Source organism: Zea mays, chromosome 6 (genome assembly GCF_902167145.1).
Source record: "Zea mays cultivar B73 chromosome 6, Zm-B73-REFERENCE-NAM-5.0, whole genome shotgun sequence".
Taxonomy (NCBI): Eukaryota; Viridiplantae; Streptophyta; class Magnoliopsida; order Poales; family Poaceae; genus Zea; species Zea mays.
The window spans coordinates 173,189,569-173,259,568 of record NC_050101.1 but is presented as its reverse complement, the minus strand read 5'-3'; the positions used below and the strand labels follow the sequence as shown (position 1 = coordinate 173,259,568).

The window sequence follows — 70,000 nt, the reverse complement described above, 5'->3', positions numbered from 1 at the left end:
GGGAGCGTTCTGGAGCTGAAGGAGCATATGGTCCTGCACCTTTCAAGCCCCCATCTGGTGGAAGCACCGGTGATATTGTTGAAGCTTCTGGTACCGCTAAACCCGACGAAAATGTTACTGAGAGGTGTGTCTTTCTTGTTTTATTGTTGCTAAAAAGGTAGAAAAAATGTTTCAGACGCCATGAGGATATGATCCTTTTATTACAACAACTTGTAATTATTATTGATATGTACCAGGTGTCCCTGCACTCACTGGAGAAGGCCATCGAGCAGGCACAGGCGCAATGACCTGAGGCGAACGTTCGGGGCCGGATCTGCAGACTCCCGTTCGGCGGCCTCGCGTTGTGCTTAATTTGTTGTATGCTTAATCAGTGTGCAGAACAGCAAACGAACCCAAGTGGAGGAACCAGTACGATTGCTGCCACAAAGTAAAAGACTTGACACAATTTATTTTGTCGCACAAATACTTTGTGCCTGTTGATCTTCTCAGCGTCTGCAAAACAACTCCTTTTTATCGGTTTGCACATGGCAGCTCATAAGCACTACTACACTGGTTTGGGGCTAAAAACATGAGGCTAACAAGATTTTTGTTTGCAATTTTACTGACCTACTAAATCTGTTATAGTTGATATTAGTATAGTGAATTCCCAACCAGGTAGATAAATGTAACATCTGAATTTCCTAATTCCTGCCACCAGTAGTATACTGAACAATTTTCCTTGCTTATTGTTAGAAGTAACATGTCTGTTCACTAACAGTAGCATTTTGTTTCTTCAATTAGCTTTAGTCTTTTAGTTTTAGATGAAGGCGATAAATGTGAACCGTACCATGTTCTACTCTATTGTTCGATTCCATGATGTCTTTATATTAGTACACTGAACTCCCAACCAGGGCGGTGGCAGAGGAAGGCAGTGTTTGCTGGCAGATCCGATGGCTGCCGTGAGGTCTGAACTGAAGGTTGCGGATTTTCTGGGCGATCGTCGACGGCGGTGTGGTGAGGGTTCACGCGGACGCGGCGTGGCAGCGCGCCCAGCCACATGCCTAGCTCTGCCCCACACAGACGCGGCTAGCTCGGCCACACGCCTAGCCAGCACGGTGTGGAAGCGCCAACAACTGAGATTAGTGCGTGCTCTCAGTTGATTTTAGGAGTGCTTTTCCATAAATTTCTATGATTTATTTTTCCGTCCATTTGTTCCTTACCCTTTCATCGTTTTGTCATATGTTATTTCCTTCCATTTGGATTATGAAGCTGCAAAATATTTGGTAACGTCACACCGCTCTGTGATGATCCAAAGACTCAGAATGTTCTTGGAAATATGAAGGTGCCCTTTCTTTGTCAGTACAATCCGATGAATGTAAACTATGCTAATGTTGCTTTTATTTCAGGAGTTTACGACCTTTTTAAGAGTTCTCGGAAGCTAATCCTACAGATGTGAATGAATCTTGGACAGAAAATGGAGATTGCATAATGGTGAGTAATAAATATATTTTTCTTGAATGCATAAGAAAGTATTGATTGTTTTGGGGAGGCAGCGGAGTTTTCCACCATTTGGCTCCAAGCGCGACGACAGCCTATCGTGCCCAGGCTTCTATAGATGTCTCAACTCAGTAGATTGGATGAATGGACCTATCAGGCCAAACTTTCTAGACTTCCAAGGGGTGGACTTTGAGGCAACGTTTGGGGTGAGGAGAGCTTACAGTGTAAGAGACATTCAGGTTTGATAAGCATCTCCCTCCATTTGGTACATTTGAGAAAGCATCTGGTTATCAGGAGATGGTTTTACTTATTCTATCACATATCTCCGCTGCCATCCATATAAGTAATGTATTTTATTGATAACACTGTCATGATTTCTCTATTTTTTTCTTTGCCCAGGCTCATGCTTTTATTAAAGGTTATGCTTTTTTAATCTTGTTGTAGGCATTAGTTCAATTTTCTGATGCTGAAACTACAACATCTGCATAAGCTGCTCTGGATGGTAGATGTATTCCTAGGTACATTGACTTTTGCAGTTGCGAAGGGAATCTCAAATAAAAAATGTGTCGATCCTAACTGCTACAACTACCAGAGAAAAGCCCCTCCTGATCATTAGAAACCAATTTGTTTCCAATGCATATGAGATTCTGTCATCCAATTTTGCTTGTTGAATAGCTGGCACTTGAATCTGAAGAACATCTGGCATTGGCACACCAGTCCAAAGCCAAAACGATGATATATTTTACTTACTGGAAAACATTCTAGGTGTATCATGAATTACTGAATTGTTCGAAGTTTGGTCAGCGGGATCATTGAATTGTTCTAATCATATCAATTTGGTTTCCTACAGGATTACTCAAACCCGTTTGATCTCTTTGAGTCCCTGTTTGAAGGGTTTGGTGAAATGGGTGGAATGGGGGGTGGCCGTGCTGCTCGGAACATACCAATGCAAGGTGATGATGAGAGCTACAATCTGGTACTCAATTTCAAGGAAGCTGTGTTTGGTGTGGAGAAGGAGATTGAGATAACCATATTGGAAGGCTGTAACACCTGCGATGGAAGTGGTGCCAAGCCAGGTACAAAGGCAACGACAAGTAAAACTTGTGGAGCTCATGGCCAGGTAGTCTCCTCCACAAGAACACTGCTTGGAATATTCCAGCAAGTCTCCACCTGCAATACTTGTGGTGGCACCGGCGAATTCTCCACTCCTTGCAACACCTGTGGGGGTGATGGCCGGGTGCGAAGGACAAAGAGGATCAGCCTAAAGGTTCCTGCTGGAGTGGATTCTGGAAGCAGGCTGAGGGTCTGGTTTGAGGGTAATGCTGGCAGGAGAGGAGGCCCTCCTGGGACCTTTATGTCTTCATTGATGTTCTCTCTGATCCTATTCTTAAGCGAGATGGGCAAACATTCTCTACACATGCAAGGTTTCTTACATTGATGCAATCCTTGGGACAACCGTCAAAATCCCCACTGTTGATGGAACAGTTGACCTTAAGATACCCTCAGGGACCCAGCCAGGCACAGCTCTGGTGATGTCCAAGAAAGGTGTCCCGCTTCTCAGGAAATCAATTGCCCATGGAGACCAGCTGGTGCGTGTCCAGGTTGAGATTCCGAAGCGTCTGAGCAGCGACGAGAAGAAGCTATTTGAGGAGCTTGCAAACCTGAACAAGGCTCAAACAACCAATAGCAGGAGATGATTGTCGCACAAGGCTTCGTAGGACAACGTGCTTGTGTGGTAGGCAATTTTGATGCAAACTGCAGTGATGATTGGATGGAAAGAGTTGGTAGTGATAAGCTCTTCTACGAACTACATACAGCAAGGGCTGGAGCAAAAATGTGTCGTTCCACATCTGTAACCTCGTTTTTAAGCTATTAAAGTTGAGTCAGTGAACTGGACGTTTTTGCAATAGCTTAGCATATGCACTAGGCGACTTTATTAGCCTTTTCTTTGTTGTTATACGACTTTTACATTCTTGAAAGCCTTAGGCAAAATATCTGATGGTGGAATCAGGTTTGGACTTGACATTTCTTTCACAAATGCTGCACCATGCATTCATGGAATCTGTAAGCTGTACCATGGAAATGTTGATTGTAGTTTTATTGTTTGTGATGCATTTGGGGTTTATTGGTTTGCTCTTCAAATACGTTATGCAGACACTACGTTTTTTCTCTCCCTTCGGCAGCTGTTGATTTGAAGCTGCCTCGCCTAGAGCAGGTGCGTTTTGCTCTAGGCTGCTGTTGATATGAAGCTGTGTCATGTGTGTCCACTGGACATGACACTGGATAGGATAAGCTATATTCAATTAAATTCGTAGTATAACTCGGACGTATCTGATGTGACACTAGCGCTAGCACAGGATATCTGGCACAACAACATATTATTTTTGGTTGCCCCATATTATTTCTGGAAAGCTTTGAAGGTGAGACTTTATTATGATGCAAAGCTAAGCATTTAAATAGTCAAATTATCCTACATATAGGCTTGTTATAACATACGATTTACTTGCTACATATAGTCTCTGCCTTAAGGTATTGTGCTTTACTTACTACGCTCTATATTCCTGAAATTTATCTACATAATTGATAGTATATAAAGCTACCGGGAATTGTACCCCATTGTTGTCCTCAAAATATTGATCCTGGAGTCAAGTCACCGTTGGCTATTTGAACCTGCTATTGCATGCACCTCAAGGAAGGGATTGGTGTGCTCGGTTTTTATTCAGCAGCAAAATTAAGCTTGAGAAGGGACAGGTACAATGGTGGGGGTTATCTCACTGAATCACCATGTTGCGGGTTTGAAGCAGCCTCCGTATTTCCCAGGAAAGGATTGCCTCAGTTTATCCTTTTTCGAAGACCCTACTTGTTATGCGCAAGCTGTTGGGATTGTTTTTTTGGGTTGAAATTAAGCTTGAGTTTGACATGCTAACAGAATCTTTTTGGGGGGAGGGTTGGCTAAGTGAGGATATATTTGACCTGCTATTGTGATTAACCTTAAGAAAGGACTTCAGTGACCTTCTCTAAAATGAACTGTAATGGGGAAAAAGTGCTCTACTAAAATGGAGCACTAAAGCTCTAGCTCTGGCTCCTACTGGTCTAAAATGAACCATAGGAAGGAGCCAGCGGGTCTGGTTTTCATAGGGCTCCTTCCACTCCTGCTACAGTGCTGCTGTAGTTGAGGAGCCGTTGCACCCAGGAGCCACACCAAAGAGGGGGGCCTTGGACCTGACTGTCTGCCCATAGTTTCTGTTTTCAACTGAAAACTAGAAACCGTATACATAAAGTGTCATAGCTCAACCTATCATGTTTGTCTGTATTGCAGCTTTGAGTAGCAGGAACGTCGTATGCATAATACATTATTGTTGGTTAATAATAATATAACTCGACAGGCGTGGCCATTCTTCATCTCGCATGAACTGAAGCAGTGAACACAAGGCGTATTTTCCTTCTTTTTAAGCTCCTTGACCGAAACCAACATTGTTGGCATTTTACAGGGCGCGGAAAGGCATCAAATAATCGTAGCATGTCCCTACAAAGTACCATCCATTATTGCCTGAAGCTGCCATGACTGCAGTGGGGATGGTTCCTCCCCCCGAATTCTTGGAAGTAGATCATCCTTATTTCATGCTATCACACTGAAGAACCTGGTCGTCCTTACTCTAGCAAATAACCTTCTGCACTTCTTTTTCCGCCTGCTGTTATACTCATTTCCTTGAGGCGAGGTTTTCAGGGGCATGATTTGCCAGACCAGAGCGCCCCCGTCAGAAGTTGGTGGGGGCATATTTTTTATGGTTCCACTCTACTGCCTTCTATCTGGTGAATTTGATCCTGATTCTAAATAAGTTGCTCTCTAATCAGATTAAACACTTTAATGTAGCTGGCAATTGCTTATTTTGCAGGCGCAGAGGATGCTAGGAAAATACTCAATAATCATGGTACATGTCCAATTCTAAGTATGGTATATTGTGCTCTAATATTTTTAGGCATCATTGTTTCTGTTAAATACTTTGCCCATGGTTAAGGTTATGAGTGTGCATTGGTTAGTGAAAAATTAGTAGGTCCTTCATTTAATCATTTTGGTTGGATAATCAGTCTGAATTGCAATACTCCTAGCTTCAGGTAGCACAATAGCCAACTAAGTCGATAGCACAACAACCAACTAAAGTTGGTGTGCTTTCTTTTGTAAAAAAATTATTTCATGGTCACCACAATAGGGTTTCTGAAAGACTTGCGAGTTGCAAGTATGAGCTCGCGTGCAAGTGCTCAGATGCGGCCATTGTTAGTTGTAAATATTGGCGGCATATTAGGAAACAAATTGTCCCCATTTGAGTGGCGCACACTTTACATATTATTAGTGTGGATTTGTGAGATTTTGAGGTTGATGATATATATGTTGTTCATTTTCATGTGATCGTTATGCACTAACAGTTATCGAATAATTTATACGCCGTCGCAACGCACGGGCACATACCTAGTCAATTCATTAAGTTTCTCTTTTTGTTGCATGTTGAGGTTGGCAAAAAGAGAGCGCAAGTTATCTTCCTCATCACTAACATTTTCATCACTAGAGGATTCATATCTAGTGGAGGATTTAGATTTAACCTTCTTCTTTTTGCCGTCCTTTGCCATGAGGCACTTGTGGCCGACGTTGGGGAAGAGGAGTCCCTTGGTGACGGCGATGTTGGCGGCATCCTCGTCGTCCGAGGAGTCGGTGGAGCTCTCGTCGGAGTCCCACTCGCGACACACGTGGGCATCGCTGCCCCTCTTCTTGTGATACCTCCTCTTTTCTCTCCTCTTGCCCTTCTTGTCGTCACCCCTGTCACTGTCACTTGATAATGGACATTTAGCAATAAAGTGACCGGGCTTACCACACTTGTAGCAAACCTTTTTGGAACGGGATTTGTAATCCTTCCCCTTCCGTTGCTTGAGGATTTGGCGAAAGCTTTTGATGACAAGCGCCATTTCCTCGTTGTCGAGCTTGGAGGCGTCGATGGGTGTTTTACTTGAAGTAGGCTCCTCCTTCTTTTCCTCCGTCGCCTTGAATGCGACGGGTTGAGCTTCGGACGTGGAAGGATCATCAAGCTCGTTGATCTTCCTCGAGCCTTCGATCATGCACTCAAAACTCACAAAATTCCCGATTACTTCCTTGGGGGTCATTAGTGTATATCTTGGGTTGCCACGAATTAATTGTACTTGAGTAGGGTTAAGAAAAATAAGAGATCTTAGAATAACCTTAACCATTTCGTGGTCATCCCATTTCTTGCTCCCGAGGTTGCGCACTTGATTCACCAAGGTCTTGAGCCGGTTGTACATGTTTTGTGGCTCCTCCCCTTTGCGAAGCCGGAACCGACTGAGCTCCCCCTCGACCGTCTCCCGCTTGGTGATCTTTGTAAGCTCATCTCCTTCGTGTGCGGTTTTGAGCACATCCCAAACCTCCTTGGCGCTCTTCAACCCTTGTACTTTGTTATACTCCTCTCTACTTAGAGAAGCGAGGAGTATTGTTGTTGCTTGAGAGTTGAAGTGCTCGATTTGGGCCACCTCATCCTCATCATAGTCTTCATCCCCTACGGATGGTACCTGTGCACGAAACTCAACAACATCCCATATACTTTTGTGGAGTGAGGTTAGATGAAATCGCATTAAATCACTCCACCTAGCGTAATCTTCACCATCAAAAGTTGGTGGTTTGCCTAATGGGAGGGAAAGTAAAGGTGTATGTTTAGAAATGCGAGAGTAGCGTAGGGGAATCTTACTATACTTCTTACGCTCTTGGCATTTAGAAGTGACGGACGCCGCATCGGAGCCGGAGGTGGATGTCGATGAAGAATCGGTCTCGTAGTAGACCACTTTCCTCATCCTCTTTTTCTTGTCCCCACTCCGTTGCGGCTTGTGGGAGGAAGACTTCTCCTTCTTTTCTTTGTGTGAAGAAGATTTCTTCTCCTTCCCTTTGGAGGAGTCCTTCTTCTTCTCCTTCCCTTTGGAGGAGTCTTTCTTCTCCTTTCTCTTGGTGCGGGACTCTTCCGATGAAGTGCTCCCATGGCTTGTAGTGGGCTTTTCGCCGGTCTCCATCTCCTTCTTGGCGTGATCTCCCGACATCACTTCGAGCGGTTAGGCTCTAATGAAGCACCGGGCTCCGATACCAATTGATAGTCGCTGTCGGGGACCATAATTAGGGGTACCCTCAAGACTCCTAATTCTCAGCTGGTAACCCCCATCAGCATAAAGCTGCAAAGGCCTGATGGGTGCGATTAAGTCAGGGATCAGTCCATTCGAGCGACTCGATCACGCCTCGCCCGAGCCTAGCCTCGGACAAGGGCAGCCGACCCCCGAGGGATTTCCGTCTCGCCCGAGGCCCCCCTCCAATGGCGGACACATCTCCGGCTCGCCCGAGGCCTTGCCTTCGCTAAGAAGCAACCCTGACTAAATCGTCACACCGACTGACCGAATCGCAGGAGCATTTAAGGCAAAGGTGGCCTGACACCTTTATCCTGACACACGCCCCCGGCAGAGCCGAAGTGACCACCGTCACTTCGCCGCTCCACTGACCGGCCTGACAAAAGGACAGCGCCGCCTGCGCCACTCCGACTGCAGTGCCACTTGACAGAGTGAGACTGACGGGCAGTCAGGCCCTGCCAAAGGCACCGTAGGAAGCTCCGCCCCGCCCGACCCAGGGCTCGGACTCGGGCTAAGTCCCGGAAGACGGCGAACTCCGCTCCGCCCGACCCCAGGGCTCGGACTCGGGCTCAGCCCCGGAAGACGGCGAACTCCGCTCCGCCCGACCCAGGGCTCGGACTCGGGCTAAGTCCCGGAAGACGGCGAACTCCGCTCCGCCCGACCCCAGGGCTCGGACTCGGGCTCAGCCCCAGAAGACGACGAACTCCGCTCCGCCCGACCCCAGGGCTCGGACTCGGGCTCAGCCCCGGAAGACGACGAACTCCGCTCCGCCCGACCCAGGGCTCGGACTCGGGCTAAGTCCCGGAAGACGGCGAACTCCGCTCCGCCCGACCCCAGGGCTCGGACTCAGGCTCAGCCCCAGAAGACGACGAACTCCGCTTCGCCCGACCCCAGGGCTCGGACTCCGCCCTGGCCTCTGCCGAACGACCTCCGCCTCGCCCGACCCAGGGGCTCGGACTCGGCCTCGGCCATGGAAGACAGACTCGACCTCAGCTTCGGAGGAGCCTCCACGTCGCCCGACCTCGGGCACGGGCCAGCCACGTCAACAGGAAGTGCCATCATCACTCTACCCCAAGCTGACTCGGGCCGCAGAGAACAAGACCGGTGTCCCATCTGGCTAGCTCCGCCAGATAGGCAATGATGGCGCCCCGCATGCCCTGTGACGACGGCGGCTCTCAGCTCTCTTACGGAAGCAGGAGGACGTCAGCAAGGACTCAACCGCTCCGACAGCTGTCCCTCCGCCAGGCTCCGCCGCTCCTCCGACGGCCACGACATCACACCAGCTGGGTGCCAAGATCTCTCCGGCTGCCACATCGGCATGTACTTAGGGCGCTAGCTCTCCCCCGCTAGACACGTAGCACTCTGCTACACACCCATTGTACACCTGGATCCTCTCCTTACGCCTATAAAAGGAAGGACCAGGGCCCTCTTAGAGAGGGTTGGCCGCGCGGGGACAAGGACGAGACAGGCGCTCGCGTGAGGCCGCTCGCTTCCCTCTCCTGCGTGGACGCTTGTAACCCGCTACTACAAGCGCACCCGACCTGGGCGCGGGACGAACACGAAGGCCGCGGGATTTCCACCTCTCTCACGCCCATCTCCGGCCACCTCACTACCCCCCTTCGCGCTCGCCCACGCGCTCGACCCATCTGGGCTGGGGCACGCGACACATTCACTCATCGACTCAGGGACCCCTCGGTCTCGAAACGCCGACAGTCGCCTAGAGGGGGGGTGAATAGGGCGAAACTGAAATTTACAAATATAAACACAACTACAAGCCGGGTTAGCGTTAGAAATAAAAACGAGTCCGCGAGAGAGGGTGGAAAACAAATCGCAAGCAAATGAAGAGTGTGACACGCGGATTTGTTTTACCGAGGTTCGGTTCTCGCAGACCTACTCCCCGTTGAGGAGGCCACAAAGGCCGGGTCTTTTTCAACCCTTTCCCTCTCTCAAACGGTCCCTCGGACCGAGTGAGCTTCTCTTCTCAAATCACTTGGGAATCAAACTTCCCGCAAGGACCACCACACAATTGGTGTCTCTTGCCTCAATTACAAGTGAGTGTTTGATCACAAGAAGGAATGCGAAAGAAAAGAAGCGATCCAAGCGCAAGAGCTCAAATGAACACTACAAATCACTCTCACTAGTCACTAATGCTTTGTGTGGAGTTGGGAGAGGATTTGATCTCTTTTGGTGTGCTTTGCAATGAATGCTAGCTCTTGTATAGTGGTTGGAAGCTGGAAAACTTGGATGCTTTGAATGTGGGGGTGGTTGGGGTATTTATAGCCCCAACCACCAAACTTGACCGTTGGTGGAGGCTGTCTGTCGTATGGTGCACCGGACAGTTCGGTGTGCACCGGACATGTCCGGTGCGCCAGCCACATCACCAATGCCGTTGGAATTTGACCGTTGGAGTTCTGACTTCTGGGCCCGCCTGGATGTCCGGTGCACACCGGACATGTACTGTTCAATGTCCGGTGCGCCAGTATGGGCGTGCCTGACTTCTGCGCGCTTCTGGCGCGCATTTAATGCGCCTGCAGGTGACCGTTGGCGCGAAGTAGCCGTTGCTCCACTGTTACACCGGACAGTCCGGTGTACACCGGACATGTCCGGTGAATTATAGCGGAGCTGCCGCTCTGTTTCCCTAAGCTGGCGAGTTCCTGAGGCCGCTCTTCCTTGGAGCACCGGACACTGTCTGGTGTACACCGGACAGTCCGGTGAATTATAGCGAAGTGCCTCTGGAAATTCCCGAAGGTGGCAAGTTTAAGTTGGAGTCCTTTGGTGCACCGGACACTGTCCGGAGGTGCACCGGACACTGTCCGGTGTACACCGGACAGTCCGGTGCCCCATACCAGAGGTGCCTTCGGTTGTCCCTTTTCTCCTTTGTTGAATCCAATATTTGATCTTTTTATTGGTCAAGTGTGAACCTTTGACACCTGTATAACTTATACACTAGAGCAAACTAGTTAGTCCAATTGTTTGTGTTGGGCAATTCAACCACCAAAATCATTTAGGAACTAGGTGTAAGCCTAATTCCCTTTCAGCTATGAATGTCTTTCATTGGAAATATATGTTCAAAGAAAGTAGCATCACGTGATTCCATAATAGTATCAACATACACATCAGGAACTTCAGATTTAACTACTAAAAATTTATAAGCTATGCTACACGAAGCATATCCAAGAAAGACACAATCCACTGTCCTTGGACCAAGCTTGCGCTTTTTATTAATTGGTACATTGACTTTCACCATGCACCCCAAGTGCGCAAGTATGAAAGTTGAAAGGGAATTAGGCTTACACCTAGTTCCTAAATAATTTTGGTGGTTGAATTGCCCAACACAAATAATTGGACTAACTAGTTTGCTATAGTGTATAAGTTATACAGGTGCCAAAGGTTCACAACAAGCCAATTAAAAGACCAATGTTGGGTTCAAAATAGAGAGCTAAAGGCATCCCGAAAGGCTCCCTGGTCTGGCGCACCGGACTGTCCGGTGGCACACCGGACAGTGTCCGGTGCACCAGGGGACTTCGCACTAAACTCCTCAGCCTCGGGAATTTTCAGAGTCGGCGCGCTATAATTCACCGGACTGTCCGGTGTACACCGGACAGTGTCCGGTGCTCCAAGAGGACGCGGCTCTGGAACTTGGCAGCCTCGGGAATTCGCAACGGCTGCTCCGCTATAATTCACCGGACATGTCCGGTGTACACCGGACTGTCCGGTGTAACTCCGGGGCAACGACTACTTCGCGCCAACGGTCACCTGCAACAGCAATTAATGCGCGCCAGAGCGCGCAGAAGTCAGGCACGCGCGTAGTGGCGCACCGGACACTCTACAGTACATGTCCGGTGCGCCACCGGACATCCAGGCAGGCCCAGAAGACAGAGCTCCAACGGTCGAATCCCAACGGCTTTGGTGACGTAGCTGGCGCACCGGACATGTCCGGTGTACACCGAACTGTCCGGTGCACCATACGACAGTCAGCCCCACCAAACGGCTAGTTTGGTGGTTGGGGCTATAAATACCCCCAACCACCCACCATTCATAGTATCCAAGTTTTCCACTTCCCAACCACTTACAAGAGCTAGGCATTCAATTCTAGACACACCAAAGAGATCAAATCCTCTCCAATTCCACACAAGGCTTTAGTGATTAGCGAGAGAGATTTGCTGTGTTCTTTTGAGCTCTTGCGCTTGGATTGCTTCTTTTCTTTCTCACTTGTTCTTGTGATCAAAACTCCATTGTAATCAAGGCAAGAGGCACCAATTGTGTGGTGGCCCTTGCGGGGAAGTTTTGTTCCCGGTTTTGATTTGAGAAGAGAAGCTCACTCGGTCGGAAGGACCGTTTGAGAGAGGGAAAGGGTTGAAAGAGACCCGGTCTTTGTGACCACCTCAACGGGGAGTAGGTTTGCAAGAATCGAACCTCGGTAAAACAAATCCTTGTGTCACACTCCTTATTTGCTTGAGATTTGTTTTGCACCCTCTCTTGCGGACTCGATTATATTACTAACGCTAACCCGGCTTGTAGTTGTGTTTATATTTGTAAATTTCAGCTTCGCCCTATTCACCCCCCTCTAGGCGACTATCAATTGGTATCAAAGCCCGGTGCTTCATTAGAGCCTAACCGCTCGAAGTGATGTCGGGAGATCACGCCAAGAAGGAGATGGAGACCGACGAAAAGCCCACTACAAGCCACGAGAGCACTTCATCGGAAGAGTCCCGCATCAAGAGGAAGGAGAAGAAGAAGGACTCCTCCAAAGGGAAGGAGAAGAAATCTTCTTCACACCACAAAGAGAAGAAGGAGAAATCCTCTTCCCACAAGCCGCATCGGAGTGGGGACAAGAAAAAGAGGATGAGGAAGGTGGTTTACTACGAGACTGATTCTTCATCGGCATCCACCTCCGGCTCCGACGCGGCGTCCGTCACTTCTAAACGCCAAGACCGTAAGAAGTATAGTAAGATTCCCCTACGCTACCCTCGCATTTCTAAACATACACCTTTACTTTCCGTCCCATTAGGCAAACCACCAACTTTTGATGGTGAAGATTACGCTAGGTGGAGTGATTTAATGCGATTTCATCTAACCTCGCTCCACAAAAGTATATGGGATGTTGTTGAGTTTGGTGCACAGGTACCATCCGTAGGGGATGAAAACTATGATGAGGATGAAGTAGCCCAAATCGAGCACTTCAACTCCCAAGCCACAACCATACTCCTCGCCTCTCTAAGTAGAGAGGAATATAACAAGGTGCAAGGGTTGAAGAATGCGAAGGAGATTTGGGAGCTACTCAAGACCGCACACGAGGGTGATGAACTCACCAAGATCACCAAGCGGGAAACGATCGAGGGGGAGCTCGGTCGTTTTCGTCTTAGCCAAGGGGAGGAGCCACAAGATATGTACAACCGGCTCAAAACCTTGGTGAACCAAGTGCGCAACCTCGGGAGCAAGAAGTGGGATGACCACGAGGTGGTTAAGGTTATTCTTAGATCACTCATCTTCCTTAACCCCACTCAAGTTCAATTAATTCGTGGTAATCCTAGATACACACTAATGACTCCCGAGGAAGTTATCGGGAATTTTGTGAGCTTTGAATGTATGATCAAGGGCTCAAAGAAGATCAACGTGCTTGATGATCCCTCCACATCCGAAGCACAACCGGTGGCATTCAAGGCGACGGAGGAGAAGAAGGAGGAGTCTACACCAAGTAGACAACCAATCGACGCTTCAAAGCTCGACAACGAGGAGATGGCTTTAATCATCAAAAGCTTTCGCCAAATCCTCAAGCAACGGAAGGGGAAGGATTACAAATCCCGTTCCAAGAAGGTTTGCTACAAGTGTGGTAAGCCCGGTCACTTTATTGCTAAATGTCCATTATCAAGTGACAGTGACAGGGATAACGACAAGAAGGGCAAGAGGAGAAAAAAGAAGAGGTACACAAGAAGAGGGGCGGTGATGCCCACGTGTGCCGCGAGTGGGACTCCGACGAGAGCTCCACCGACTCCTCCGACGACGAGGACGCCGCCAACATCGCCGTCACCAAGGGACTCCTCTTCCCCAATGTCGGCCACAAGTGCCTCATGGCAAAGGACGGCAAAAGGAAGAAGGTTAAATCTAAATCCTCCACTAGATATGAGTCCTCTAGTGATGATAATGCTAGTGATGAGGAGGATAACTTGCGTACCCTTTTTGCCAACCTTAACATGGAACAAAAGGAAAAATTAAATGAATTAATTAGTGCTATTCATGAAAAGGATGACCTTTTGGATTCCCAAGAGGACTTCCTAATTAAGGAAAATAAGAAACATGTTAAGGTTAAAAATGCTTATGCTCTTGAAGTAGAAAAATGTGCAAAACTGTCTAGTGAGCTAAGCACTTGCCATGAAACTATTAACTACCTTAGAAATGAAAATGCCAAATTAATTGCTAAGGTTGATTCTCATGTTTGTAATGCTTCCAATCCTAGAAATGATAATGTTGATTTACTTGCTAGGATTGATGAGTTGAATGATTCTATTGCTAGCCTTAGGATTGAGAATGAGAAATTGCTTGCCAAGGCTAATGATTTTGATGTTTGCAATGTTACTATTTCTAGCCTTAGGAGTGAAAACGATATATTACACGCTAAGGTTGTAGAATTAAAATCTTGCAAACCCTCTACATCTATCGTTGAGCATGTATCTATTTGTACTAGATGTAGAGATGTTGATATTAATGTTATTCATGATCACATGTCCTTAATTAAACAACAAAATGATCATATAGCAAAATTAGATGCTAAAATTGCCGAGCATAACTTAGAGAATGAAAAAATTAAATTTGCTCGTAGTATGCTTTATAATGGGAGACGCCCTGGCATCAAGGATGGCATCGGCTTCCAAAGGGGAGACAATGTCAAACTTAATGCCCCTCCTAAAATATTGTCTAATTTTGTAAAGGGCAAGGCTCCCATGCCTCAGGATAGCGAGGGTTACATTTTGTACCCTGTCGGTTATCCCGAGAGCAAAATTAGGAGGATTCACTCTAGGAAGTCTCACTCTGGCCCTAACCATGCTTTCATGTATAAGGGTGAGACATCTAGCTCTAGGCAACCAACCCATGTTAAGTTGCCTAAGAAGAAAACTCCTAGTGCATCAAATGATCATGACATTTCATTCAAAACTTTTGATGCATCATATGTTTTAACTAACAAATCCGGCAAGGTAGTTGCCAAGTTTGTTGGGGGCAAACACAAGGGCTCCAAGACTTGTGTTTGGGTACCCAAATTTCTTGTTTCTAATGCCAAAGGACCCAAAACCGTTTGGGTACCTAAAATCAAGAACTAAAATTGTTTTGTAGGTTTATGCATCCGGGGGCTCAAGTTGGATACTCGACAGCGGGTGCACAAACCATATGACAGGGGAGAAGAAGATGCTCTCCTCCTACGAGAAAATCCAGGATCCCCAACGAGCTATCACATTCGAGGATGGAAATCAAGGTTTGGTCAAAGGTTTGGGTAAAATAGCTATATCCCCTGATCATTCCATTTCCAATGTTTTTCTTATTGATTCATTAGATTACAACTTGCTTTCCGTATCTCAATTATGCAAAATGGGCTACAACTGTCTCTTTACTGATGTAGGTGTCACTGTCTTTAGAAGAAGTGATGATTCAATAGCATTTAAGGGTGTGCTAGAGGGTCAACTATACTTGGTAGATTTTGATAGAGCTGAACTCGACACATGCTTAATTGCTAAGACTAACATGGGCTGGCTCTGGCATCGCCGACTAGCACATGTTGGGATGAAGAATCTTCATAAGCTTCTAAAGGGAGAGCACATTTTAGGATTAACCAATGTTCATTTTGAGAAAGACAGGGTTTGTAGCGCATGCCAGGCAGGAAAGCAAGTTGGAGCCCATCATCCACACAAGAACATCATGACGACCGACAGGCCGCTTGAGCTACTCCACATGGATCTATTCGGCCCGATTGCTTACATAAGCATCGGCGGGAGTAAGTATTGTCTTGTAATAGTGGATGATTATTCTCGCTTCACTTGGGTGTTCTTTTTGCAGGAAAAATCTCAAACCCAAGAAACATTAAAGGGATTCTTGAGACGAGCTCAAAACGAGTTCAGCTTAAGGATCAAGAAAATTAGAAGCGACAACGGGACGGAGTTCAAGAACTCTCAAATCGAAGGCTTCCTTGAGGAGGAGGGCATCAAGCATGAGTTCTCTTCTCCCTACACGCCACAACAAAATGGTGTAGTGGAGAGGAAGAATCGAACTCTATTGGACATGGCAAGGGCCATGCTTGATGAGTACAAGACTTCGGATCGGTTTTGGGCCGAGGCGGTCAACACCGCCTGCTACGCCATCAACCGGTTATATCTGCACCGAATCCTCAAGAAGACATCTTATGAACTCCTAACCGGTAAAAAGCCCAATATTTCATATTTTAGAGTCTTTGGTAGCAAATGCTTTATTCTTGTTAAAAGAGGTAGAAAATCTAAATTTGCTCCTAAGACTGTAGAAGGCTTTTTACTAGGATATGATTCAAACACAAGGGCATATAGAGTCTTTAACAAGTCCACTGGACAAGTTGAAGTTTCTTGTGACGTTGTGTTTGATGAGACTAACGGCTCTCAAGTAGAGCAAGTTGATCTTGATGAGATAGGAAATGAAGAGGCTCCATGCATCGCGCTAAGGAACATGTCCATTGGGGATGTGTGTCCTAAGGAATCCGAAGAGCCTCCAAATGCACAAGATCAACCGTCCTCCTCCACGCAAGCATCTCCACCAACACAAAATGAGGATGAAGCTCAAGTTGATGAAGTAGAAGATCAAGCAAAAGAGCCACCTCAAGATGATGGCAATGATCAAGGGGGAGATACAAATGATCAAGACAAGGAGGATGAAGAGCAAAGACCGCCACACCCAAGAGTCCACCAAGCAATTCAACGAGATCACCCCGTCGACACCATCCTCGGCGACATTCATAAGGGGGTAACTACTAGATCTCGTGTTGCACATTTTTGTGAGCATTACTCTTTTGTTTCCTCTCTTGAGCCACACAGGGTAGATGAAGCACTCCAAGATTCGGATTGGGTTGTGGCGATGCAAGAGGAGCTCAACAACTTCACTAGGAATGAGGTATGGCATTTAGTTCCACGTCCTAATCAAAATGTTGTAGGAACCAAATGGGTCTTCCGCAACAAGCAAGATGAGCATGGTGTGGTGACAAGGAACAAAGCTCGACTTGTGGCCAAGGGATACTCCCAAGTCGAAGGTTTGGATTTCGGTGAAACATATGCACCCGTAGCCAGGCTTGAGTCAATTCGTATATTATTGGCCTATGCTACTTACCATGGCTTTAAGCTTTATCAAATGGACGTGAAAAGTGCCTTCCTCAATGGACCAATCAAGGAAGAGGTCTATGTTGAGCAACCTCCCGGCTTTGAAGATAGTGAGTACCCTAACCATGTCTATAAACTCTCTAAGGCGCTTTATGGGCTCAAGCAAGCCCCAAGAGCATGGTATGAATGCCTTAGGGATTTCCTTATCACTAATGGATTCAAAGTCGGAAAGGCCGATCCTACTCTATTCACTAAAACTCTTGAAAATGACTTGCTTGTATGCCAAATTTATGTTGATGATATTATATTTGGGTCTACTAACAAGTCTACATGTGAAGAATTTAGTAGGATCATGACACAAAAGTTCGTGATGTCTATGATGGGGGAGTTGAAGTATTTCTTAGGATTTCAAGTGAAGCAACTCCAAGAGGGCACCTTCATTAGCCAAACAAAGTATACTCAAGACATTCTAAACAAGTTTGGGATGAAGGATGCCAAACCCATCAAGACACCCATGGGAACTAATGGGCATCTTGACCTCGACACGGGAGGTAAGTCCGTGGATCAAAAGGTATACCAGTCAATGGTAGGTTCTTTGCTATATTTGTGTGCATCTCGACCGGACATTATGCTTTCCGTATGCATGTGTGCAAGATTCCAAGCCGACCCTAAGGAAGCTCACCTTACGGCCGTAAAACGAATCTTAAGATATTTGGCTTATACTCCTAAGTTTGGGCTTTGGTATCCTAGGGGATCCACATTTGATTTGATTGGTTATTCGGATGCCGATTGGGCGGGGTGTAAAATCAATAGGAAGAGCACATCGGGGACTTGCCAGTTCTTGGGAAGATCCTTGGTGTCTTGGGCTTCAAAGAAGCAAAATCCGGTCGCTCTTTCCACCGCCGAAGCCGAGTACATTGCCGCAGGCCATTGTTGCGCGCAATTGCTTTGGATGAGGAAAACCCTGCGGGACTATGGTTACAAATTAACCAAAGTCCCTTTGCTATGTGATAATGAGAGTGCAATCAATATGGTGGATAATCCCGTCGAGCATAGCCGCACTAAACACATAGCCATTCGGTATCATTTTCTTATGGATCACCAACAAAAGGGAGATATCGAGATTTCTTACATTAACACTAAAGATCAATTAGCCGATATCTTTACCAAGCCTCTTGATGAACAAACTTTTAACAAACTTAGGCATGAGCTCAATATTCTTGTTTCGCGCAATTTCTTTTGCTAAATTGCACACATAGCTCTTTTATATACCTTTGATCATGTCTCTTTCATGTGCTATGACTAATGTGTTTTCAAGTGAATTTCAAACCAAGTCATAGGAATATTGAAAGGGAATTGGAGTCTTCGGCGAAGACAAAGGCTTCCACTCCGTAACTCATTCTTCGTCGCCACTCCAAGCAACTCTCCATTTTTGGGGAAGAAAGCATGAGCACCAAGCAAAAGGACTCCATCTTTGGTATAATCTTCACTCTTTTATTTATGACCAAAGGAGGAGAGAGTAATTCAAAGGGCTCTAATGATTCCGTTTTTGGCGATTCATGCTAAAGGGGGAGAAAGTATGAGCCCAAAGCAAAAGGACCGCGCCACCACCCAATTTTAAAATTGGAGATTTTTCAATTGATAAATTTCAAATTAGTATCTTATTGTGTTCAAAAGGGGGAGGAAGTAGTATTTCAAAAATGATATATCAAAACCCTCTTGAACACTAAGAGGAGAATCTCATTTAGGGGGAGTTTTGTTTAGTCAAAGGAAAAACATTTGAAACAGGAGGAGAAAATTTCAAATCTTGAAAATGCTTTACAAAATCTTATTCATTTACCTTTGACTATTTGCAAAAGAACTTTGAAAAGGATTTACAAAAGAATTTGCAAAAAACAAAACATGTGGCGCAAGCGTGGTCCAAAATGTTAAAATAATTGGACTAACTAGTATGAAAGTTGAAAGGGAATTAGGCTTACACCTAGTTCCTAAATAATTTTGGTGATTTGAAAGGGAATTAGGCTTACACCTAGTTCCTAAATAATTTTGGTGGTTGAATTGCCCAACACAAATAATTGGACTAACTAGTTTGCCCAAGTGTATAGACTATACAGGTGTAAAAGGTTCACACGTAGCCATTAAAAAGACCAAGAGTTGGGTTCAACAAAAGAGCAAAGGGCCAACCGAAGGCACCTCTGGTCTGGCGCACCGGACTGTCCGGTGCACCAGAGGACTCCAACGCAAACTCGCCACCTTCGGGAATTTCCAGAGGCACTTGCGCTATAATTCGCCGGACATGTCCGGTGTACACCGGACAGTGTCCGGTGCGCCAAGGAGGAGCGGCCTCAGGAACTCGCCGGCTTCGGGAATCCCCAACAGCTCGTCCGCTATAATTCACCGGACATGTCCGGTGTGCACCGGACTGTCCGGTGTGCACCGGACTGTCCGGTGCAACTCCGGAGCAACGGCTATTCGGCGCCAACGGCTACCTGCGATGCAATTAATGCGCGCTCTGCGCGCGCAGAAGGCAGGCGCGCCCATACTGGCGCACCGGACAATGAACAGGAGATGTCCGGTGTGCACCGGACATCCAGGCCCAGAAGTCAGAAGCTCCAACGGTCAGAATCCAACTGCAGTAATGACGTGGCGGGGGCACCGGACATGTCCGGTGTGCACCGGACTGTCCGGTGTGCACCGGACTGTCCGGTGCGCTATCGAACAGACAGCCCCACCAACGGTCAAGTTTGGTGGTTGGGGCTATAAATGCCCCAACCACCCCACCATTCATTGCATCCAAGTTTTCCACTTCTCAACCACTTACAAGAGCTAGGCATTCAATTCTAGACACACCAAAGAGATCAAATCCTCTCCAATTCCACTCAAGGCTTTAGTGACTAGCGAGAGAGATTTGTCGTGTTCTTTTGAGCTCTTGCGCTTGGATTGCTTCTTTTCTTTCTCACTTGTTCTTGTGATCAAAACTCCTTTGTAATCAAAGCAAGAGGCACCAATTGTGTGGTGGCCCTTGCGGGGAAGTTTTGTTCCCGGCTTTGATTTGAGAAGAGAAGCTCACTCGGTCCGAGAGACCGTTTGAGAGAGGGAAGGGTTGAAAGAGACCCGGCCTTTGTGGCCTCCTCAACGGGGAGTAGGTTTGCAAGAACCGAACCTCGGTAAAATAAATCCTCGTGTCACACTCTTTATTTGCTTGCGATTTGTTTTGCACCCTCTCTCTCGCGGACTCGATTCTTATTTCTAACGCTAACCCGGCTTGTAGTTGTGTTTATATTTGTAAATTTCAGTTTCGCCCTATTCACCCCCCCTCTAGGCGACTATCAATTGGTATCAAAGCCCGGTGCTTCATTAGAGCCTAACCGCTCGAAGTGATGTCGGGAGATCACGCCAAGAAGGAGATGGAGACCGGCGAAAAAGCCACTACAAGCCACGGGAGCACTTCATCGGAAGAATCCCGCACCAAGAGGAAGGAGAAGAAGAAGAGCTCCTCCAACAAAGGGAAGGAGAAGAAATCTTCTTCTCACAAGCCGCATCGGAGTGGGGACAAGCACAAGAGAATGAGGAAAGTCGTCTATTACGAGACCAACACTTCATCAACATCCACCTCCGGCTCCGACGCGGCATCCGTTACTTCTAAGCGCCAAGAGCGCAAGAAGTATAGTAAGATCCCTCTACACTACCCTCGCATTTCTAAACATGCACCTTTACTTTCCGTCCCATTAGGCAAACCACCAACTTTTGATGGTGAAGATTATGCTAGGTGGAGTGATTTAATGCGATTTCATCTAACCTCACTCCACAAAAAGTATATGGGATGTTGTTGAGTTTGGTGCACAGGTACCATCCGTAGGGGATAAAGACTATGATGAGGATGAGGTGGCCCAAATCGAGCACTTCAACTCTCAAGCGACAACAATACTCCTCGCCTCCCTAAGTAGAGAGGAGTATAACAAAGTGCAAGGGTTGAAGAGCGCCAAGGAAGTTTGGGATGTGCTCAAAACCGCTCACGAAGGAGATGAGCTCACAAAGATCACCAAGCGGGAGACGATCGAGGGGGAGCTCAGTCGGTTCCGGCTTCGCAAAGGGGAGGAGCCACAAAACATGTACAACCGGCTCAAGACCTTGGTGAATCAAGTGCGCAACCTCGGGAGCAAAAAATGGGATGACCACGAGGTGGTTAAGGTTATTCTAAGATCTCTTATTTTCCTTAACCCTACTCAAGTTCAATTAATCTGTGGCAACCCAAGATATACACTAATGACCCCCGAGGAAGTAATCGGGAATTTTGTAAGTTTTGAGTGCATGATCGAAGGCTCAAGGAAGATCAACGAGCTTGATGATCCCTCCACATCCGAAGCACAACCCGTCGCACTCAAGGCGACGGAGGAAAAGAAGGTTTGCTACAAGTGTGGTAAGCCCGGTCACTTTATAGCTAAATGTCCATTATCTAGTGACAGTGACAGGGGCGACGACAAGAAGGGGAGAAGAAAGGAGAAGAAGAGGTACTACAAGAGGAAGGGCGGCGATGCCCATGTTTGTCGGGAGTGGGACTCCGACGAAAGCTCTAGCGACTCCTCCGACGACGAGGACGCCGCCAACATCGCCGTCACCAAGGGACTTCTCTTCCCCAACGTCGGCCACAAGTGCCTCATGGCAAAGGACGGCAAAAAGAAGGTTAAATCTAAATCCTCCACTAAATATGAATCCTCTAGTGATGATAATGCTAGTGATGAGGAAGATAATTTGCGTACTCTTTTTGCCAACCTCAACATGCAACAAAAAGAAAAACTTAATGAATTGATTAGTGCCATCTATGAAAAGGATGATCTCTTGGACACCCAAGAGGACTTCCTAATCAAGGAAAATAAAAAGCATGTTAAGGTTAAAAATGCTTATGCTCTAGAAATTGAGAAATGTGAAAAACTATCTAGTGAGCTAAGCACTTGCCATGAGACAATAGACAACCTTAGAAATGAAAATGCTAACTTGTTAGCTAAGGTTAATTCTCATATTTGTAATGTTTCAACTTCCAATCCTAAAGATGTTAATAATAATTTGCTTGCTAGGATTGAAGAATTAAACATTACTCTTGCTAGCCTTAGAAAAGAAAATGAAGAATTGCTTGCTAAGGCTAAAGATTTTGACGTTTGCAATGCTACAATTTCCGACCTTAGAACTAAGAATGATATGTTACATGCTAAGGTTGTTGAATTAAAATCTTGCAGACCCTCTACATCTATTGTTGAGCATGTATCTATTTGTACTAGATGTAGAGATGTTAACATTGATGCTATACATGATCACATGGCTTTAATTAAACAACAAAATGATCATATAGCTAAATTAGATGCTAAAATTGCCGAGCATAACTTAGAAAATGAAAAATTTAAATTTGCTAGAAGTATGCTCTATAGTGGGAGACGCCCTGGCATCAAGGATGACATTGGTTTCCAAAGGGGAGACAATGTCAAACTTAATGCCCCTCCTAAAAGATTGTCCAACTTTGTTAAGGGCAAGGCTCCCATGCCTCAGGATAACGAGGGTTACATTTTATACCCTGTCGGTTATCCCGAGGACAAAATTAGGAAAATTCATTCTAGGAAGTCTCACTCTGGTTCTAACCATGCTTTTATATATAAGAGTGAGACATCTAGCTCTAGGCAACCAACCCGTGCTAAGTTGCCTAAGAAGAAAATTCCTAGTGCATCAAATGAACATAGTCTTTCATTTAAAACTTTTGATGCATCTTATGTTTTAACTAACAAATCCGGCAAGGTAGTTGCCAAATATGTTGGGGGCAAGCACAAGGAGTCAAAGACTTGTGTTTGGGTACCCAAAGTTCTTGTGTCTAATGCCAAAGGACCCAAAACCATTTGGGTACCTAAAGTCAAGAACTAAACTTGTTTTGTAGGTTTATGCATCCGGGGGCTCAAGTTGGATACTCGACAGCGGGTGCACAAACCACATGACAGGGGAGAAGAAGATGTTCTCCTCCTACGAGAAAAACCAAGATCCCCAACGAGCTATCACATTCGGGGATGGAAATCAAGGTTTGGTCAAAGGTCTTGGTAAAATAGCTATATCTCCTGACCATTCTATTTCCAATGTTTTTCTTGTAGATTCTTTAGATTACAATTTGCTTTCTGTATCTCAATTATGCAAAATGAGCTACAACTGTCTCTTTACTGATGTAGGTGTCACTGTCTTTAGAAGGAGTGATGATTCAATAGCATTTAAGGGTGTGTTAGAGGGTCAGCTATACTTAGTAGATTTTGATAGAGCTGAACGCGACACATGCTTAATTTCTAAGACTAACATGGGCTGGCTCTGGCATCGCCGACTAGCACATGTTGGGATGAAGAATCTTCACAAGCTTCTAAAGGGAGAACACATTTTAGGACTAACAAATGTTCATTTTGAGAAAGACAGGGTTTGTAGCGCATGCCAAGCAGGAAAGCAAGTTGGAGCCCATCATCCACACAAGAACATCATGACGACCGATTGCTTACATAAGCATCGGCGGGAGTAAGTATTGTCTTGTAATAGTGGATGATTATTCTCGCTTCACTTGGATGTTCTTTTTACAGGAAAAATCTCAAACCCAAGAAACCTTAAAGGGATTCTTGAGACGAGCTCAAAACGAGTTCGACTTAAGGATCAAGAAAATTAGAAGCGACAACGGGACGGAGTTCAAGAACTCTCAAATCGAAGGCTTTCTTGAGGAGGAAGGCATCAAGCATGAGTTCTCTTCTCCCTACACGCCACAACAAAATGGTGTAGTGGAGAGGAAGAATCGAACTCTATTGGACATGGCAAGGACCATGCTTGATGAGTACAAGACTTCGGATCGGTTTTGGGCCGAGGCGGTCAACACCGCCTGCTACGCTATCAACCGGTTATATCTTCACCGAATCCTCAAGAAGACATCGTATAAACTCCTAACCGGTAAAAAGCCCAACATTTCATATTTTAGAGTCTTTGGTAGCAAATGCTTTATTCTTGTTAAAAGAGGTAGAAAATCTAAATTTGCTCCTAAGATTGTAGAAGGCTTTTTACTAGGATATGATTCAAACACAAGGGCATATAGAGTCTTTAACAAGTCCACTGGACAAGTTGAAGTTTCTTGTGACATTGTGTTTGATGAGACTAACGGCTCTCAAATAGAGCAAGTTGATCTTGATGAGATAGGTATTGAAGAGGCTCCGTGCATCGCGCTAAGGAACATGTCCATTGGGGATGTGTGTCCTAAGGAATCCGAAGAGCCTCCAAATGCACAAGATCAACCGTCCTCCTCCACGCAAGCATCTCCACCAACTCAAAATGAGGATGAAGCTCAAGTTGATGAAGTAGAAGATCAAGCGAATGAGCCACCTCAAGATGACGACAATGATCAAGGGGGAGATACAATTGAGGAAGACAAGGAGGATGAGGAACTAAGGCCACCACACCCAAGAGTCCACCAAGCAATCCAACGAGATCACCCCGTCGACACCATCCTCGGCGACATTCATAAGGGGGTAACTACTAGATCTCGTGTTGCACATTTTTGTGAACATTACTCTTTTGTTTCCTCTATTGAGCCACACAGGGTAGAGGAAGCACTCCAAGATTCGGATTGGGTGGTGGCAATGCAAGAGGAGCTCAACAATTTCACTAGGAATGAGGTATGGCATTTAGTTCCACGTCCTAACCAAAATGTTGTAGGAACCAAATGGGTCTTCCGCAACAAGCAAGATGAGCATGGTGTGGTGACAAGGAACAAAGCTCGACTTGTGGCCAAAGGATACTCTCAAGTCGAAGGTTTGGATTTCGGTGAAACCTATGCACCCGTAGCTAGGCTTGAGTCAATTCGTATATTATTAGCCTATGCTACTTACCATGGCTTCAAGCTTTACCAAATGGACGTGAAAAGTGCCTTCCTCAATGGACCAATCAAGGAAGAGGTCTATGTTGAGCAACCTCCCGGCTTTGAAGACAGTGAGTACCCTAACCATGTCTATAAGCTCTCTAAGGCGCTTTATGGGCTCAAGCAAGCCCCAAGAGCATGGTATGAATGCCTTAGAGATTTCCTTATTGCAAATGGCTTCAAAGTCGGCAAGGCCGATCCTACTTTATTCACTAAGACTCTTAACAATGATTTGTTTGTATGCCAAATTTATGTTGATGATATCATATTTGGGTCTACTAACGAATCTACATGTGAAGAATTTAGTAGGATCAGGACTCAAAAATTTGAGATGTCTATGATGGGGGAGTTGAAGTATTTTCTAGGGTTCCAAGTCAAGCAACTCCAAGAGGGCACCTTCATTAGCCAAACAAAGTATACTCAAGACATTCTAAGCAAGTTTGGAATGAAGGATGCCAAGCCCATCAAGACACCCATGGGAACTAATGGGCATCTCGACCTCGACACGGGAGGTAAGTCCATGGATCAAAAGGTATACCGGTCGATGATAGGCTCTTTACTCTATTTATGTGCATCTCGACCGGATATTATGCTTTCCGTATGCATGTGTGCAAGATTCCAAGCCGACCCTAAGGAAGCTCACCTTACGGCCGTGAAACGAATCTTGAGATATTTGGCTTATACTCCTAAGTTTGGGCTTTGGTATCCTAGGGGATCCACATTTGATTTGATTGGTTATTCGGATGCCGATTGGGCGGGGTGCAAAATCAATAGGAAGAGCACATCGGGGACTTGCCAGTTCTTGGGAAGATCCTTGGTGTCTTGGGCTTCAAAGAAGCAAAATTCGGTCGCTCTTTCCACCGCCAAAGCCGAGTACATTGCCGCAGGCCATTGTTGCGCGCAATTGCTTTGGATGAGGCAAACCCTGCGGGACTACGGTTACAAATTAACCAAAGTCCCTTTGCTATGTGATAATGAGAGTGCAATCAAGATGGCGGATAATCCCGTCGAGCATAGCCGCACTAAACACATAGCCATTCGGTATCACTTCTTAAGGGATCACCAACAAAAGGGAGATATCGAGATTTCTTACATTAACACTAAAGATCAATTAGCCGATATCTTTACCAAGCCTCTTGATGAACAAACTTTTAACAAACTTAGGCATGAGCTCAATATTCTTGATTCGCGCAATTTCTTTTGCTAGATTGCACACATTGCTCTTCTATATACCTTTGATCATATCTCTTTCATATGCTATGACTAATGTATTTTCAAGTCTATTTCAAACCAAGTCATAGGTATATTGAAAGGGAATTGGAGTCTTCGGCGAAGACAAAGGCTTCCACTCCGTAACTCATTTTTCGCCAAAGCATGAGCACCAAGCAAACGGACTTCGCCTTTGGTATAATCTTAACTCATTTCTTTATGACCAAAGGGGAAGATAGTTCTTGGAGGGCTCTAATGATTCCGTTTTTGGCGATTCGTGCCAAAGGGGGAGAAAGTAAGAGCCCAAAGCAAAAGGACCGCACCACCACCAATTTCAAAAATTTTGTGTTTCCAAGAATATTATCAAATTGGTATCCTATTGTGTTCAAAAGGGGGAGAAAGAAGTATTTCAAAAATGGTATATCAAAACCCTCTTGAACACTAAGAGGAGGATCTCATTTAGGGGGAGTTTTGTTTAGTCAAAGGAAAAGCATTTAAAACAGAGAAAATTTCAAATCTTGAAAATGCTTCTCAAAATCTTATTCATTTGCCTTTGACTATTTGCAAAAAGAACTTTGAAAAAGATTTACAAAAGAGTTTGCAAAAACAAAACTTGTGGTGCAAGTATAGTCCAAAATGTTATATAAGAAAGAAACAATCCATGCATATCTTGTAAGTATTTATATTGGCTCAATTCCAAGCAACCTTCACACTTACATTATGCAAACTAATTCAATTATGCACTTATATATTTGCTTTGGTTTGTGTTGGCATCAATCACCAAAAAGGGGGAGATTGAAAGGGAATTGGGCTTACACCTAGTTCCTAAATAATTTTGGTGGTTGAATTGCCCAACACAAATAATTGGACTAACTAGTTTGCCCAAGTGTATAGACTATACATGTGTAAAAGGTTCACACGTAGCCATTAAAAAGACCAAGAGTTGGGTTCAACAAAAGAGCAAAGGGCCAACCGAAGGCACCTCTGGTCTGGCGCACCGGACAGTGTCCGGTGCACCAGAGGACTCCAACGCAAACTCGCCACCTTCGGGAATTTCCAGAGGCACTTGCGCTATAATTCACCGGACATGTCCGGTGTACACCGGACAGTGTCCGGTGCGCCAAGGAGGAGCGGCCTCAGAAACTCGCCGGCTTCGGGAATCCCCAACAGCTCGTCCGCTATAATTCACCGGACATGTACGGTGTGCACCGGACTGTCCGGTGCAACTCCGGAGCAACGGCTATTCGGCGCCAACGGCTACCTGCGACGCAATTAATGCGCGCTCTGCGCGCGCAGAAGGCAGGCGCGCCCATACTGGCGCACCGGACAATGAACAGGAGATGTCCGGTGTGCACCGGACATCCAGGCGGGCCCAGAAGTCAGAAGCTCCAACGGTCAGAATCCAACGACAGTAATGACGTGGCGGGGGCACCGGACATGTCCGGTGTGCACCGGACTGTCCGGTGCGCTATCGAACAGACAGCCCCACCAACGGTCAAGTTTGGTGGTTGGGGCTATAAATGCCCCAACCACCCCACCATTCATTGCATCCAAGTTTTCCACTTCTCAACCACTTACAAGAGCTAGGCATTCAATTCTAGACACACCAAAGAGATCAAATCCTCTCCAATTCCACTCAAGGCTTTAGTGACTAGCGAGAGAGATTTGTCGTGTTCTTTTGAGCTCTTGCGCTTGGATTGCTTCTTTTCTTTCTCACTTGTTCTTGTGATCAAAACTCCTTTGTAATCAAAGCAAGAGGCACCAATTGTGTGGTGGCCCTTGCAGGGAAGTTTTGTTCCCGGTTTTGATTTGAGAAGAGAAGCTCACTCGGTCCGAGAGACCGTTTGAGAGAGGGAAGGGTTGAAAGAGACCCGGCCTTTGTGGCCTCCTCAACGGGGAGTAGGTTTGCAAGAACCGAACCTCGGTAAAACAAATCCTCGTGTCACACTCTTCATTTGCTTGCGATTTGTTTTGCACCCTCTCTCTCGCGGACTCGATTCTTATTTCTAACGCTAACCCGACTTGTAGTTGTGTTTATATTTGTAAATTTCAGTTTCGCCCTATTCACCCCCCCCTCTAGGCGACTATCATGATTGAATTGCCCAACACAAATAATTGGACTAACTAGTTTGCTATAGTGTATAAGTTATACAGGTGCCAAAGGTTCACAACAAGCCAATTAAAAGACCAATGTTGGGTTCAAAATAGAGAGCTAAAGGCATCCCGAAAGGCTCCCTGGTCTGGCGCACCGGACTGTCCGGTGGCACACCGGACAGTGTCCGGTGCACCAGGGGACTTCGCACTAAACTCCTCAGCCTCGAGAATTTTCAGAGCCGGCGCGCTATAATTCACCGGATTGTCCGGTGTACACCGGACAGTGTCCGGTGCTCCAAGAGGACGCGGCTCTGGAACTTGGCAGCCTCGGGAATTCGCAACGGCTGCTCCGCTATAATTCACCGGACATGTCCGGTGTACACCGGACTGTCCGGTGTAACTCCGGAGCAACGACTACTTCGCGCCAACGGTCACCTGCAACAGCAATTAATGCGCGCCAGAGCGCGCAGAAGTCAGGCACGCGCGTAGTGGCGCACCGGACACTCTACAGTACATGTCCGGTGCGCCACCGGACATCCAGGCGGGCCCAGAAGACAGAGCTCCAACGGTCGAATCCCAACGGCTTTGGTGACGTAGCTGGCGCACCGGACATGTCCGGTGTACACCGGACTGTCCGGTGCACCATACGACAGTCAGCCCCACCAAACGGCTAGTTTGGTGGTTGGGGCTATAAATACCCCCAACCACCCACCATTCATAGTATCCAAGTTTTCCACTTCCCAACCACTTACAAGAGCTAGGCATTCAATTCTAGACACACCAAAGAGATCAAATCCTCTCCAATTCCACACAAGGCTTTAGTGATTAGCGAGAGAGATTTGCCGTGTTCTTTTGAGCTCTTGCGCTTGGATTGCTTCTTTTCTTTCTCACTTGTTCTTGTGATCAAAACTCCATTGTAATCAAGGCAAGAGGCACCAATTGTGTGGTGGCCCTTGCGGGGAAGTTTTGTTCCCGGTTTTGATTTGAGAAGAGAAGCTCACTCGGTCGGAAGGACCGTTTGAGAGAGGGAAAGGGTTGAAAGAGACCCGGTCTTTGTGACCACCTCAACGGGGAGTAGGTTTGCAAGAACCGAACCTCGGTAAAACAAATCCTTGTGTCACACTCCTTATTTGCTTGAGATTTGTTTTGCACCCTCTCTTGCGGACTCGATTATATTACTAACGCTAACCCGGCTTGTAGTTGTGTTTATATTTGTAAATTTCAGCTTCGCCCTATTCACCCCCCCTCTAGGCGACTATCAAAAGTGATGGTTTTCTCCCAACCCACTTCTCATAAGGGGTTTTCTCTTCTTTGCCCATAGGAATTCTATTCAGAACATGACATGAAGTCAGGACTGCCTCCCCCCACCATGCCTTAGATAAACCACAAGTGTCTAACATGGCATTCACCAGGTCAGTCAACGTACGGTTTTTCCTTTCAGCAATCCCGTTTGACTCGGGTGAATAGGGAGGAGTCCTCTCATGAATAATGCCATGTTCTGCACAGAAATCATCAAAGACTTTGGGAAAGAACTCGCCACCACGATCTGATCTAAGACGTTTGATCTTTCTCTCTAGTTGGTTTTCAACTTCAGCCTTATATATTTTAAAGTAGTCTAAAGCCTCATCTTTAGTTTTTAGCAAGTATACATAGCAAAATCTAGACGCATCATCAATCAATGTCATGAAGTATCTCTTATCACCTTTTGTCAACACACCATTCATCTCACAAAGATCAGAATGTATGAGTTCTAGTGGTGCCAGGTGTCTCTCCTCAGCAGCCTTATGAGGCTTTCGAGGTTGCTTCGACTGCACACAACTATGGCACTTAGAACCTTTGACTATGGTGATATTCGGAATTAAACTCATGGTTGCAAGCCGAGACATAGAGCCAAAATTAATATGACACAAACGAGAATGCCAAATACTCGCAAGATCATCAACATTAGCACAAATATGGTTCACAGACTTATTATTGAAATCTAACAAAGAAAAGCGGAACAAGCCTCCGCAATCATAGCCTTTACCAATAAATTGTCCAGGCTTGGACACAACTAATTTATTGGACTCCAAAACTACCTTGAACCCATCTCTACATAGAAGGGTTCCGCTAACGAGATTCTTGTGTATAGAAGGGACATGATGCACGTTCTTCAGCTGCACGATCTTTCCCGAAGTAAACTTCAGATCCACCGTGCCAGTGCCATGAACAGAAGCATGTGACCCATTCCCCATTAGCACGGAAGAATCCCGGGCGCCCTGATAAGAAGAGAACAAGTTAATGTCAGAACACACATGAACATTAGCACCAATATCAAGCCACCAGCTAGGTGATTGAAATACTGAGAAGATAAAAGGTAAATTATCATACCCTTTGTCTTCCTCATTGCTAGCGACCACTGTGTTGACATTGCCCTTTTTGCCACGGCGATCCGCTCGATCGGGACAATCCTTGGCAAAATGACCCGCCTCGCCACATGCGAAACATGTCAATTCAGCCTTGTTCTTCTTCTTCTTGAAGTTGGTAGTTTTGTTGGGCTTGTTAGATTTTGGCTTTCCTTTCCCCTTGTTGTGGTTCCTTTGAACCATGTTGGCGCTGGAGTGGCCCTCGCCTCCTTTAGATCCCGTGTCCTTAGCCCGAGCTTTCTCCTCAACATCCAGAGACGCTATCAGATTTTTGACTGATATCTCCTGTCTCTTATGTTTCAGAGATGTGGCGAAGTTCCTCCATGTAGAAGGCAACTTTGCAATAATGCACCCAGCCACAAATCGGTCAGGAAGGACTATCTTAAGGTGGTCGAGCTCGTTGGCTATACACTGTATTTCATGAGCTTGCTCTACAATAGAGCGATTATCAACCATCTTATAATCATGAAAGCTCTCCATGATATACAGGTCACTGCCAGCATCTGATGCACCATACTTAGTAGTAAGTGCATCCCACAACTCTTTTCCGTCTGTGTACTGAATATTCGCATCAACCAGATGGTCAACAAGGCCGCTAAGAACGGCTCTCGTAAAGATAGTATTGGCATGGTCGTACTCTTTCTCCTGTTCAGGAGTCAGTGGACCCTCAGGTCTGCCTTTACTAACATGGAAGACATTCATAGCAGTAAGCCAGAGCGTGGCCTTGACTTGCCATCTCTTAAAGTGCATACCATTAAACTTTTCTGGCTTCAGCGCGTCGGCAAAAGCAGCCATAGAAAAACTAGGAAATTGTCTGCAATAAGGTTTTTGGATTGTTGAATAATTACACAAATTCCAAATTAAATTCCGAATATAAATCATGACCAAATCAGAAGAACTGAAATAAAAAGTCAAATCAGATGATGCACACTGATTAGACTTACTGATAGATGGCGCGCGCCGGAATCAGCAGGGTCGACGATGTCGAAGTAGCAGGGTCGACGAGGTCAGAAGATCACGAGCAGTCGCGTGAAGACGCTTCCCAAAAACCTTATTCGCCCTCTCCCGGTGCAGGATCTAGAAGACGAAGGGTTCCGGAGACCTACTCTCCTGATCGCAGATGCACCTCTGCGGTCGGGACGAAGAGAACTAAAAGGCGGCTCAGCTATGAAGAGAGGCGAAAGCGAAACTGAGATAATTTGGAGGCTGGCTGCCGGGCTCCTTATATAGGGCCGAGTCCGCGACCCCCGAGCTTATCCGCCCACAAAAATCTCGCAATCAGTTGAGATTTTATAGCGATCGGTTAGGATAAGCGTAACAGCCAAGTAACCAAAAAATCAAACGGCAAAAGGAAGCCGCGCCCCCGCAAGGCGAGGGGCCGGATTTCGGCGGACCATTCACGCGCATGTCGTGCGCCCGCGCCCTTCGCCCCGCCCCGGCGAGGCGAGCGAGCGCGCGCGCGTGTGGCTCTCCACACTCTCTCCTCTCATCCATGACTTGGTGAGTGTGGCTTCCATATTTAAGCTAACTCTACTCCACTAGAGCTAGTAATATGGTGCTATTGGTTTCACATATTCCTTAGCCATCCACTTATATGGGCTTTTGTGATTTTCCTGGGATTTATTTGAATTTCTCAATTGGGCCTAGCCCATAAATCGCTTTCACATAGCACCATCCCGCTAGGTAAAAGAGAACGAGCGACCGAGCAAGCTATAAAGGGGAGCTCGTTTTGAACTCATACACTTCTAAGGGGCTGTTCACTGCGGATTAAAGTCAGCTGTTCGGATTGCTGCACCTGCAATCCATAGAGACCAAACATTGTAGAAGCAGTACAAGTCGGTATGGATTAAAGCTAAGTGAATATGTTGTAAGTTTTTTGGATTTATTTCTTGTGAGCCGTTATAACGCACATTCCATTCTACTAGTATAAAGCATCAGTTTCAACGACCGTACTATATCACACGAGAAGCACATATGTCTATTCTCCTTCCATACCATTGGACTGTTATCCATATATAGGACATGAAAACTATTAGTGGTTCGTTATCCCACATATAGGCCTTGAAAATCCACCTAAGTCAAATACGATAGTAAGTCGCACACAGCACAACGCTCACACCTAATACAATTCTAGTAGGTAAAGAAGATAATATGAACTAGAAAATTTTATTTGTAAAACTTAATACATGTAGACGAAGGTACGAATAACTTTAAGATGTGACATACACGTTTCTGGTAGGGATGAAAACGGACGGAAACGGACGGAAAAACCCCTCTCCCGTTTCCGTATCCACATTTTATCATCGGAAACGGGATCGGGTCCGGAATAGTCGGGAACGGAAACGGGAGCGGGATAAACGGAATTGCGAAAACGAACGGAAATGGAAATACTAACGGAAACTCATAATTTAATACAAATAGAAATGTTATTGATGTTTGACTAGTGATTGATTGACAGAACAATAACATAAAACAAATAGATATAGAGAGGCAACATTCTACTGTTGTTTGGTTGCTAAATATGTACATTTAGCTACATCTGATGTTGTTTAAGACTTTACATCACTTGTCATTTGAAAAGAGCCGGTGGTTACAATGGCCAATTGTGCTATAATTTATCACCTAAATACACGATGATTTAGTTTATATACTAATACATATTAGGCTCGTCCCATATTTGTCAAATACGGAATAAATACGGGTTCAATCCGGAAAAAACGGGATCCCGCAAAAACGGACGGAATAAGCTCTCTCCCGTTTCCGTCCCGTTTCCATATTTTTCCGTAAATACGGAAACGGTCGGGTCAAATGTAGAAAACGGTACGGGTCGGGACGGGATTTTTTCCGTCCGTTTTCAACCCTAGTTTCTGGATTAGAAAAAAAATGAAAAATGAAAAAACAAAGTCCTACAAACAGAAAAATTAGCGTAGTGTCAAATCAAAATTTGAAAAAACGTATAAATCTCTCGAATCAAACGGTGCCCGAAGAATGGATCTCGCGGTTGAGCCGAAGCTTCCAGAACCCAAACCCCTGCGCATCTAAAACCCTCCTCCCGAGTCCCGACCCGACGGCAAAAAGCAAATTCGAGTGCGCACACGAGCAGACCCCCGCAGACAGCCAGGCACACTCGCGCGACCATGTACCGGGCGGCGGCTGTCATCTCGAGGTCCTCATCAGCACTGCGGAGGCAGCTCGCGCGGGGCGTGGCCGGGGAGCTGCCGCGTCTGTTGGCGCGAGGGTATGCGGCCACGGCGAAGGAGGTGTCCTTCGGCGTTGGCGCCCGCGCCGCCATGCTGCAGGGCGTCAACGACCTCGCCGACGCCGTCAAGGTCACCATGGGCCCCAAGGTTCGCGCTCCCTGCTTTGCCTCTGACAAGCGGCGGTCGGTGTGGATCTAGTGGAACTGCTGGGCCTTCCCACTGAACTGAGTGAGCTGCTTGCTTGGGTTGCAGGGGCGCACTGTGATCATCGAGGGGTCCCATAAAGGTCCCAAGGTCACGAAGGACGGGGTCACTGTTGCAAAAAGCGTGGAGTTCGAGGATAGCGCGAAGAATGTTGGGGCGAATCTGGTGAAGCAAGTTGCTGATGCTACGAACAAAGCTGCAGGGGATGGTGGGCACCAGGGCTTCGTGAAATCACTGTTTTTTTTCGTGAATCAGCATCTGAACTACCTGTCAGCTGCTATACATCACTACATGACCCATCTTAATCTCTATTTCTCATCTGACTTTGATGTTCATGATGATTTTATCTTCTCCATTTTGTTTGTGCTGTTCGAATAGGGAAATTCTGATGGTATGTATCAATTCATTGAATTTATCATTGGATTGATTGTCTTTGCTAGTTAGAATGCTATGTTTAGTGCTTGAGAGGCTCACACAGTGACACAGTCACACTGGGCTTACATTGCCATAGTTTTGGGCCTTAGAGTCTGTTTGAATCCATTTGGCAAACAATTTGCCAGCTAATTTTAGTGCCTTAGGCTCCAAATGAGCTGGCTAATAAATTGGCTAATTAATAGCCAGAGGGCTGGCAAATTGTTTGCCCATTAGCTATCTGACCTTACTAATAGGTGCTAATAGATCATAAAAAGAGAAAAAAAGATCCCTACCCCTATCTGTTTCTTTCCTTTCTCTCTCATCCCTCGTGTCTGCGGTAAAACAAGCTATTTACTATGTTTTAGATATCTATTAGTCAAGACTCCAAACATACCTTGACTAATTGTTTGCCGGCAATTATTAGTCACTGTCAAACAATTAGCCAGGAGGATCCAAACATGGCCTTAGATTTGCCTTCCTTCTTAATATTCTTATAATATTCTATGCACTAAAATCACTATGCCAACTAAGTACTGTTTCACACACTTCCAACCTCCAGTCTAGGCCCATGTTAAAATTGTGTTTGAGTTTTTTTCATATATTCTGAAGCATACAGATCATAATTTGAACATACATTTTATTTGTGCAGAGCATATAAGTAGCGTAGATACTGAAAACAGTCAAACACAACTAGTTTCTGATATATTTTGCCAATATGCATCAAGCAGTTTTTGAATCAAACCAATTTTACTTGCATCAGCAGACTATAGTTCCACTCACTTTGTTTCTGGTTTGATCTGAAAACAGGTACCACCTGTGCAACTGTGCTTACACAGGCAATTCTTACTGAAGGATGCAAGGCCGTGGCAGCCGGTGTCAACGTTATGGACTTGCGGAATGGTATAAACAAGGCAATAAATGCTATCACTGCTCACCTCAAAAGTAAAGCGTGGAAGATTAATTCTCCAGAAGAAATTAACCAGGTGAGATACTCTGGCCTGTAAGAGGTAGCTTGATTTATTTGCTCCCTTCAACTCCATCATGACCATTTATTGAAGTTCACCGTGTAACTTTTGCTATAATTGTTACTTGCGTACGCTGCAGTAAACAATCGCTAATCATCATTGTGGATATGTACTAGTATGTTCTCATGTGACATCTTTTTGCATTTTACTTGAAAAACTCTACTGAGAATGCATAATTTCATTTTCCTCTTGTAATCCAGGTAGCAACCATTTCTGCAAACGGTGAAAAGGAAATTGGAGATCTAATATCAAAAGCCATGGAAAAAGTTGGAAAGGATGGAGTCATTACTATTGTTGTGAGTGTTGAGTGTTCCTTTTTGCTGTTAGGGTCTTTCTGTATAGTCAATTTACTGTACTACAACTTACCCTTCGGAAATTGGCAGGATGGCAAAACATTGGACAATGAGCTTGAAGCAGTACAGGGAATGAAGCTGTCCAGAGGATACATATCTCCTTACTTTGTGACTGATCAAAAGACTCAGAAATGTGTAAGTCTGCATATTTTAGCTGAACCAATTAATTCAGCACAAATGATGTCCTAGGTTTTTTTTGGGGAAATCTTGGGTACCCTTGCCATCTTTGTTTTTTGCACACATGTTTTTTTGTGGGCATGGTAAAGTTGGCAAGGAAATAAACATGCTCTCAGTTCCTTTTTCTTTTTTTAGAATCAAGTTCTCTGCTTTTATCGAAAGCATGTAGGGGTTATCGTGCCCTCAGTTTCTATTTTTGCTTCAGTTTTATGATTGTGATACTGACATGTATGCTGGTAGAAATGTATGTGCACTAGTAGGGACATCGAAGGCTATAGTTTGTTCAGGAGCTTCTGTATAATCACTAATATTTGACTATTAGATTTCATTTGCAAACGTTTTATATGTGTTTAGTAGCCCTTAAGGGCTGGGATAACCGTGATAGCTTTTGGCTTAGATGAAAACATTGATGAGATGTGCATCAAGTCATCAACATACAGGAAGATTCCATGTGAATAGTCTGAGATTACTATTAATTTCACAATTATTTGTTTGATACCTGTTCAGGAGATGGAGAACCCTCTTATTCTTATCCATGACAAGAAAATCTCAAACATGGATTCTCTCCTTCCAGCATTAGAAATTTCTATCAAGGTAAATTCATTCATTTATGTCTCGGCTTTTGGTGCTATGACATCTGATGAGTGGTATTTGTCATATGTAGAATCGCAAGCCTCTTCTCATTGTTGCTGAGGATGTTGAAGGAGATGCTCTGTCAATGCTTGTACTGAACAAGCATCGTGCTGGACTCAAGGTGCTAAGGGCCTGATATATACTGTGCTGAAATGTTTATATAAGCACTGGACTTTCAGTACTTGTTCATGAAAGCATGTCCTTTTCTTTGTCTTTGTTCTTCTTTTTAATCAGAGACCAACCGCATGCAGTGCTTCTTCCCTTCGCAAGTCGTTAGGCTATGTCTTAACTGTTATCAAATTGTGGAACTTATTCATGTAAATTTCAACTAATTACCAGTCAAATGTAGGTATGTGCTGTCAAAGCTCCTGGATTTGGTGAAAATAGAAGGCACAATCTAGATGACATGGCTGTGATGACTGGAGGAGAGGTTAGCTAATATAGAGTTCCTTAACATGAACTATGATTATGACTCAATTTAACTTTCATACATAATTTTTATCTCAAGGTTATTAGCGAGGAACGCGGTCTTGATCTTGGCAAAGTTCAATTACAAATGCTTGGCACTGCTAAAAAGGTTTTGTCAGCTTTCGTAAATTGTTGCACCTGAGACCATACAATGACATTCTTCTTTGCAGGTAACTGTATCCCTTGATGATACTATCATCCTAGATGGTGGAGGTGACAAACAGCAGATAGATGAGAGGTGCCAACAGGTAGTGAAAAATTATCACATTGTCATCAGATCAGATGTCAAGACCATCTGGATAATTCTAGAAAGAAGCAATTTCAATTACATTGTTCTGGTGACCTTGACAGCTTAGAGAATCAATTGACACAAGCACTGCTGTATTCGACAAAGAAAAGGCCCAAGAGCGTTTATCTAAGTTATCTGGAGGTGTTGCTGTACTCAAGGTTTGTTAAGATTTTAGAAAGTGATATTTGTGTGAAGTTCCTTTTCCAGTCTTCTTCAGTATGTGCATGTAAAGTGCAGATTGGTGGAGCTAGTGAAGCTGAAGTTGGTGAGAAAAAAGATAGGGTGACAGATGCTCTAAATGCTGCAAGGGCTGCTGTGGAGGAGGGCATTGTGCCAGGTTCAAATTTTTTCTCGAGGGATCATCTCCATCAGATCTCCTATATCATCTCCTATATGTATTATTTTTAGGAGATCTCCTAAAACCAGCCCCCTCTCCCCTAAATAAAGGAGAGAACCCCTTCTCTATCCCTATAGAAATATGAGACAAATTTTAGGGTAATCTGCTGCAGCAGTGCTCTCTTATAACAACTTATAGGAAATGTAATACACGAGTTCTGGTGGAGTTGCTGTATCCCACTTACTATTTCATTTCATGACTTGCTTCCTTATCATTTTAACATATGCAACCTGACCATATGCTGTATGTGTTATTTGGTTCATGTCTCATCACAGGTGGTGGAGTTGCCCTTCTTTATGCCACCAAGGAGCTTGACAAGATTAGCACAGCAAACGAGGACGAAAAGATTGGAGTTCAAATTATCAAGAATTCTTTGAAGGTGGGTTTCTTCTAGCTAACTATGTAGCTTCATGCATGTAGGTTATTTGTCTCCTGAGTCCTGAATCTAAAATAATTCATGGATTTCTCCAGGCTCCCTTGATGACCATAGCTGCAAATGCTGGCATTGATGGAGCTATAGTCATAGGGAAGCTGATTGAACAAGAGGACCTCAGTTTGGGCTATGATGCAGCAAAAGGTTTGTTCTGTTTAACTATGAACATACTAAAAGCGTGTGGCTCCGACGAGTACCATATTCCGTCGTGTACATCACCCTTGCAAAGATACTCCTAGAGGCTATATCCAAATTTCTAAAGCAACATAACAGTCCTTAGTGAATCAGTGATCACTGTATTTTATTTTTATTTTTTGCCAACTGCAGGGGAGTACGTAGACATGATCAAGGCCGGCATCATCGATCCCGTGAAGGTGATCCGCACCGCACTTCAAGACGCTGCAAGGTACATTTCCAAGAAAACTGCCCCGCGTGTCTTCCGTACGACTAGACGATCAAAGCTTGTTTACGAATCTGTGATGCTGTTGGGCAGTGTTTCCCTGCTGATGGCAACCACGGAGGCCGCTGTCTCCGAGCTCCCGGCAACCAAGTCCAGAATAGCCAGCCGTATGCCGCAGATGAGCGGGATGGACTTCTGAGGAAATTCAGGCGCCGTGTATGATGCTGATCTGTGACCTGTAAGGCTAGGAATTGGGAGGTTGGGGACGAACTTTGTTTCCCTAGCGGATAGTCGGATACGTCTACGGAGTTCATTCGAAACGAGGTGCAGAACTGTCACCGAGTTGCAGTTTTTGATGCAGTGCGGCGTTCGATGGTGGGGTAATAAAGCTGGACTGATAGCGCCTTCCATTTTGAATGCTCTGTCTGAGGCATCGTTTGGTGCCGTCGAAGCAGCTGAATTCCCTTTGTACGAGCGCAGCTGAGTTTCTTTCTGTCACCGTCTCGAGTTCAACCTTCACACGACACGAGCTACATTTTTACCCGTCTGGTTTTTCCGTAGCTGAGCACAGAGCAACAGCACATGTCAGCAAATTTGACACCTGCCGTGCCGTCCCTGAAAGGATACCAGGAGGCGAAAACGGCTGTAATAATATGGATGAAAAGGTAAAACTCCGTTTGCTTAAACGCGCAGAGTTTGTTCACGTCGAAGAATTACGGTTAGAAGACGAAGAAATCACGGGAGAGTAGAGACTTTGGGAAGGTAGATTGCTGCTCGCTTGAAGCTCCTACGCTGTCTTGGCCTCGTCGGGCGGCTGGATGAAGCGGGAAACTTCTCCGTTCATCACCCTCCATGGGCCCCAGTAGAACTTGGGCGGCATGATCGGCACCGCCTCGCCAGGGTGATCCTCCCAGATTTTTCGCAAAAAAAAAAGAGAGTCAGTTTAGCCTTGCCTAGCGAGCTCAATGAAGCGCACGGCCCGAATTCTCGAAATGCTTCGAACAAATCTGATGCTTTCGGTGCATGGCAACAGAACCTCTCTCCAGATGCAATGAGCAGACAGACGAATTCGGGCACCGAGATCATGTGAGGGGCCTTGGAAAATTTCATCAACACAGAGTCCCGATGTACGAGTCACCACGCCACTCAAGCTGGCCGGAGATCCGCTAAGCATTCCGACGAGCACCGATGGGCGCTGCAGTGCGTGTGGCCGGCGGGAGAGGAGCGAGGGCAAGCGGGGAATGGAAATCCCAGGCGCTGAGGTTGGCCGACCTTGTAGAGCTGCTCGGTGACGGCGGCCCCGAGGACGCCGGTGTAGAAGGCGGCGACGTAGGTGCCGACGAGTGGCGCGACGGAGCGCGCCGGGCGGTGGGGCTCCACCATACCCCACAGCACCGTCTTCTCGCACCTGTGGAACTGCCGGTCCGCGTACCACCTCCAGAACCGGCTCGACATCGCCGCCACCTCCTCCTCTTTGTCCTACTCCCTTCCCAGTCCCACGCCCGCCCGCGCTCGCGCGACCTCGCCACCGGTGGGCCGGTGCTGGTGCTGGTGCTGGCGGAGTCGGAGACGCGAGGCTTCGCAGTGGGCCGACGCGTTTGTTCCTTTCGTTGAAGAGTTGGGTGCAGCAGGCCCACGCCGCCCGTTACGGCCCAAGTGTGCATTCTCTGCCGCGCCGCGAAAACACAAAAACCCGGCTAGTCCAAAGTGACGATGAAAAAACAAAACAAAACGGAAATAGCTCGCGGCCGCGGTTTCTTGCGCCACTCCGGCTCAGCCGCCGCCCGCCACCCGCCACAGCCGCCGCAGACGAGATGGGCATCAAGGTGCGTGCGCGGTGATCTCGTTCTCCCTCTACCTTCCTTTTGATTCCGGAGTTGATGCCGCCTGGTGGCGAATCGGCTGACGGGCTCTGCCTCGTTTCGCGCATTCGGCGTGTGTAGGGTTTGACGAAACTGCTGGCGGACAATGCGCCCAAGGCGATGAAGGAGCAGAAGTTCGAGAGCTACTTCGGCCGCAAAATCGCCGTCGACGCCAGCATGAGCATATACCAGTTCCTGGTGTGTTCCACTCCAACGCTAGTCCTCATTTCTTTTTCCTCACGTTGTGTGCTTAAGATGGAACTGGATGTTTTATTGCCTGTTTTGTGGCCAGGATTTTGCATTTTTCCTATGCGCATTACAGGAGTTGCTTGGAACTGTTTCTCTTCAATTGAGCTTGGTCTTAGGGTTTACCATTGTTAAACCGGGGGGGGGGGGGGGGGGGGGGGGGTATATTTGTGATTTTGGCCACGGCAAAGTTACTTCCTTGCTAAAAATGGCCACTGAGCCTATGACTAGTGGATCCGTCTGTGTCTATGAATTGTGGGCCTATGGGTAAAATCACAAAGCCCATTGCTAAGGTGGGCATTTTAGCATTGGTTGCATGTATTCCGTGCGTCTTGATATGCTACTACTGTGTTAGTTACCTACTGCCATGAAAGAGCGGGACAGGTTTCTTATACTTCCTTGAACAGATTGTAGTTGGAAGGACAGGCATGGAAACTCTCACAAATGAAGCTGGTGAAGTCACTAGGTACATATAAATATATCCTTTCAAGCAAGTTTAACATCTCAAGTTGCACTCACTATATTACTAGTGCTGGTATTTTTTTAAAAAAATTTACTGTATGCTCGTCAGTCATTTGCAAGGAATGTTCAACCGGACAATAAGATTACTGGAAGCGGGAATCAAGCCAGTGTAAACATGACTTCCTTTCATCTATTGCCACTGTAAGGCATAAATACGTGTAAACAAATATATTGCATTCTAAATGGATTGTTTCATTGTTTGTGCAGTTATGTTTTTGATGGCAAGCCTCCTGATATGAAGAAACAAGAGCTTGCTAAAAGGCATGATATATTTGAATATTTCTTTCATCCTTTAATTATTCCTACGTTATTTGACACACATATAATATCAGTGCTTCAAAACACTCATTGCTAGAGTGTACTATTATTTTCAGATACTCAAAAAGAGATGATGCAACCAAAGATCTGACTGAGGCAGTAGAGGTATTTGCCTTTCTCCAAGTTTGGTCACTTGTATCGTAATTATTTATCAGTTCTTCTATTTCTGAATCCTAAAGGGAAATGGTCCCTGATGTTTCAGGTAGGAGATAAAGATGCGATTGAAAAATTGAGCAAGAGGACTGTAAAGGTAATTTCTTCATTTTCCAGTCAATAACATATGGTTTACTTGAAAAGTTCACGAGTACTCCAGCAGCAGAATTTGAGGTGATTTAGGATGTTTCTGAAGCCCCCTTAGTTTCATGCACAACGTAAATGTAAAAAAAAAACATATGTAAGATGCAAGATTTGTTGTTCTGAGTTAGCTGCGGCTTCATCTTGTCCCCCCCCCCTTTTATGGACAGGTCACAAGGCAACACAACGAAGATTGTAAACGGCTATTAAGACTTATGGGGGTTCCTGTTGTAGAGGTGAATTCAGTTTACCTTGGTATCATGCTACTATAAGTCGATGAGTCAGATTGTCATATAGGACCGTTGTTTTTTCTGCTAGCATAAAGGCTACGTTTATCTTGTCTTGTGTCAGTACTAATTCATTGATCTTTGTCGTCTTGGACAACCAGGCACCTTCTGAAGCAGAAGCAGAATGTGCAGCCCTTTGCATAAACGATAAGGTACTCTTAGAAAAAAATGCTTTCTTGTTTCCACTCCTTCATTCTATGCCCCATCCCCCCAATATGGTATCTATTTTGCAGGTGTTCGCTGTTGCTTCAGAAGATATGGACTCCCTTACTTTTGGGGCTCCACGGTTCCTTCGTCATTTAATGGATCCAAGTTCCAAGAAAATACCTGTGATGGAATTTGATGTTGCCAAGGTGTGTATTTTTGTCATGTGCTCAATAATTACCTTGATGTTGCATATATGCCACCATTTTTTTGTTGTAGGTTTTGGAGGAGCTTGAACTCACCATGGACCAGTTCATTGATTTGTGCATCCTGTGTGGATGTGACTATTGTGATAGCATCAAAGGTATCCTAAGCAGTTCTATATCATTTTATACTCCACAATTGTCTGCATTTTTAATCGTGCCTCCATTTTTGTAACTCCGTGTCTTTGCTTGTTCATTAGGTATCGGGGGGCAAACAGCTCTGAAACTTATTCGTCAACATGGGTCCATAGAAAGCATCTTGGAGAATCTTAATAAAGACAGGTTAGTCCATTCCAAATAGTCTGAGATTTGTCTATTCACCTAGTAGCCATAGTTGCAGTCCATTTCCCATCATGGCCGTATACTTAAAATTAATCAACCAGTGATGATTTTTTCTTGTTTTAATGCTAGTCCTTGTTTTGGATGTTTTAGTGGTGAAATGAAACGAAACTGTTTGCTGTTTGATTCTGTCTAATTTTCTACATGTGTGCTACAGATATCAAATTCCTGAGGACTGGCCTTACCAAGAAGCTCGACGCTTGTTCAAGGAGCCTAATGTCACATTGGATATTCCTGAGCTAAAATGGACTGCACCTGATGAGGAGGTACACGCACCGACCTTGCTTGCTTACCTTCAAACTCTGTTTGTACATCATGAATGCAAATCGTTGCTCTTGACCTCTTTCCAGGGTCTCATAAGTTTCCTGGTAAAAGATAATGGTTTCAACGAAGATCGGGTGACAAAGGTATGCACTTTTCTTTTGGTTCTCAGAGTTCAGTTCTTCCATCATTTCTCTCATCTGTGGTTCTCGTGTGCAGGCCATAGAGAAGATCAAATCTGCCAAGAATAAATCGTCGCAAGGAAGGTGAGTATCTCTTGGCATCTTGTACAAACTACAAAGTGCATGTGAGTATATTTGCTTGGTCAAATTGATCTTACTGTCCTAAAACTATTTCTTGACTTCATGTGACCAGACTCGAGTCCTTTTTCAAGCCAACTGCCACCACATCAGCACCGCTAAAACGGAAGGTATGTCCAAAAAATGTCACCCTATCTTTCATGCTTATCTGTGATTTTTAGCCTTCTCCCTAGTCATCAGTTCTGGATAGAGCATGTCAGTTTATGCAGGCTAGGTAACAATTAGGTCAATTGAAGCTGTATCTTGCAAGCTTGTGACCTCAAAGCTCATAGCAGCGTATTTTCATGCGAAATCATGTTACTCGTGTAACATATTGCACCTATGTGGGCGCCCTGTTTTAGGGTGCTTCTTTTCTCTTTAAAACATGTACATAAACTGCTTCCCTATCTTAATTGAAAGGCAGAGCCCCTGCCATTGCTCTTCAAAATATGTTACTCGTGTAACTGCACTATAGGACAGTTCTTCCTTCTGTGAATGTCCGTTTTTTTGCTAATGAATGCTTTTGCCACAAAAATGCAGGAGACTTCGGATAAAACAAGCAAGGCAGCTGCGAACAAGAAAACAAAGGCTGGTGGAAAGAAGAAATAATCTTGGATGCTTGATGTACAACTACGACTACGAAAGCAGCGGTGGCGTGATCACTTCGCTTAGATTATTTAACTCCCTGTTTTAACTCAGAGCTTTGGTAAAAGTTTGCTCATGTTTCAAGCTGGGGTAAGTTAGTTGTGTTTGAAGAGATTGGTGTACCAAGTAACAAAACTTATCGCTGTTTTTTACTTCTTGTCCTTTGAAGTATGTATGCCAGTCCTCGTCCTTTTAAGTATCTGTGTTGCAACAAAAATTTAAGGCCTTGTTTTGATGCATAGGCTCACTTTAAGATTTAGTTTAAATTTCACACCAAGCTACTTTAACACGCATGGATTACGAAGAATATATGAGCATCTAAATATTTCAAAGGTACCAAACTACTTCAACCAGAGGGATATGTGAACATTCAAACAAAGCCTAAGGAGGGTTGTGTTGCTGTTGTGCACTTCGTCCAGCAGTCGAGCTCATTGTTTGTGAAGAAATGTGCGAAGCGCGCGTGCTGGTGCGGCGCCTCCTCGCCTGTCCGCGGAGAATGGTCACCACAAGCGGTTTCAAGTGGAAACCAGACATGAGACACGGGGAGCGACGACTACCAGAATAAAAAATTGTAAAACATTGACACGGTCGCAACAGCTGAAACCGTTGAGCACGACAAAGATCATTCCAGTGGACAACAACGCGGACCAAAAATAGCCAATGGTTCAGAAAGTCCTCATTAGACCGAAATAAAAAAACACTACGAGCTGTAAAAAGAATTCTTACGGTAAAAAATCACACAACACGCTAGTCCAATCTTAGAAAGGAAGACATGTACACAAACTGCAGAGACAAGGGAACCCAACAATCTGAAGTCTGAACTTCCTACCCACTAATCCCTATGCAGTCTCCAAATTCCCTCTCTGTCTCTGCCTTTCACAATTCACAGATACTGCACTGCCTTTGGTCTGTTTCAGCATTAACTTCAAAAACTTTTGAACAATTGTCTATCCTGAATTCCTGATCAGATTCTAAGCTTCTAGGCGAATATAATAGGTACATCACAAACCAAGGGCACTTCTGCCCAAAGGACCTACAAACTTCACCGTAGACCCCAAGCTACAAAACTTTCTAGGGGATTAACAAAAAAAGGTTTAACCAGTCCGTTGTGTACCACCATTGCCATCCTATTTGTCCCAATGATCTTCACGCATGCCGAACTCCCATTTCTGAGGGAGGGGGCCATAGATGGAGGAGAACTTTGCCAAGCAATCTGTTCTGATATCGTAGTGTTTCTGGGTGTCCCGGCTAATGGCCACGGAAGAAAGCTTGGATGTATCGATAGCCCACGCAGGGTGGACATACTCCACAGTCCTTGTGGAGCTTGCGTTCGCATACAAAAAATTCATGAGCAAGTCCTCACAGTTGAAGTTCTTGTGCACATAGTCCCTCCCTTCACGAGCTTTCTCGCTCCAGTAAGTCTTGAAAGCGAACTCGCTGTCCATGAAGGCAGCACCTGTGAGTATCAGATTGTAGCCGTTCTTACCCCTAGCATACCTCTCGTTCCTGTATTGCAGAGGGTTGCCATCTATCATCCGGGGGTAAAAGCCCGCCATCCGTTCAGGGTGTTCTCTCCAGACCCTAAACCCTTTCTCTAAGTCAGTGCAAGTCATCATGATGTCATCGTCCAGTTCAAAAACAGCACGGGTCTTTATCAGAGGATCGACCCTGAATCTGTTGTTAAGAGAATTGATCTCCTCAACTCGTATCCTCACAGGCACAGTAGAGTCAAAAGCGTCACTGCTTGGAGGGTTACCTTTGTTCCAGACAACAACTATCTCCCTAACTGATTCACATCTGGAGTAGTGTTCAATGAATACTTTCAAATTCCAGAGTCGAGCTTCGTATGTCATTGTGACCATGGTGAACTGAGAGTGTTGCCCTTGATACGTATATGCCTCTTCAGCACCATTGCCACCGTATAAGAAATGCACGGCAATGCAGACATTCACAATAGTAAATAGAGCAACTACGCAGAAGAAAAGCATGTTGGACCAGGTCTTTTCACCGAGCTTAGTTTTGGCCGCAGAGATATATCTGCTGATACTGGTAGAATATCTGCGGACTTTCTGGTTGAAGCGGTGCACAGAGAAGATGCGGGGTAATTCTGTTCTCCTTGTAAGAGGAACCCATAAACTGGAAGGAATGTAGCAAGTGATTGCACCTTTCATAAAACCCACAAAAATGACAAGGGCACTGGCCAGCAGGAAAGCTATGTAACCAATGAGCGAACGTCTGGTTGAATCGCCTGAAGGGACTCGATCACCATCCATCACAGCAATCCATGCACCAGATGCAAGTCGTTGCGCATCCATGTGATGGAACCTCATGCCATTCCATGCATTTCTCCCTTTCTTTGGTTCATCTATCCCAAGATTTACGGGGACTTCTTTGTATTCTTCCTTGCTTAACTTTTCAACTTTGTACAACTTAACCCTCCGACCATAAGTACCACTGCAATCCTGACCAGGGCGATATAATGACCCTTCAAAAACAAAGAGCCTCCCACCATTTCGAGCTCCCAGACTTTTGTCTGATTTGTAGATAGGATTTTGCTTGTGCTCAGTCCAAGGACCAAGAGGAGAGTTACTGTACCAAATCTCAAGCTCTGCGTTCTTCTCAACGCCATGCCGTGTAAAATCAGAGGCAAATAGCCACCAATATCCCTCAAATTGGATTAATGAGGCATCAATGAGTGGCTTATTGACAAGAACCTTCTCCAATGTCCATTCAAGGGGAAACTTAATAGCACGATAAAGGCGCAGCTCCTTCTTTTTGTTTCCCTCTGGCATCATATAAATCTGAGAGAGAGAGAGAGAGAGAGAGAGAGAGTGTTTAGACATCATCGTAAATGGTTATTGTTTTGTGAAGTAATAATAGATATGAAGTTAAAGAATCTACCTCATTCTCATACTTGAACACAAAAGGATATGACAGATGCCATGCCTCATCTAGAGCGATGCCAAGAAATTCCCACGTCGCACCTTGGTCAAAGCTTCTTGCAACTCCAATATCACCTTGCATTGAGGTTGTTGTTTTTGTTTCAAAGAAAAGAAATAGTGTATCCCCCTAGGAGATGCATAGTACCATATTAGCATGAGAGAGCTAGCAGGTGAAAATGCAAGCTAGAAAGTAGTATCTTAACTTAAGAATGCTATTTATTGAATGAATCCTACCAAATAATAATAAATAATGCATTCAGGTTGACAAATAGCTTGTGTAAGAACTTTGTCCTGCTTGGTCATACATATTCAACCAAGGTAAAATGTCATTGACAAGTAGACATCGGCAGTGCGACGTATTTGCTGGCCCAAGAGGACCATTAGGGTTGTAACCCTGGGCTATGTTACTATGTAACCCTATCTCCAACCTCTGTAGTGGGTTGCATTTTTCTTCCTCTATTACAGTACACAGGTTCTCCTTAGAGCCGTGCCGCCGCCACCACCATGGTCAGCGTGCCCGTCCAGCGCGCTGCCCCCTCCTGGGCATCTGTCGCAGCTGGCGCACCGCCCTCGGTAGCTCCAGGTGTCGTCTTGGATCACCTCCTACGACTCCACCAGCACCATACTAGCCTCCACTACTTCCATGACCGCTCCACCAAGTTCAACCATGGACTCCGTGTGGCCTAGTGAGTGAGATCAGCAGTCTTTTGCATGATGACTCATGATGCCTCTGACTCCTGCTCTCATCGATTGGGTGTCCGACCCCGGTGCCTCCTACCACACCATTCTAGACGCAGGTATACTCTTCTCCTTCCACCCCCACCATTTCCACCCTTTTTCTATCATTGTCAGAAATGGCAACATTCTTTCAGTCACCTTAGAGGCAATTCGATTTTCTGGTTCCTTCCTACTCAATAACATTCTTGTTGCCACCAATATTATCCAGAACATGTTATCGTCAGTTTACTACTGACAAGTTTGATCTTTTTGGCTTGTCCTTGAAGTATCTTGCCACCCAGTGTCCACCCTGGGGAAGAGCGGCAGAATAAGCAGCAGTAGTGCCTCACCTCGATGTAGAGGAACGGGTCAGCAACGAAGTTGCTCGGGTACCCCGCCTCCGTCGCGGTCGCGCATGTCAGCACGGGGTTTGCTACCGGCCACGCCGAGCTGTTGCCATTGCTTCTCCCTTCCTGCCCACCAAAAGTACAGTAACAGAAGCGCTTCAGGCGTCAACCTACCCGCAACAATAACAACGCACGAGAGGAGCCTTTTAAGCTGAGCGCCGCACGCCACTCACCAGCTCGATGGGGCGGAGCGCGAGGGGACTGCTGCCGTAGAACATCCCGACCGCCCACGACCCCTCGCCGTCGGGGCGACACCCGGCGTCGCCCGAGTCGGGGAGCCGGAACGACGAGACCACCAGCCAGAAGTAGAACCCGCCGACGAGCGCGGCCACGGCCGCAGCGGCCAGCAGGAACGAGGCGGCCGGCGACCGCGCGGCCGCCGCGCGCACGCCGCTGCTCGGTGGCCTCATCACTCCTCCTCGCCGCGCAGCCTGGCTAGCCATGCCCCGGCGACACCCGACACCGGCCGTAGCATCGACCGCCCGACCGGATCCCAGGCTGCCTCGGTCTCTCTCTCTCTCTCTCTCTCTCTCTCTCTCTCTCTCTCTCTAAGGCCGCCCACCGAGCTGGATGTGAAGCGGCGGCGACCGACAGTGGTTTAGTGGGAAATTAACGCACAATTAATCAGTAAATCGGAAGCTTAGCTTGCAATAAGGCAGAGCTGCCTCGCTATCCTAGCGGCGAGATGTTTTGTTGGGGAGGTGGGGTGTGACGACAGACGACCAAAGCGGGCGGACGGGCCGGCACGGTGTGATCTGGATGCCGCGCTAGCGCTCGCTACCCCCTTGGACTTGTTATGGAGAATTATGGGGTTGGACCGAGGAGTGGAGGCCGGAGGGGTTTTCCAACAGGGACGCCGGCCGGCGACGGCATGTTTGACCGGATGCAGCACGGACATCGATTTCCTTTTTTTTCTCTCCGCGGTTTCAAACATGGTTCTCTTTTGATTTTTTTTTCCAGAGTTTTTTTTGTCACAGACAGGGAAAGTAGCAAGAAGGAAGCAATAATGACTTTCGTCCCACAGTGTGACTGCTCCATTTCTACCACACAATTTGTAGACCGGATTTTACCGGGTTAAATGCTTTGGTCTTTGCTTCCTGTTGCCGTGATTTCTGCAGCTTCCGGGACTGCTTTGGCTGTTTGGGAGAGGCCAGCTTTACCGTCATGAGAACTTTCCACCGGAAGAACAAAAGTTTTCCTTACCGTTTCACCTTGCCCCAGCAGCATATAAACTTTCGTAAGGAGCTTGCCACTATAAAAATAACGGCACTACGTGCTATCAAATATTACTTATTAACATTACCCTGATGCAGTAACTGATGGATAAAAAACCCCGTACAGAAATGGAACCATCCACCAACCACAAGGCAAGACAAAGGGGAACTTGTATACCTACCCTATGAGACCATATACCACCATCTAAAAACTTCTCATGCTCCACGCTTTGCGATGCTACGACAGATCAGCTTCTCCACAGAACGCATCAGGCCCAAATGACCTTGCGGCAACGTCACTGTACACTTCCGGGATAGACCTTCCACCGGTACGCATCCCAAGTAAAGAAGAATGCAAAGGATGAGGGAGCCTGCCAGACCCACCAAGGTGAACTTCACTCTGTTTACCACAGGCTTGACCTGGAGCATAAAAAAAGGAAAACAGTGTTTAGTAGCAGTGTAAAAGATATTTTTTTCCCAATGATGCTACGATGTTTTTTTTTGGGTATTGCAATTTCTAATGTTTCAGAAAACTAATGCACCAGATAACACCCAGACTCGGATGTAGATCCAGAGCACAGACAGCCAAGTTCATAATATGGCCATATTCCCTGAGAGGTATCACAGCTCATGACATGTGCATGTACAGTTCAGTTTTCATTCAATAAGCTTCATGGCATGGAGTTGACAATAGAAGCCAAAGAGCTAATTGATCCCAAAAGAACGTGATATTTAAAGAAGCCAATAAGAACAACTTACAGAAAACGAGCCTAGAAGCCGATCACGAGCTAAAACTTCTGGAGTTTTTAACCCATATATGCCAAAGGTAACAAATGATTTTAGCATCAAGAGTTAATTCTGGTGCCGAATGATGAGCCAAGTATAATGAATTCCATGCATACAAAATTTTATTTAGAAGAATACAAATAGCTGTAAAGAATCAGATCAAACCAAGCAGGGGTGTCCCGTCAAGTTGAGAGGCCCTGCGCAAATGGTAGCAAAAAATATAGTAGTATTTAAAATAATATCCTTAGTCCTGTGGCTTTTCTCATTTTTACCCTTACTCACGATTTTTACTTATTTTTGCCCTTCCACTTTACAAAATTTAGAATGTCACAAGGCAGTTTTTTTTAGAATAAAATCTTAAAGAAAACTCAACTCCACGGATTGGTCACTTGCATTAAATCCTATTGTCTGCCTCTTTCAGTTGCATCTTAAGATGGTGACAACAAGATTTCAAACACTTTTTATCTAGTGACTGCAATGCACTGGAGATAAATAAGAAACCAAATATTTTTTGATAACCTTGATACCATTTAAATCTTCTTACAAGCGAAGAAATAGTTTGATTAACAATAAGAACATATTGATTTCAACGTTTTTGCAATTCTAGGGTATATTTTAACAAATATTTTATGCAAAATAATATTTTTATCTATAATATCTATATGGATTATTATAGATTTTGGGGCCCTATAATTTTGGGGGGGCCCGCACGGTTCGCACGCCCACAAGGACGGCCCTGAAACCAAGTGGAAAACCACAAGTCACCTTTGACTAATACAAGTACAACAAGTTTATAGAAGCATCGCAATAATGCGTGTACATGTTTTTTCCCTCCATTTTGAGACGGTTGTCTGCATGTTACGACAACTTTCAAGGACTAAAACAACTCAGCAATTCTACATCAATGCTTAATTTACAAGGGAGCACTTGCTGTAATATGAAACTGCGGCAGATTAACACCTCACATTTTCTATGGAATGGATATTAATAATGTCACGCTTGATCAAGATAAGCAACAGAGAACAACCGCAAAAGTTTTTTTTTCCAGTGAGTTATGCCCCATGTGTGTCACCATTGGATGACGTTGGATGCTTCTATAGCAGGACTGCAGGAGAGAGGTTCCCTCAAAATTTCTCTTTCCTGCTCACATGCATCCTCGTATGCATCCAAGTATCCAACAGTGGATGCACTCGAGGTATATACCCAAGGAGGGAAATTTTGGTATATCTCTTGGTGGCACTAAGGGGGTGTTTGGTTTCTAGAGACTAATATTTAGTCCCTTCATTTTATTCCTTTTTAGTGTATAAATTGCTAAATATAGGGGGTGTTTGGTTTCTAGGACTAATTTTTAGTCCCTCAATTTTATTCTATTTTAGTCCCTAAATTACTAAATATAGAAACTAAAACTCTATTTTAGTTTCCCTATTTAACAATTTATGAACTAAAATGGAATAAAGTGAAGGGACTAATGTTTAGTCCCTATAAACCAAACACCCCTATAGAAACTAAAATAAAGTTTTAGTTTCTATATTTGGCAATTTTGGAACTAAAATGGAATAAAATCTAGGGACTAAACATTAGTCCCTACAACCAAACACTCCCTAAGTGTATTAATGATTGAATGGTTCTCGTAGCTTTCTAGATCATTTTCCTTTTTTCCAATTGTTTGTTTCACTAAACAATTTCAAGGCCACAGCTCAATCTCAGGAGCAAGTCAGCTCTAGATAAGATCGCCGCTCTACCTGTCATAGAGTACCTCAAAGTACTACAGCTCAATCTCAGCAGAGGACAATTCAGAAATTTATTAGGATCAAATACCAGAAACGACGCGATCAACAGAAACATCTCACCTGTCCATCATACCATCCCGTCTCCTCATCTGAATCAAATACGATACAGACATCAGACTAACGCAATGCAGACTAACAGAAAGGAGAACGGAGTTGATTTGGATTTCTCACACTCCACTGTGGCGCTGAGCAGGCGGTTGCCGACGTAGGCCCACCCGAGGTACATCCGCATGACCGCGAGCGTGACGGCGAGGATCCCGGACCCCGTGGCGCCGAGCGTGAGGTGCAGAGCGTCGCCGCCGGCCCCGCCGCGTGCCCCGAAGGCGGCGACGGGGAGCCCGACGAAGAGCGCGACGGCGGCGCCCGTGAGCGCGAGGCGGGAGCAGTAGGATCGGAGGTCCCCCGCCGCCCGGGAGAAGGGAAGGGAGGCCGCGAGCGCCTCGTACTCGTTCACACTTCACGGGGCGCTGCTCCGGCTGCACCGGGCACCACTCGGTCTCCGGCGAGGAGGAGCTTGGCGAGGCACGGGGACCGGGGGCACCCGCCGCGCGCCGCTCGCGGGGAGGGCGGGGCTAGGGTTCGGGGCCAAGGGGAGCGAGAGGAAGCGCGCGTGGAGGAGATCGGCCATGTGGAAGTGGGAGGGAAGGCGAGCGAGCAAAAGTGTTGTGACCCGGGAAGCAACGGCTCGCGCCCTCGCCGGCTCGGCGTCGGTTTCGTTCTAGCGTGGCCGCCTGCTGCAATGCTGCTCTCTCGCTCGCAGACTACAGAACGGAACTGTATTTTTACGGCTCTACGTGGCCGTACTGGCTACCGCCAACTAATCCACTGTCCCGTTCTTTATTTTAAATTTCATTATACAAACAATATCATATACAATTACACGTCCTTATATTTTACAAGATCCACCCACGGTCTAACATGTCTGAAAATGCAACCATACAATGCCCTTATCCCCTCACCTATTTAAGTTAAGCCCATGAAAAAACACGACAGACACTTCTAAGACGGTTTGAAAGCTAAACCGTTGAACAAAATTAAAGCGTCCTAATTTAATCTCTACCCCTTCATGGTACGTCGTCCGCCTCCTTCGCACTCGCGCCAGCGGCTAGCCCGATGACCCGATCCGCCTCTGCTCCGCCTAATCCACGCCTCTATGCTCTAGCCATCGCCTAGATCTATCAGGCAGCAGTCCCGCTCGTCCAGCCGGCCATCGGCCATGACAAACGCCCAGGCCACTAGGCTAGCAGGCGCTAAACTGCCGCAGGCCGCTCTGCCCGCCCAAGCGGCCAGTCGCCGCCCGCCTGCCAACGCTTGAGCACCCACGCCCAGTGACAGTGAGCTGTTAATTGAAGTTTTGATAGTATAATACTAGTATTCAATTATTCACTGAACATTTGAGTTGTTGATTTCATTTAAGTGCTGATGGGATGTGAGTTTTTCGATTGATAGAATTAATACCGACGAGGAGGTATTTGATAGCGCAAGGCAGTCGGCTACCTCCTCCACCACCAGTCAACCTTCCGCTCTACCTCAAGACAATAATAACAGGTATAATCTAGATGAAATTGTAATTAATCCATCCTAGGGTTAGATCATTTTCGCGGCACCCAAAACTTGACATGTAAGGTGAAAAGTAGAACTATAGGTAGAATAAGATCACAGCAGCTCCCAGGCTTTGCTCCAGATTTGCCACTCGCATAATGTGTGATGGTGAACCAAACGTCTTTGTAAACTTTTTCCTCACGAAGCAATCCATACCAAACAGGCAAATATATCAAATACTACCAATGGAAGTAAGAGTACTCGTCAACAGGGACCCACAATTTCGTGCACCGAGAAAACGGGAAAGAGAGGGTCCCTCTCCACTAGGCCCACCAGAACAAGTAGACCCACACGTCATGGTAACGAAGCGGGAGAGCCTAGGTGAGAGTAGCGTCTGCTGCCACCCGCTCCCCAGGTGCATGCACCTCCCCCTACCTGTCCACCTCCTCCCTCCCCTCCCCTCCCCTCCCCTCCCGGCTCCCGCACGCTATAAACTGTAGCTGCCGCGGCGCCTGCTTCTCCCCGATGCGTCAAACACTTGACCTGCACACGGACAGCGGCGGTGGCGTCCCGATCCTGTCCACCCACCCATCTAATGCGGCCGCGAGGAGGATCCACCTGATTCTGCTGCTCCTGCTCCTCCTTCTAGTGAGTTCTATTCCCGTCCCCCTCCCTACCCGCTGCGCGCTGCTAGGATCTTCGCCTGCGAAAATTTTCGGTTCAGTCGTCAGGAGGTGAGCTTCCAGGAGGTCATTGCTTGTTTTGCCTGCTATTGGGTTTCCGTTTAGTGCATTATTGTTACTGCTACCGCAAATCCGTTGCCGTCGCTTAAAGAGAACAGTGTTGCCGTCGCGTGAAGAGAAGCAACATGTGACAGAGTCTGCAAACGAAGTTGGTGTGTAGTTTGCACGATTGTTTACTGTGTTATAATCTGGTGTGCTTAGTTGCAAGATGTTCTCGTGAGAGATTCTTCGGAAGTTTAGATGACACACACACACACACAAAGTACACTGTACACACCCAAAAATATCCGATCCTGTTTGCGTGTGTAACCGACCAGTAGGAAAGCGATGGGCTATGGCGCTGGACTTCAGAGTAGAAATGAATGCAGAATGCCCAATGGCTCGGTGGAAATGGCATGCGAAAGCAGATCAAATCAGTCTGAAACTCTGAAACCATGGCTACTGCCTTTAAGTGAAGAAACACTTACCTGATAATTGGTTTTTTTATATATATCAGGATAATGGGGCATAAGCTTATGCTGCTGCTTGTAACACCTGAATATTCCATTTTTTTTTCTCACATGTGCGTTACTCTTAATAAACCTTTGAATTCCAGGCGTGGACTTCGTTTATGCTATACGCTTGTCTCTTCTCAGTTTCTTTGTCATTTGGTTAGTAACAAACCGGTAGCATTGTTATGGCAGTGAGTTACTGAGAAGTAATAGAGTTACCCCCTCTATAGCCGGGGGCATGAATATCAGCATGACAAAAGGCAAATCAAATGCTAGGTGTCGTCCCACTCCCATTACTGCTTCTCTTTATACTTCTAGTCAGCGTTTGACATTTTTGCTGACTTGTCCTTGTCATAACGATATCCGAAGATTTGCTGCTACCTTTCTTCAATCATATACTGTCATCTTCTTTTTTTTAAAAGAAAGGCCATGCCGTTGTGTTCATAGAGCTGCGAAAGCGCCATATATTATGTGGGCATCATTTGTAATGTTTTTTTTCTGTCTTATTAGAGTAGAATGTTCAATGATCACGCAAATTAATGTGCATAGCTTGAGTGGGGCTTGATACTTTTCAGGTCGAGAGACCATGACACGGAAGTCAGCAGTAGCGGATTATGTTTAGTGGCACAAGGATCATTCGTGTAGCTGAAAGGATTTGCCTTCAATGGAGCTTGAAGCTGCTCCTGACGATAAAGTATTCTGTTCAGATGATGAGATGCAGACGCTGTGGCCTCTGGGACAAGTAGACCCAAAGAGCGTGAGGTTCCCTTGCTGCATCGTGTGGACTCCTCTCCCAGTAGTTTCATGGCTGGCTCCCTACATAGGGCACGTGGGGATTGCTCGGGAGGATGGAACCGTCTTGGACTTTGCAGGTTCGAATTTAGTGAGTGTGGATGATCTGGCTTATGGTTCTGTCGCCAGATGCCTGCAGCTTGACAGGGCAAAGGTAAGAACTTTGCTCAGTCCCAGATTTGAGTTTTTTGTGTTTATATATATAGCATTAGGACCTCGGGAATGAAGGTGCAATGAGAACTATTGTAATCCAAGCTTTTGGAAAGCAGGCTGGCTCTGCTTTAAGCCACATTTCTGTTTTTATCTGCATGGCATATGGAAAAAATACATAGTGTGAGTACAGTTGCAAACAAAAAAGCAACTGTATCCACACTACGGATCCCCCCCCCCAGGAATCACACTGGAATTTCAATATTAAGGACTAGTTTGGGAACTCCATTTTCTTAAGGGATTCCTATTTTACCAAGGGAAAAAGAATTAATTTACATTGGAAAAATAGGGTTTCCAAACTAGCCCTAACATGTTGTAGTTGTGTTATTCAGTTCAGTACGCATCTCCTCTCAGTAAACTATAAGTATAGTCATTTGTTAGTAGGCATGCTAGTATGCCATATGCTTGTCTGCTCATACCCAGTTAGACAGAAGACAGCCGTTTTCATTTATGCATGACAACTCTGATTAGGTCTTCAGAACTACAATCGCAAAACAATGTTGATTAGTTCTGCACATGTGTGCTCTTGTAACCGTGTCTGTTTACAAGACAACGCACCTTTCCATGCCTATGCTGATTATTTTCCACTAAGACCAAGCCGCTCTATACAATTTTGGTCATCTCTACGCCGCCTGCCAATCATGAACTTTTGCCTGCATGAGTACTTCCTTTCAGCATTTCCGAGCTTGAACAGTTAACAAGTTGTTGTTTTTTCTACGTGGCTTGTGTGACAACCCAGTGCTGCTTCCCTGCCAACCCGGCGTCGCACGTGTGCTTGAGGTCCCACGAGCACTCGGATGCCGGGACGGCGATCTCGTGGGACGACGCGCTGCGGTCGGGGAGCCGGCGCTTCGAGCACAAGTGCTACAACCTCTTCACCTGCAACAGCCACTCGTTCGTGGCCGACTGCCTCAACCGGCTGGCTTACGGCGGCTCCGTTGGGTGGAACGTGCTGAACCTGGCCGCGCTCGTCTGGCTGCGCGGCCGGTGGCTGGACCCCATGGCCGCCGTCCGGTCCTTCCTCCCGTTCGCCGTCGTCTCCTGCGTCGGCGTCCTGATGGCCGGCTGGTCCTTCCTCCTGGGCATGACCGCGTTCACGCTGCTCTTGCTCGGCTGGTTCGTGCTCGGCGTCTACTGCATGAAGGGCCTCGTCGTCTGACGCACGCTGGCTCGGAGCCGAACGTGTGCCCAGCTTCTTCACTGAGCATCGGGGTCATGTAGTAGATGAATGAAGGATCGAAATCTTGAAAGGGGTGTGAGTCGGAGGGGAGAGACAACGGGAAAACAAAATTTGAGCCCGTTTTTAATAGCGGAAACCCAAATCCAGATATTTATAAAATCGAAGTTTCTATTTGAAACAAAGTAGAAGTACAAGATAAAAGGAAGGAGGGGGAAATAGCACAAAAACAAAATTGGGCTAGAGTCTTAGAACCGTTGGAGGCCGAAACTCACGCCCTCCTTGCTGCGAAGCTGTCGATCTGCAGAATGCAGCTCTGTTAACTGACAGTCTCCTGTTACGAGGCAATCAGAGGCTTTTTCTAGACTGGACCTCGCCATATCCACCATATAGATATAGGAGGTACCAGAAGGGGGTGTTCTATATAGCAAGCTGTAGCTGAACTCATTGGATTAGACATATCAGGGCGATCAATCCAATAGCATCTCAGTGTCCTGTCATTTCATAAAAAAACAGCTTCAACGATATACAATTTTACATTTCTATCAAAAAACTATAAAGATATATCATAAAATGATCTAAATATACGTACACCTGAATAAGAGTTGGTATCTAAATTGTTATAACAAATTTGATAATTTAAATTAGATATGTATGAACATTGATCTTTTTTATGTTATCAAGCACATTATTATAAATAAAAATATTTTTTTGCATAAATTGTTTTATACATTCTTTACTCTTACAACAAAAAAGGTGAAAAAATATATATACCTGTGTCAGAATTTTGTATCTATTATTTAAGAAGATGTATGATAAATTTGAGGTTTATCCTTTTATGAATTTTTACAAGTTCAGTGGTAAACATAAGAATATAAATTTAGATAACATATTTTATATCTAGTTATCGACAATCAAAAGAAAAGACAAAAATGCTGTACGGATAAGTATGTGTGCCATATTCTTGGCGTTTACTTTATTTCTAATCTTTTTTAACAATTTAAATTATTTTCTAAAACACATACTTTGTGATTTAACTGTTAGAATTCCCAACTTATTTTTAGTGCCCTAAACATATTAAACGATATAATATTTTTTTAATACATTACTTTAAGATATCTCGTCGAAGATATTCTAAAGTGTTACCCTTATCCATTCACTTCATCATTTTCATCTTCCTCTCTCTCACACATTCTCCCCATTCTTCACACAACATGGAGTGATCATGCCATGGCGTCGGCGTCGTTTGCCCTTTCGCCGTGCTTCTACTCACAAACAAACCGATTGGATACGGCTTACACCGACAAGCGAGGACCAGTAGTTCGCAAGAGAAGTGTCCTCGGTCTTTTCATGTACGTACGGCTCGATTGCGTTGTTAGAGGACTTCACACAATCTGACTGACTCCCGTTCAGAGTGTCCGCACCCCTAGAACTATTCACGTTTTAGCAGTAACAGTCACGCACTACACCATTCATCGGCTGCCCCTACCGGCCTACCCATGCTGGAGCAGCCGTCCGCCAAAAGTAGGGGAGTGTCGGCCGAGCCGGGCCCCTTTCCTCGGTACATGTGTGCATTATTAATTGTTAGTGAGAAAAAAAAACGGTAATAGATTATAAATATATATGAAAAATAATATTCTATAGCCGTTAAGTTAAGTGAGATGAAAAAATAGGAGTTAAAATTTTTACGACGTGACACAAAAGTAAGGTATAGAGTAATTTAGGAGGCGGTGTGCACAGCCTCTCTCATGTGTGCTTGCGTTGTTTCATAAAGCATTGATGGCATCATTGAAGGCCACGGGATCCCCGCATGAGGGAGCACGGGAAGCAATGAGTGACTGCCACTGCCACATCCAGGCCAGCTTCCGTCCCTCGTCCCCCGTCAGGCAACCAATGAGCAATGGCCAATGAGAGAACCTGTGCTCTCCTCGGCCAGCAAGGCAAGGATTTCTTTGCCTCGCTCCTGGATAGAGATGGTAATGGGTAAAAACCCGCTGGGTATTACTTGCCCAAACTCATACCCGCGAAGAAAAAATACGCCCGCTAAAAAACTCATACCCATGACGGGTATAAAATTTTACCCAAACCCATACTCATGCGGGTTTCGGGTACCCAACGGGTTTTTCATACCCACTAACATCAACATAAAAAATAATTTATCATATAAATGACAGTCAATACATTAATAAGCTAACATAAAAGGAACAAGTGATAACTAATTTTAGCCTAAAATTTTTTACATGAAGTTTATTTCAATTAGAACATATTCAATTAATAATATTATGAGACATATTTATAAGAAATGTTGATTTTAAAGCGGGTTTTAAAAACCCATGGGTTTGCGGGTATGGGTAGTGGAAGAATAAACTCATGCCCACGTACCCGTTGGGTTTTCATTTGATTCCATTAACAAACCCATGGGTAGAGAAATTGACCCAAACCCATACCCTAATGGAGAAAAACCCACCGGGTTTCGGGTAGCGGGTACCCATTGCCATCTCTACTCCTGGACCCTGTTCCCTGGTCCCATGGGACTGAAAGCCAAGGTAGACTGGCAGGAAGCCTTCCATTTGCAAGGTGATAATCCAGCGCTTGGACTCCATGATGACCGCTCTCTTACAATTCCAACTCTTCCAAACGTATTTTCAAAAGTAAAGGACCACCCGCTCCATCCCAAAAACCTGCCATTCTTAGAGTTTTTAATTAGAGCAGGCATGATTGATATACCTTAGGGCATGTACAGTGGGTGTTTTAAGTTGTGTCTTACAGTGTGTCTAGGGGGGTGAATATAAAAAAACTCAAGACACGTATCTTGACGAAGACACAGTGTCTTAGCTCTATGTTCGAGACAGAAGACTATCTGATTGGTCACTTTAATTTATTGAATACTCTGATTGGTAAAATGAATATCGTAAGACACATGTTTTAGACATGATCACTGTATTATGTTGTGTTTTAGTTGTATCTTGTACTTGGAGTACCGTGCAGCAGTATCTGGGTTGTACATGCCCTTACACTTGCTTGAAGACAACAAATTTCCCTACGTTTTCACAGCACGGATTGGGGTCTCTAAGCTCATTAAACTAAGCTTGTATTCGTCTAAAGTAACATAAGAGATGGATGCATGACTGGTTGAGGATGATGGATCGATGGCGGGCTTAACCAATGTCGTAGGACGTCGGTTTGGGAAGAAAGGAATCAAAGAGAGCTTGCTACCAGAGAGACATCTCCTTCCGTTGTTTGTTTCTAAGATCAACGGGACTCCATGGCACTCCTTTCATTGTTTGTTTCCTATGATTTTAGACTTTTCTATTTAATAGATTTGGCACTAGCTCGGTACACAAACTCATAATATTAATGTAGTGTTTGGTTTTGGAGTATTGTGAGACGGAGTCCCTCCCCAAATTATTTTGTTTGGATTGGTTCCATATAGAATAGAATGACTCAAAAAAAGAAAATTTATACTAAATATTGAACCATTCGTCTTCCAAAATCTTTCGGAAGGAGCCGCTCTCTAACATGAAGTCGTTCCATCTGAAGTGGCTCCAAAATCAAACACTACCTAAAGGTATCACTAAGGTAGTGTTTGGTTCTGGAGCCACTTGAAATAGAGCGGCTATGTCCGAGAGATTTTGGGGAGCAAAATAATTCAACATTTGAGCATAATTCCCTTTTTTATAACCACTCCAATCAACCATGGGATCCATCCAAACAATCTATACTACTCTATTAAGAGCCTATTGTAGACGCCTTCGCGCTACCATGCCCCCGCTCGCCCCATCCCTGCCCCCCGCCGCGATAGAAGTCGTGTTGCCGCCGCGTCCACCCCGCTTTCGCTTGCGATGCCCACCTCTCGTCCCCCTGCAATCCTTCCATCCCATGCTCGTCTTCTTACTGCTCCTACCATCGTTGCCTTCCTTGCTCACTCGCTAGCGGTGAACCCTAGTGTGACTTCCTCCTCACTCGCTCGACTCCCCACGACGCCCTCCGCCTCTCGCTCCACGAGGCCGTCGTCTGGTCCACGCTGGACCCGCCGTCCTCCACGCACTCGAAGCCACTACCTCCTCCCCCCACCGAAGCACGTTCAAAAACAAAGTTTGCATGATCATCACCGACACTCTCACCAGAGGTAGACACATGGTTACTGGAGCGGCCTGGCGAGGCGGAATGTGGCTACTACCTTTGCACGGGCGCCTGCGACTTCGGGGAGCACTGCCACTACAACCAACACCCGATGAATCGAACGTCGTGGACGGACCACGAACTCTCCTCTCCCCTTCACCACGCATTCACGCCGCCACACCCATACCTCGACCAGAGTGAATTCTCTCGATGCATCTATGGATGATTTGCCTTCACGACGATAGTAACTCCGTCACCCCTGGATCACCTGACCGCCCGATTCCTTCATTATCTTCTAGTTTTTTGAGCTGTGTTTCATCACCAGTCTTTTTTTTGCCAAAAACTGGTTAGATGGCAGTTCTTGATGCACCCTCTAAAGATAGCAGTAGTAATGAACCTGAAAGACTTGGAACAACTACTTCCAATAATACGCGTAAGTCTTGTTTTTCTATATCAAAACTCTCCATTACTTACTATGGTTTACATGTTAACTACGTTTAATTTATAAGCAATATCAAGATCTTCAGCAGTTAGGGGATGACACCGCCTCAGAGCCACAATCACTTTGTAACCCAAGGCCAACTGATTAGATGGGTTGACAGAGACTGAAGGTTTAGTTTTTTTAGTATTTTGATGGTGATCCAATATTGCGATAAGTGATACGTTTGCTTGTTCAAAAATACGACACTATCTTCATGCTATGATGTCTTCATGCTAGGAAACGACACCATACATTTCTTGAGGGATGTGCACAAAGTGGGGCCACTTAAGGGATGTGCACAAGACCATAAAGATATGCGAACCAGCGCTCAGAGCAACTGATCCGTCATACACTTCTCTAGGTCCACATACTGAGGTATGTCCTTTATTTTTCAACAAAAGTGCCTTTGTGGCGACAAAACATAAGTAAACATTTAACATTGCAGTAATGTAGCAAATTTTGTTCCGAAGAGAATTTTTATCTTCAATGTTTGGTCCGTATAAAACAATGTCTGCATTCTCCTATCCTCAGACAGTAGCACACAAAATCTGGTTCAGTTTGTGCAGCATTCCTTGCCAACATAGATGGTCAATCTGATAAAGTTGTTACCTCCAATTGGAGGATGTACATGCTTCATGTGTGGTCTGTCAACATCCTTCCTGACTGCAAAAAGGTGGTACTTAATACGGCTCCGGTACATATAAGTACACATAAGTTCCTTGCACTTGTGTTGGAAAAGAAAGTTTGACCATTAATCTGATTTACAAGCCTATTTTGTCTATTTTTAATGGATTGTAGTATTAAACCCCACCAATGAATATGAAAAATGCAATGCCAATTAATACTAATATCATATTACTAATTAATGTAATAGCTGGGGAAAGTTAGTTTCGCAAGTCATAATGCAATTCTAAATATTCTAAGTAGAAAGGAGAGGTTGAAACTTAAGTATTTAATGTAAATAAGGAAGGTAAATTGCAAGTAGAGAAAGCAAACTCTCGTGGACGATGCCGATATTTTTACCGAGGTATCCAGAACCACGTAATGTCTCGACTAATCCTCGTTAGTGCCTCTACGCAAAGGGTAGCCCACACGAGGGTCCAGCAACTTGGTCAAGTAACTTCGTAGAAAGTTGTGGGCCTTCTGCACGCGTAAGTGGTGGTCCGCTTTCGACTCCTCTCGGACGCTCCCCGTCGTCTTCACTATCGAGCTTCTGCCAGAAACATCGTGGGCCTCATTCCCTCCGGTACACAGTGGAGGTCGTGACACAAACTCGGTTGTCACAGTCTCGCAAGAATCTCGCCCCACTCGGTACAATTACAACAGCTCGCGGAAGAGCCAAGGGGTCGTGTGGTTTTCTAAACTCACTCAACTAACTAGTATTCACCTAGAGCAAGCGCATAAGAGGTCTAACTAACCTAAGCATTTCACAGAGCACCTACACTAATCACCAAGTGATTCTATTAAGAACTTGGGTGTTTGAGCACTTGAAGATGTCTACAATAAGTTTTGGTATGTTGCTTGGGCTCCCACACCTTCAAATGCCCTGTTTATGTTATCGGGCGCACCAGACAGTCCGGTGCCCTGGCCACGTCAGCCGACCTTGAGATCTGTTGCAGTTGACCATTGGCGGATAGTCTGGTGCACACCGGACTGTCCGGTGCACACTGGACTGTCCGGTGCTACAGCGCCCGAGAGTCCCTGATTGCGGGCCTCTCTGCTCAGACTGTCCGGTACCCACCGGACAGGCCGATGCACACCAGACAGGTATTATTCAATGTCCGGTGCGTCACTAGAGCGCTAGCTGTCTGCCCTCCTTTTGGATTTCTTCACTATTTCCTTGTGCTTCTTTTGATCTTGAGTTTTGGACTTCTACGGATCTTGTAGGTCTTATTTTGAGGTGTTGCATCCTCATAGCCTTAATCCAATCCTCTTCGCATCCTGTGAACTATAAACACAAACACTAGCAACCACATTAGTCCACAAGGTTATGTTGATCATCATACATAAAAATCATTTAGACAAATAGGTCGGGGTCCATTTTCCTTACACTAACCTTCAAGTGAGGCTTGGCCCTTGCATCACCAGATCGAACCTCCTTTAGGGGCTAGAAGGGGCGAACCCCCTCCGTGACACCTTTTTCATAAAAGTTTTTCTAAAATGACTTTCATGTTTTTGGCCCAGTAAAAAACGGAATCTTAAAAGAACAAGAGACACCCCGAATGGCAAGGATGACTAAGCCACGGGAACACCTACGCCTCCGGGACACGGGTTCCCCACTCACCACCCTTCGCCTAAAGGGTAGCTCGCGTTTTGATAGTGATTCCGTGAAAAGACAAGCTAAAAGCACGAAACAAGGGAAAATTGCACAACAAACATAAAAGTCTTTGGGCCTCAGAGCACCACCATTCACAAAAGACTTTAAAGGTTTTTACATGGGCCCGTGGGACCGACAACTCAAACATTAGGGGAGGAGAATCAGCACCCTCAAGGCCAGCATCGGCCGCCACAGCCGAGGTAGCTTCAGCGTCGTTGGAGGGCGTGGACGCAGAATAAGACCCAGCGCTGAGCGAAGACACGGGCGGAACCACCTTCTCATCGAAGTGTAGGGCCAGTGTTGCACCCGGACCCTCGGTAGCGTCCACAAGCCTCCGGACCTCCACCTCGCGCGAGATCATCACCTTTCGTCAAGACGTAACCATCGCTCACTCACTCGAGATCGACCTTGTAGTGAGAGGAGACGACGGCTAGTACCCACTACACGTCGTATGTAGAGCCCCGCAGAGTTCGCTCCGCATGTGGTCACTCTGGGCAAGCATGCGGCTCCACGGGGAACTGCCCTAAGGGATGTCTTTGATCCTGAAGGTCCGATAGAAGGCGGCAACTACGTCGGACAGGGCATCGTACTCGGCGCTTTTTTCGTCAAAGGCCTCAGTGAGCATTTTGGATGTGTCATTAGACATGAAAGGGTCCTACTCGAAATCCAAAACCAGCCAAATAACACGTAAGCACAGTTGAAGAAGTCCTATCCGACAAATCACAGGTGAAAGCATCTAGGCCCCTAGTTGGTTTTAGTGATTAATGACAATGTAATATTATATGTGACTAACGTGTGTTTTGCAGAGACAAATGGTAAGTTAGGTCGCATTACAGGTAGAAGTACTACAACGGTGAAAACAATCCCAGAGATAAGAACTTGAAGCGACGGCTAAAATGACGAAACAAAAAGTGAAGGATTACATAGTCCGAGTGTCAAGGAGTTGTGGACACTCATGATTTAGCTAGGTCTTTTATTTTGTTTTAGACATACTATAAAGAGGGGTTATCGATGAGTAGTTTGACCAAGAGAGTTCTAGTGTAGTGTTGGTGAATATTCATACTCACATATAGTGCTAGGTGACACTCTAGAACATACTCACAAGTTAGAACGAAAACCGATTTGAAAACAGCAGAAAATAGAAAATAGGGTTTCTGACTTTGGGGCACCGGACTGCCCGGTGTGCACCGGACTGTACGGTGTGCCCTCTGCCAGGTGGGGCCAGGCTGGCCCAGGGGAAGGGTTTCCCCACGCAGAAACCCAAGAGCGCAAGGTTCCTGAGTGGAATTTTAGTGGCGCACCGGACAACGCACCGGACAGTGATTGTTCACTGTCCGGTGTGCCATCTGTTCAACGGCTAGCTGTCAGAACTAGCCGTTGGAATCAACCGTTGGCGCACCGAACTGTCCGGTGCGCCCATGCGCAGAACACTGCTTGCAACGACTAGTTGGTGGGTGAGGGCTATGTATACCCCCTCCACCCACCATATTCAATGTCTTGCTGCCTACATTAATTCCTGCACATTGGTAGAGCATTGCAAGCACCAAAAGCCTAGTGAGCAGATTAGAGAATCTTAATCCCGCATTTGGACCTCATTAGCGCTAGCGAGAGCCACCTAGAGCACACACCACTTGCATTAGGCTTTTCTTGGTCAAGCGAAAGTCTACGGCTTGTTACTCTTGGTGATCGGTGAAAGGGAATTAGACTTACACCTATTTCCTAAGTGATTTTGGTGGTTGAATTGCCCAACACAAATAATTGGACTAACTAGTTTGCTCTAGTGTATAAGTTATACAGGTGTCAAAGGTTCACATTTAGCCAATAAAAAGACCAAGAATTGGGTTCAACAAAAAGAGCAAAGGGATAACCGAAGGCACCCTGGTCTGGCGCACCGGGAATGAGGTATGACATTTAGTTCCACGTCCTAAACAAAATGTTGTAGGAACCAAGTGGGTTTTCCGCAACAAGCAAGATGAGCATGGTGTGGTGACAAGGAACAAAGCCCGACTTGTGGCCAAGGGATATTCACAAGTCGAAGGTTTGGATTTCGGTGAAACCTATGCACCCGTATCTAGGCTTGAGTCAATTCGTATATTATTAGCCTATGCTACTTACCATGGCTTCAAGCTTTATCAAATGGACGTGAAGAGTGCCTTCCTCAATGGACCGATCAAGGAAGAGGTCTATGTTGAGCAACCTCCCGGCTTTGAAGATAGTGAGTACCCTAATCATGTGTATAAACTCTCTAAGGCGCTTTATGGGCTCAAGCAAGCCCCAAGAGCATGGTATGAATGCCTTAGAGATTTCCTTATCACTAATGGATTCAAAGTCAGAAAAGCCGATCCTACACTCTTCACTAAAACTCTTGAAAAAGACTTGTTTGTATGCCAAATTTATGTTGATGATATTATATTTGGGTCTACTAACAAGTCTACATGTGAAGAATTTAGTAGGATCATGACACAAAGATTTGAGATGTCCATGATGGGGGAGTTGAAGTATTTCTTAGGATTTCAAGTGAAGCAACTCCAAGAGGGCACCTTCCTAAGCCAAACAAAGTATACTCAAGATATTCTAAGCAAGTTTGGGATGAAGGATGCCAAACCCATCAAGACACCCATGGGAACTAATGGGCATCTCGACCTCGACACAGAAGGTAAGTCCGTGGATCAAAAGGTATACCGGTCGATGATAGGTTCTTTACTCTATTTATGTGCATCACGACCGGATATTATGCTCTTCGTATGCATGTGTGCAAGATTCCAAGCCGACCCTAAGGAAGCTCACCTTACGACCGTAAAACGAATCTTGAGATATTTTGTCTATACTCCTAAGTTTGGGCTTTGGTATCCTAGGGGATCCACTTTTGATTTAATTGGTTATTCGGATGCCGATTGGGCGGGGTGTAAAATTAATAGAAAGAGCACATCGGGTACTTGCCAGTTCTTGGGAAGGTCCTTGGTGTCTTGGGCTTCAAAGAAGCAAAATTTCGTAGCTCTTTCTACCGCCGAAGCCGAGTACATTGCCGCAGGCCATTGTTGCGCGCAATTGCTTTGGATGAGGCAAACCCTTAGGGACTACGGTTACAAATTAACCAAAGTTCCTCTTCTATGTGATAATGAGAGTGCAATCTGCATGGCGGATAATCCCGTTGAGCATAGCCGCACTAAACACATAGCCATTCGGTATCATTTTCTAAGGGATCACCAACAAAAGGGAGATATCGAGATTACATATATTAACACTAAAGTTCAATTAGCCGATATCTTTACCAAGCCACTAGATGAACAAACTTTTAACAAACTTAGGCATGAGCTAAATATTCTTGATTCTAGGAACTTCTTTTGTTGATTTGCACACATAGCTCATTCATATACCTTTGATCATATCTCTTTCATATGTTATGACTAATGTGTTTTCAAGTCTATTTCAAACCAAGTCATAGGTGTATTGAAAGGGAATTGGAGTCTTCGGCGAAGACAAAGGCTTCCACTCCGTAACTCATCCTTCGTCGTCGCTCCAAGCAACTCTTCAACCTTGGTATAATCTTCTCTTATATCTTTTACCAAAGGGGGAGAGAGTGACAAAAAGGGCTCTAATGATTCCGTTTTTGGCGATTCATGCCAAAGGGGGAGAAAGCATGAGCCCAAAGCAAAAGGACCGCACCACCACCTAATTTTAAAAACTAAGGATTTGTCAATTAGTAAATTTCAATTTGGTATCTTATTGTGTTCAAAAGGGGGAGATAGTAGAACTTTCAAAATTGATATCTTAAAACCCTCTTGAACACTAAGAGGAGATTTCATTTAGGGGGAGTTTTGTTTAAGTCAAAGGAAAAGCATTTGAAACAGGGGGAGAAAATTTCAAATCTTGAAAATGCTTCGCAAAATCTTATTCATTTACCTTTGACTATTTGCAAAAGGACTTTGAAAAGAATTTACAAAACAATTTGCAAAAACAAAACATGTGGTGCAAGCGTGGTCCAAAATGTTAAAAATGAAGAAACAATCCATGCATATCTTATAAGTATTCATATTGGCTCAATTCCAAGCAACCTTTGAACTTACATTATGCAAACTAGTTTAATTATGCACTTCTACATTTGCTTTGGTTTGTGTTGGCATCAATCACCAAAAAGGGGGAGATTGAAAGGGAATTAGACTTGCACCTATTTCCTAAGTGATTTTGGTGGTTGAATTGCCCAACACAAATAATTGGACTAACTAGTTTGCTCTAGTGTATAAGTTATATAGGTGTCAAAGGTTCACATTTAGCCAATAAAAAGACCAAGAATTGGGTTCAACAAAAAGAGCAAAGGGATAACCGAAGGCACCCTGGTCTGGCGCACCGGACTGTCCGGTGTGCCACCGGACAGTGTCCGGTGTGCCAGGGAACTCCAAACCAAACTCTTCACCTTCAGGAAAACTCAGAGCCGCTCCGCTATAATTCATCGGACTGTCCGGTGTACACCGGACAGTGTCCGGTGCTCCAGGAATGAAGCGACTCTGAACTCGCCAGCTTCAGGAATTCGCTCCGTTATAATTCACCGGACTGTCCGGTGAGCCAGTGGAGCAACGACTACTTTGCGCCAACGGTCACCTGCAGCAGCAATTAATGCGCGCCAGAGCGCACAGAAGTCAGGCACGCGCGAAGTGGTGCACCGGACACTCTACAGTACATGTCCGGTGTGCCACCGGACATCCAGGCAGGCCCAGCAGTCAGAGCTCCAACGGTCGGAACCCAACGGCCTGGTGACGTGGCTGGCGCACCGGACACTGTCCGGTGTGCACCGGACTGTCCGGTGCACCATGCGACAGACAGCCTTCACCAAACGGCTAGTTTGGTGGTTGGGGTTATAAATACCCCCAACCACCTCACATTCAAGACATCCAAGTTTTCCACCTTCCAACCACTTACAAGAGCTAGGCATTCAATACAAGACACACCCAAGTGATCAAATCCTCTCCAAATTCCACAAAAGCTTTAGTGTTAAGTGAGAGTGATTTGTTGTTTTCTTTTGAGCTCTTGCGCTTGGATTGCTTTCTTCTTTATCATTCTTTCTTGTGATCAAAACTCAATTGTAACCAAGGCAAGAGACACCAATTGTGTGGTGGTCCTTGCGGGGAAGTTTTGTTCCCGGTTGATTTGAGAAGAGAAAGCTCACTCGGTCCGAGGGACCGTTTGAGAGAGGGAAGGGGTTGAAAAAGACCCGGCCTTTGTGGCCTCCTCAACGGGGAGTAGGTTTGCGAGAACCGAACCTCGGTAAAACAAATCCGCGTGTCACACTCCTTATTCGCTTGCGATTTGTTCTTCACTCTCTCTCTCTCGCGGACTCGATTATATTTCTAACGCTAACCCAGCTTGTAGTTGTGATTAACTTTGTAAATTTCAGTTTCGCCCTATTCACCCTCCCTCTAGACGACTTTCAATCGGCATCACCTAGACGGCTTGGTGGCGTTGGGAGCTCGGTGATCACCGTGGAGATCTTGTTGGTGACCCGACTCAAGTTTGTAAGCGGTTGTGAGGGATCCACCGCGTCGGAGTGGCAAAGGATCATCTCATAGTGAGCACTTGGTTCTTGCGAGGACCAAGGGAAAGCGATACCCTTGCGCGGGTGCTCCAACGAGGACTAGTGGAGAGTGCCGACTCTTCGATACCTCGGAAAAAATTGGAGGAGTCTTCTAAACCTTGCTTTACATTCCACACTTAATTCAAGCATTCTACACTGTGTATTTGTCTAGCAAGTATTTGAAGTATTGACTTAGCATTGTTGTATTTCTAGTATTATTCTCTTAGTGCTAGTTGTTGGGGTGAAGTTGGGCTCTTGCTTAGGTTTTAATTAGTGTTGATTTTTAGAAAAGCCCAATTCACCCCCCTCTTAGGTACCGTGATCCTTTCAATTGGAATTGGAGGCTTGTTGCTCTTAGATTAGCTTAACCGCTAGAGTAACGATGTCCGGTGGGGATGGACCTCCTCCCGTTTTTTATGGTGACGATTTTCCATATTGGAAAACTCGTATGAAAGCATATTTAGAGGCTATAGACATTGGTGTCTACAAAGCCGCCACACAAGGATTCCCCGAACTTAGAGATCCCACAAATCTTGTAGGTGAAGAGTTTAATTATGAGAAATGGAATGCTAAGGCCAAAAACACCCTTTTTAGAGGCCTTTGCAAAGATGTGTTTAATAGAGTTAGAAAT

At 45.5% G+C, this 70,000-nt stretch overlaps 5 protein-coding genes and 2 pseudogenes across 10 annotated transcripts; 4 read left to right on the top strand and 3 right to left on the bottom strand.

Annotated features, from left to right (window-relative positions):
* Positions 1-1,103: 1,103 nt before the first annotated feature.
* On the top strand, positions 1,104-3,499 carry LOC103630669 (chaperone protein dnaJ A7A, chloroplastic-like; annotated as a pseudogene).
* A 30,091-nt stretch (positions 3,500-33,590) lies between these two features.
* On the top strand, positions 33,591-39,049 carry LOC100272259 (Chaperonin CPN60-like 2 mitochondrial). Of its 2 annotated transcripts, none has more exons than XM_008649260.4 (16): positions 33,591-33,943; positions 34,049-34,208; positions 35,267-35,397; positions 35,640-35,735; positions 35,823-35,927; positions 36,477-36,563; positions 36,634-36,723; positions 36,952-37,032; positions 37,111-37,179; positions 37,241-37,318; positions 37,422-37,517; positions 37,597-37,696; positions 38,032-38,135; positions 38,228-38,333; positions 38,517-38,595; positions 38,683-39,049. In XM_008649260.4, exons 1-16 carry the CDS (start codon positions 33,734-33,736, stop codon positions 38,786-38,788), a joined length of 1,698 nt encoding a protein of 565 aa, XP_008647482.1. In that variant the 5' UTR covers positions 33,591-33,733; the 3' UTR covers positions 38,789-39,049. The 2 variants fall into 2 exon arrangements, with proteins under 2 accessions (XP_008647482.1, NP_001140224.2); NM_001146752.2 differs by having other exon boundaries at positions 33,678-33,943; positions 35,222-35,397; positions 38,683-39,004.
* A 194-nt stretch (positions 39,050-39,243) lies between these two features.
* LOC109940236 (uncharacterized protein At4g29660) lies at positions 39,244-40,200 on the bottom strand. Its single transcript, XM_020539637.2, has one exon. It carries the CDS (start codon positions 40,042-40,044, stop codon positions 39,736-39,738), a length of 309 nt encoding a protein of 102 aa, XP_020395226.1. The 5' UTR covers positions 40,045-40,200; the 3' UTR covers positions 39,244-39,735.
* An 80-nt stretch (positions 40,201-40,280) lies between these two features.
* LOC732817 (Flap endonuclease 1) lies at positions 40,281-44,281 on the top strand. Of its 2 annotated transcripts, NM_001319697.1 has the most exons (17): positions 40,343-40,415; positions 40,533-40,649; positions 41,105-41,163; positions 41,269-41,328; positions 41,427-41,480; positions 41,594-41,642; positions 41,740-41,787; positions 42,002-42,067; positions 42,220-42,270; positions 42,352-42,471; positions 42,542-42,626; positions 42,726-42,807; positions 43,022-43,130; positions 43,215-43,271; positions 43,345-43,391; positions 43,501-43,555; positions 43,965-44,281. In NM_001319697.1, exons 1-17 carry the CDS (start codon positions 40,404-40,406, stop codon positions 44,031-44,033), a joined length of 1,140 nt encoding a protein of 379 aa, NP_001306626.1. In that variant the 5' UTR covers positions 40,343-40,403; the 3' UTR covers positions 44,034-44,281. The 2 variants fall into 2 exon arrangements, with proteins under 2 accessions (XP_035815749.1, NP_001306626.1); XM_035959856.1 differs by lacking the exons at positions 43,501-43,555; positions 43,965-44,281 and having other exon boundaries at positions 40,281-40,415; positions 43,345-43,395.
* Positions 44,282-44,725: 444 nt separating this feature from the next.
* LOC100275551 (uncharacterized) lies at positions 44,726-48,894 on the bottom strand. Its single transcript, NM_001367379.1, has 4 exons — positions 48,309-48,894; positions 48,079-48,201; positions 46,971-47,138; positions 44,726-46,870 (listed from the first exon to the last, which is right to left on the bottom strand). The coding sequence occupies exons 1-4, from the start codon at positions 48,576-48,578 to the stop codon at positions 45,197-45,199; spliced, it is 2,235 nt and encodes a 744-aa protein (NP_001354308.1). The 5' UTR covers positions 48,579-48,894; the 3' UTR covers positions 44,726-45,196.
* Positions 48,895-49,443: 549 nt separating this feature from the next.
* LOC100274973 (ycf36 pseudogene) lies at positions 49,444-52,553 on the bottom strand (annotated as a pseudogene). Its single transcript, NR_146319.1, has 3 exons — positions 52,097-52,553; positions 51,986-52,014; positions 49,444-49,769 (listed from the first exon to the last, which is right to left on the bottom strand). The product of NR_146319.1 is annotated as a ycf36 pseudogene (transcript).
* Positions 52,554-53,836: 1,283 nt separating this feature from the next.
* On the top strand, positions 53,837-57,364 carry LOC100276634 (reversion-to-ethylene sensitivity1 like3). 3 transcript variants are annotated; one of them, XM_008649433.4, is made up of 3 exons: positions 53,837-54,201; positions 55,277-55,647; positions 56,443-57,364. In XM_008649433.4, exons 2-3 carry the CDS (start codon positions 55,366-55,368, stop codon positions 56,860-56,862), a joined length of 702 nt encoding a protein of 233 aa, XP_008647655.1. In that variant the 5' UTR covers positions 53,837-54,201; positions 55,277-55,365; the 3' UTR covers positions 56,863-57,364.
* Positions 57,365-70,000: the final 12,636 nt, after the last annotated feature.

Bases quoted from the DNA above. Each gene is read 5' to 3' on its own strand.
- LOC100272259 (NM_001146752.2), top strand. From the start codon at position 33,734: ATGTACCGGGCGGCGGCTGTCATCTCGAGGTCCTCATCAGCACTGCGG. The intron at 36,564-36,633 runs GTAAATTCATTC...TGTCATATGTAG, and splicing joins CATTAGAAATTTCTATCAAG to AATCGCAAGCCTCTTCTCAT. The intron at 37,033-37,110 runs GTTAGCTAATAT...TTTTATCTCAAG, and splicing joins CTGTGATGACTGGAGGAGAG to GTTATTAGCGAGGAACGCGG.
- LOC109940236 (XM_020539637.2), bottom strand. From the start codon at position 40,044: ATGTCGAGCCGGTTCTGGAGGTGGTACGCGGACCGGCAGTTCCACAGG.
- LOC732817 (NM_001319697.1), top strand. The intron at 42,627-42,725 runs GTATCCTAAGCA...CTTGTTCATTAG, and splicing joins CTATTGTGATAGCATCAAAG to GTATCGGGGGGCAAACAGCT. The intron at 43,556-43,964 runs GTATGTCCAAAA...ACAAAAATGCAG, and splicing joins CAGCACCGCTAAAACGGAAG to GAGACTTCGGATAAAACAAG.
- LOC100275551 (NM_001367379.1), bottom strand. From the start codon at position 48,578: ATGGCTAGCCAGGCTGCGCGGCGAGGAGGAGTGATGAGGCCACCGAGC. The intron at 48,202-48,308 runs GTGAGTGGCGTG...TTTGGTGGGCAG, and splicing joins CGCTCCGCCCCATCGAGCTG to GAAGGGAGAAGCAATGGCAA. The intron at 47,139-48,078 runs GTGAGGCACTAC...TGCATCTCCTAG, and splicing joins ACCCGTTCCTCTACATCGAG to GGGGATACACTATTTCTTTT.
- LOC100276634 (XM_008649433.4), top strand. From the start codon at position 55,366: ATGGAGCTTGAAGCTGCTCCTGACGATAAAGTATTCTGTTCAGATGAT. The intron at 55,648-56,442 runs GTAAGAACTTTG...GTGACAACCCAG, and splicing joins TGCAGCTTGACAGGGCAAAG to TGCTGCTTCCCTGCCAACCC.